Below are 72,089 nucleotides of genomic sequence, written 5' to 3'. Positions count from 1 at the left end.
CAGATGGCTGGCTTTTCCTTCATTAGTGCCGCAAAAGCAAAAGCCAGCACAGGAGGGCCTCCATTTCACAAAATGGCTGCGCCCCTGTGCTTGCTTTTTCGAATTTTGGGCTTGAATAGCTCAAAATTTTACATAGGAAGTTTTAAAACGGAGGATGCTAGTATATTTTTTTTATGTGGCCTATCTATTTTTTAAATACAATTTTTTACTAGACCATCCCTTTAACTTTACATTACTCATTATTTGATTGTATGTGTATGAGAGAGAGGGGGCACGGAGCGTAATCTATGATTCTGACTCCCCCTTCCTCTCCACTATACAAATGATCTTGCTTTCATGCAGGCATACCATTTTTATGCTGGTGTAAATGCTTTGGATTCCTTTAATATCTGACGGCTTTTTACAATAGCGAAAAGAATGTGGATTCCATAGGAATCCATTGCAAATGCTGACTGCCGCGCGTAAATGGCAGGCAGCATGTATTCAGCTTGTACTGCTGAGTGAAAGAGGGCGGTATAAAGGGTAATTTGCCTCCACTTTAACGGTTCATTTAGGACTCTGTAGTGCAAATAAAGTCAATTGTGCTGAGGGGTCCTGTTTGCATGTGAGTGCAAATGTATGTTTTCCCAGAGACATGTTTACAACAAGGACGATATTTAGAATAGTAAAGCAGCATAATTTTTAATTAACACAAGCATGCAGTAAAATGTGTCTCCTGCAGAGAAAACAAGCCTGCCTTTCCTGACTCACAACGATTTCAAAAGTCACTCCACTCAGGAGGGGGGTTCATTGCTGGCAAACCAAATATCCCCCAGAAGCCTGTGAAGTGTTTTAATAACTGTGACAAAGAATAACAGTTTTAAATATCATGGTAAAAAATGGGAACACACAAATCTTGTACATTTTTTTAATAATGTTTTATTGGTTTAAAGTGCAGACCTACCTCGAGAGCAGCAGAGCTATGCTGAGTGAGGGTAGCCAGCATTTGGACGGCATCTTTTAGCAGTGGCGCAGTACTGTGCGTTGATGTCTGCGAGTCGACAAGTATGTCCATTATATTAGTACTTGGTCAGGTGCTGTTGCCCAAGCCATGTTTTTGAGAAATTTGCGAAATTGGTGAATTGTGGAGGTATTCGAAGCCAACACTGAGATCGCGTTCCAGAGGGTGAGTGCATGAAAAGAGAAGGATTTCTTTTGGGTCCTCTATTTGCGCATGAGTTGTAATTCCAGCTGCGTGGTGGATTCGCTGCGTGAGGAGCGTGTGCCACCAGATGTGTGGATGTTCACCACCAGGTACGCTATTGAGTTACTAGTGACTGATTTGTGGGGTTAAGATTAGTCTTAGTTATGAGGCTAAATAGATTTGAGCAGAATCAGCACTCCAGCACTTTATTAAAGCTAATTAATAGACTGGTGCCTTACAAGAACTATCATAATGTGCAATGTTGTCTTTGTGTTAATTAATTATATGTTTTAGATTAACTTCTGTATTGTGTAATGTTTTTGTGTTTAGGAGGCTATTGACCTTAGGAAGCACTGTTTGCCGTACCTGTGCTTTTAACTGATAAAACAAGTTATTTTTAAATGGACATTAATAAACTGCTTACTATGAGAAGAAAGAGATAGAGAGCACATTGAATTATTTTCTCTTTTAATCCTTATACTGTGGTCTCCTGTATGCATAATTCATAGCACTGGTCCTCTCATGACATAGTGTATATTGCTTAACCAGAATCGGCCATTTTGCATTTAATCCTGGTCTCCCCAATATTATTAGAAATGCTTTGTAGATGATACATGCTGTCTTGAGTAGTATCCTGGCTTGAAGAGGAAGTTAACGTAGTTTGCATAGGATGGGGGTGATTCCACCAAATTTCCATACACCCATAATAAGACGGGCTGCAGCGTGGTGGATGGCTTTTAGGTGACCCAAGTGAGCAGGTGGGAGCCCTGCCAGGAGAACATTTCCCCCATCAATATATGAGACGTCCTACAGCAGAATGAAAGGTTTGAATTTTTGAAGTGCAGAGATTTTGTGCCAGGCTGTTTGGGGCTTTATGGCTATGTGTTTCTTGAAGCACAGGCTGCTGTCAACGGTCAAGCCTAAGGATGTTGCTAAGTCTGAGAGCTGTGGATCTAATCCTTCTAGACACATATCATTGAACCATGGACAAGTTGTTTTTTAGCGGGCTGACTGATGAGGGCAAATTCAGTCTTTGCTGGGTTTAGTTTGAGGTACGCAGTCGACACCCAGGACTGTATGATCACCAGGTATTCATGGAGGCGAATGATGTCCAGCATACTATTGCTCTCATGTACAAGTGAGTATCGCCCGCGTATTGTGAACTGTTATATTAAGATCACTTGGGAGATAGCCCAGAGGCTCATGTAAAGGTTGAAAAGGATTGGCGAGAGGTTGGAGCATCTGGGAATCTGTCCAGGAGACCTGGAGTTGGTCAGAACACAAGTTCATCTGTAAAAACTGGACAGTGCCATAGAATCCACCCTGTCAGCAAAAAGAGGGCAAAGGATGTGGTGGCCGACAGAGTCAAATGCAGCCGAAAGGTCAAGTAGGATGAGTAGGCATGAGTCGCCCTTATCCATGATTTGGAGTGCAACTGCCACTGCCTGGATAGTGGTTGTCTCGATACTACGCTTGGGGTGGAACCCTGACTTATAGTCATTTAGGAGGTGGAGTTGTTTGTTATTTGATTCTGTTGAGTACTTGTGTAGCAACTACTTTTTCCAAGATTTTGCCAATAAACAGGATGTTCATAATGGGCTGGATGGCCCGGTTGTTTGGATATAGGGTTGGTTTTTTCAAAAGTAGTAGTTTGAGACCAGTCTTCAGGGTGTGGGTGACCCTTCTGTGAGGTACACATTAATGATGGTGAGGAGCGCTGGGCTTGTCAATTGTTTAATGATGTTGGCTGGGATTATTTCATCAGGGTAAGAAGTAGGTTTGATGGAGGCAATCATTGTTGGGAGTTCCGGGTGAGAGAAAGGAGAAAATTTGGTTCAGAGGGGCAGTGTGATTGCTGGGGTGCAGGGGGCACTAATGGGGTGAGAGGTTGGTTTGATGGTCTCTTAGACTTTGTCTATTTCTTTGATAAAAAGGGTGTGATTCCGTCACATTATTCCTAAATGGCTGGTACCTCGGTGTTGGGTGAGGGTTTGATGCAATGTTTTACTACTTCAAAGAGGGCTGTTATAGGCTGCAGCAATTGTGGTGGAGTAGTAGGCAACACTGGCCTCTGTAACAGGAATCGAATCCTATGGTTTGTGTGGAGAGATTGGAGGTTGGTGAGGTCTCTCGAGTTACTTTTTTTGTGCCACCATTTCTCCCGGGCTCAAATGAAGCATCTTTGGAGGCTAGCTCGGGGATGTACCAAGCAGCGGATGGTTTGGTCGTACCCCAGCTGTTTTTTAGGATGGCATGTATGTTCACCAGTTTCATAGCAGAGTTATTGAATAATTCTAGGATTCCTGAAGCATTCCCTGGGTGGGGAAGTGTGCAAAGCTTTCTTCAAGCTCTTTGACTGGGAAGTTTTGAATGAGCAGTGTTGAGTGAGGGGATGTTTAGCCTGACCTTTGTGGGCTGTAGTCAAGTGGTTGACCGATAATGTGGTGGCAGCATCATCAGACCAATCAAGGGGAATAGGGTATGAACAGTGGAGAGTGTTTCATTTGTTGTACCTGGGGGAGAGCACAATTTGCTTAAGGTCCATGGAAGCGGTCACTGTGAAAAGCATGCTTGAGTGTGGTTGTCAGCCTGTGACTCAGGGACATTAAGATCTCAGAGAAAGACATAAATAAAATGTGCCAATTCGGAAGAGGAGAGTATGTTGGAGATGTCTGCAATGAAATAGTCATCCCTGTGAGATGGTCTGTGGATAAGGTGGAAGGTGATGGATTCCTTGTGTGATAAAGGGAACCGGCAGGTGAATGAGTCAAACAAGCTTGTCTTGGGAGAGGAGATGATGTAGCACAGCCTGTCGCTTCTGAGGATGATTGCGCCTCCGCCTCCTTCCCTTACTGGCCCATCAGCATGTTAGATTTAGTAGCCCTGGGGTTGGAAGTTGTTGAAAACATGGGGGGAGAATGGAGTAAACCATGTTTCCGTGATGAACGGGGCATCAAGGTTGCTGTACAAGATGAGGTCAGTGATTTCTGCAGCAAGAGGGACTGCTGTTCGAACATTGATGAACATGAGAGGTCTTGTGTGTGTGGTCTGTAGGTGATGGATGGGCAAGTGTGATATTGATGAGGTTCTCTAGGATACATTCCTGGGGCTGCCCAGGGTGTTGGCCATTTGAACTCTAGTGAGAGTGGGGATCAACTCTGGAGGGAGGAGGCACATGGTGATGTCTTCTTACGAGTAGCAGTAGTAGTGGCACATTTTTAGCTGAAATGCAGGATAGCGGGTTTGGCCCTTAGCCCCATCAGGCCTGTACAGGCCCAAAGAGGTGAGATCCTTGTCTTTGTCCCTCCTTAGCTGAGAACACCAGCAATGAGGACACCTAAGGAGGACTGATTAAATAGGTTGAGGGTGTTGAAACTGAGTGGCAGGGCATGGTGAATGGACCAGCAGCCTACTCAGCGCTGTCTGCCTCAAGCTGGCCTAGAGCTCTTAAGTAGAGTTTTAGAAGGTGTGAAAACTGGTGTTGGGCAGAACTCCTGAGTGGCAGCGTATGGTCATGTGACAAGCAGCCTACTCAATGCTTACCGCCTGGAGCTGGCCTAGAGTCCTTAATTAGAGGCTTGGAATGCGAAAAAACTTGTGGTGGGTAGAGATAGACGAAATTGTTAAATTCTGTTATGCCCGCCACACAAGCAAAATCTGTCCGATTTCATTCCTCTTAAACCTAATTTGCTGTTCCGCCAACCCCGCACATCGAAAAGGGTGGCAAAATGTTTTTCGTGCCACCGCATGAACTCCACATTAATTGAAAAAAGCTGCATGAAGTTTTGCATGTCACTGCACAAAACCTAGCATGAATCGAAAAGAATGGCACAAAGTTTCTCATGCTGCTGAGCAAACCTAGCATGAGTCGAAAACAGCGGGGCAAAGTTCAAACTGATGATGTGTGGAGCAACTGAGTAGCAGGGCCTGGTCACATGACCAGCAGCCTCCTCAATGATGTCTGCCTGGAGCTGGCCTAGAGTCCTTAAGTAGAGGCTTGGAAAGCGTGAAAACGGATGATGGGCAGGGCAACTGAGGGGCAGGACCTGGTCACATGACATGCAGCCTACTGAATGATTTCATGTATAATGAAATTAAATATGTAAACTTCAGTGGTAATGCTTCATACACCTATTCTGTGCTTTAAAATCTTTTAATTAATTGACTGAAAGTTGAATAAAACATTAGTGCACTGTACATTCTACCAGACCAAAGCGTCTAAGAATAGAATCTTTCGCTAAAAAGCCCTTTGTATATTAATACTACTTTATGCTTTCCCAGCATACGCCACACTGCACCTGTAGATAAGACCTCTGCCATGCAGTTTCCTTAATCTCATCAGTGCATCTCGTTGTACACCTGTATGAGATTTTCATGCAGGTGTACAATGAAGGCATTCCTATGGAATCCACCTCCCTTGTGCACCTGGTGAAGACTAATCGTCTCATAAACGAATACATTGGTAAACTCAGTCTATAAAGCATAATTACAGGCAGCATTTACTTTCCCACGAGACAAAGTGAAAAATGGAAAAAGTAAATGTAAGTTTTCCGAATTTTTACACTTTCCGTTTCCACTTCGCTGTTCTATTCTCTCCCGCCGTTGCGCGGGCCTAGGCCTAGCTTCGCAGCGCAAGGAATCAGGAACACACTCATTGCTCATGTTCTGCCTGGGACTGCATCCTCATGGCGGGGGCGGGGCTTTTATTTAAAGTGCCTTATGTTACCGCGTCGCGGGACGTCAGGCGTACACAACATTCCTCCTTTTTTTCCAACAAATTATAACACAACACACAAGATAGTATAATGTCAAACTGATTCAACTTAACTCAACTGTGCATTCTAGACCAGCACAACTTATAGTCCTACAACTCATAGTCTTTCAACCTTTCTGTGGCTCTCAGGGCAGTCCTTAAGGCATAGCGCCCACATCTAGGGGCTGTCCCCGGACTTGTGTCCTGTTGCGACTCACCTTCCTTATTTGGAGGCGCCTCCCCCGGTTCATCCGCAGTCCATCTGTTCTGTGCCTCATGATCGACTCCTCCTCGGGTTGTTGGTGCTCGTCCTCCAGCAGCGACCCTGCTTCCTCCAACGGCTGCTGGTCCCAGACAGTGGTGATCTGTCGCTGCCCTCGCATGGCTGTTACCATGGTTCCTTGTCGTCGAGATATGGTCCAGGGAACCAAGTCGTACTGGGTGTCTAGCTTCGTTTTCGAGCGGTTCCGCATCACCAGCACTTGATCACCAACTTGGTGTCTGGATTCCTTTGCATGTCTCTTGATGCTCATGCGCTCATTCGCTGTGATCCACCTTTGATTTGTACGTTCGCTGTCATAGGTGTCTGTGCCCCTGCTTGGGTGATGTGGAATGGATGAGTTTATCACTGTCCCATACATGATTTCTGTCGGTGGTAGTCCCGTGGTGCTGTGGGGTGTCACTCGATAGTTCCTTAGGAATTGCTACAGGTCCACCCTCCAGGGGCTGGATTGCACCCGGGATAGGCGTAGCACCTTGATGAGGGTTCGCATGAACCTCTCCGTGTCTCCATTGGCTTGTGGCTATCTCAGCGTGATGTGTTGGTATTGGATGTTGAGATCATCCAGGTACTTTTTGATTTCTGCCCCTTGAAAGGGTGGGCAGTTGTCGCTCCAGATGCAGTGAGGTAGGCCATGGGTGGCGAGGATCTTCTCTAGCCCCGGCATCACCATGTCTGTGGATGTAGATGACACGATTTCCACCTCAGATTATCTTGAGAAGTCATAAATGGCTACTAACAGGTATGTGCCTCCCTGGACCATGCAGAAGTTAATGCTGATCGCGTCCCATTTTGAGGACCCTCGCTCTGCTGCTTGTATGGGTTCGGGGTTCAGTGGTGCGCTTGTGATCTGACACGGGAGGCATGCTGTTATGAGTTGTTCTACCTTGGTGTCGATGTGCGGGAACCATACTCGGTGTCTGATCCTGGCTTTGGTGCTGACCATGCCTTAGTGGCATACGTGAGCCAACGCAATGCTTCTGCCTTGTAGACTTGCAGGTATGACTATCCAAGCTCCTCTTAGTATGAGTCCTTCCCTGGTGACATACAGGTCTTGTCATACTGGGAATATACCCGTGAGGAAGTCTCTGGCTTCGAGTGTGCGATTGTGTACGTTTCACAGAAAAGATTTCTATTTGCCGGAGATGATGGAGTCCTTGACGAGGTCACAGCAGGGGTCAGCTTGTATGGCTTGTACAATGTCCTCAATGCCGATTGCTTTGGGTTTCATCGTGTGAACGACCTGGCAGATGTGTTTTTCGGTTTCTTCTGCCACATTCACTTCCCTTGGCATGGCCGCTCTCGGGTGTCTGGATAGGAAGTCTGTGGGGTTGCTGGTACCAGGTTGGTATGTTAATTCGCTTGGGGTCCGTGTATGCCTTGAATTTTCATCCATATAGGTATATGTGAAATTGGCAGCAGCCCCACAGTACTGCAATGGCCTCTTTCTCAATGTGAGAGTACTGTTGTTCAGTTGGAGTTAAGGCGCAGGACTTGTAGGCTTTGTTTCTCCTGTCTGGGCAACTTGGACCAGGATCGCCCCGAGGCCGACGGGGCTGGCGTCAATGTATAGTTCCGTCAACAATGTGGGGTCGTAGTATGCCATTGTGGTATCAGCTGGTAGGGACGTCTTGATCAGCTTGAAAGCCTCCTGGCAGTTGAGGCTCCAGACCCATTTTATGTTGGATTTAGTGAGTTCCCTGAGTGGCTCGGACATCGTTGCCAGGTTGGGGATGAATCTCCCACAGTAAGTCGCCATCCCCAGGAAGTTGCGTACCTCTGTGGGTGTGGTTGGGGGAGAGGCAGCTTTGATGTCTGCAACTTTTTGTTGTTCGGCTGAGACTCCTGCACCGTTGAACAGATATCCAAAAAAAGTGATTTCTTCCTTTATGAACTCGCACTTCTCCCGGTGAATGGTTAGACCTGCAGTCTCTAGCCTGCTAAGTACAATCTCAAGGTGATGCCTGTGTTCTTGCCTGTCGCTGGCATGGATGAGAATGTCATCAGTGACATTGAGTACTCCCCGGATGCCCTGTATCACCCCCTGGATGACCTGTTGGAAGACTTCGGCCACTGAGGTTATGCCGAAGCTCAGCCTTTTGTATCGGTGTAAGCCCAGGTGTGTGGAGAAGGTCATGATATATCTTGAGTCCCGATGGAGTTTTAGCTGATGGTATCCAGCATTGAGGTCAACCTTGGAGAAGACTTTCGATCCAGTGAGGTATGTGATGATTTCGTCGAGCATGGGGGTGATGTGTCGTTCCTGCTTAATAGCTGCATTGGGGAGGCGCATGTCGATGCAGGTCCTCACCTTTCCCGGTTGCTTTGGCTTCTTTTCGACTTGGTCTATCATGTGGAAGGGTGTCCTTTTGCGACACACCGCTCGGGGCTGTACTGATTCGTCGATATGGCATTTAATGAGTTTGCCTTTCAGGCATCCGATGCCTTTGAGGAGGCCTGGGTACTTGTCAAGGAGGTTGGCATATTATTCCTAGTTCTTTTGCTGCATCCCCACTCAGTAGGCATTCGATGCCTGTGTCAACGACATATACCTTGGATTTTAGTGTTCAATCGCCTCTGCTGAGAGTTGTCCGAAAATTCCCTACCACGGGTAGTGGAGTTTCGCACCCGTAGGTGAATAGAAGCGTGTCTGTCTTCTTTAGGACTGGGGGGGTGTAGTTTCTGGAACATGGTCGTCGGCATAACGTTCACTGATGCCCCTGTATCAATTGTCATTTGTGTCTCTTGGCCTTGTATGGTCACTAGGCATTTCCGTCTTCTTTGTCTTTTTGTCGACCATGTGCCTCTATGATCAAGTGCTGAGACTTGGTACACTTTCCTCCCTCTTCTCAGTTGTCTGCTTTCTGCCTCTTTTTTTGTGTCGCCGTTGCCATAATATTCTTTGTCGGTGGATGAGTTAGCTGTCTTGACACAGCGGGTATTGGCCTATTTCTTTTTCCTCTGGACACCTTTGTCTTGTTGCGGCTGGGGGCGTTGTGCAAGCCCTGATGATCTACAGACTCTCGCATAGTGATCCTTCCTGGCTACATGCTCCGCACATGGTTCCTTGTGACTGGCAATTTGGCCTCCCATGACATGCACCTCCGCACCACCCACATTCAGCAGGTCCTGGAATCCTTGATTGCCACCAAGGTGAAGTGTTTGCGTCATTGGAGTCTTCTCTTGGCTGTTGGCGGCTGGCAATTTGTGCTATCATCACTGTCGTCGGTGTTAGCAGGAGCTTCAGCAGGGTGGTGCTCATGTAGTGTTAGGGAGAATTCTCAATTTATGGCTAATTTCCCTCACCTAGCGAGTCTCCCAGCAGCTTTGCTGGACTTTTGGAGTTAATTTTTTCACTTGGTAAGAGTGTGAGCTTTTCCCCCACTCTTACCCATGTTTTGCCATGTGTATTTCATCTGTTTTTGTTATTTTAGACTCTGGATTACACCACTTAAGTAGCCCCCTTCTTTTGTGTGTTACACAGCACCTTCAGTGCAGTAACACAGGTTTGTCTTTTAGACTTCCCACTGACTCCATTTCTGAGTCTGACACTGTCCCCCAGAAAAGGGTAAAGCTGCCATTAACTTTACTTAGTCATTTTACCACAGATCCAGTACACCCCATCTTACATGGAGCACTGGAAAGGGTTACTCTGTATCCCTTCTTTTATCTGTACCTTCTAGAGCATTGTTTCGCTCTTTTAACATTTAGACTTGGCTGGTGGCAGTGCTATCTACCCTAACTTTTCTACCGCGATTATACTATATAAACGTGATATTGTTTTAGGCTATTATATTAGCCTCAAACTTAAACCCGCTTGACCAAATACTTTTCCTTTTTATTCTGGTGGGGTTTAGTCACCATTTCTTTTTGTTAAAGTCCTTCTTGTGTTTTACTTTGCGCGGCAAACCAGGTTTGCCTCCTTTGTTCACTGTCTTTTGGCGGGCTTCTGCCAAGGAGCCCCCCTCTAGGCGCCTGGGTGTCTAGGTGGGCTGAATGTGAGGGAGGGGTGTAGTCACCCCCTGCACAGGGTATCCTAGGAAACCCAAGTCGCACTTTGCCATGATTGGCTGAGGTGGTTGTCTGGGCTGGACAACCCTCCTGCTGCGTGATTGACAAATTACTCATGTTCTTTTGGAAGAATTATTCTTTATTATTTTTTAATAAGCCAGGCTGTGTGAATGGGGGACTTTCGCATAAAAGGCAGGTCTCTTGGGCTAGAAGTCAGAGTCGCCACTGGAACTACAAGGAACCGAAAAGAGAAGTGGAGAAGAAGACGGCTGCTGCAACTACCCCGTCCTGGCGCAGCCCTGCTGCAGTCCTGAGCTATCTACCCTTCGACGACCAGCGAAGATCCAGTCCAGAGTCTTCTTCCCTTGAGCTTGGTGGGGATATCCACCTCATCTTCCACATCCAGAGGATCCTCTTCTTGGTCGAAATCGCTGCACACTGCTGTAGTGGTCCGGATAGCCATCTGAAGAGCCTCTCCTGTTTTGAAGGAGTGCGCCTTTTATTCACCATCGCTGCTGCCGGCCTCATCCCTGTGTAGTGCAGACCCCTCCAGACGTTCTCCTTCACATCGAAGCTCCAAGAACGGAGGGTCTGCAGGAAACTACCAGGAACAACTGCCATGGCACCAGCTTCTTCAATGAATAAGGTACTGTGTTCTGCTGAAGAAGTAGGGTGAACACCTTTTCTTTGCCTCCAAGGCTTGCCTTTGTTTTCACTCCTTCTTATAACTTTTGCTTCGTCTGTTGACAATATCTAAGTACTCCTGGCAACGTTGAATCTTGAACTATCCGACTGTGTGATCCTCAACAACAGGAACCCGGTCACACTTGACACTGGCTCCGGCCTATTGACTCTTGAATTTCTGTCTATGAGTGTTCTCTGATTCTGTCTGCCTTGACAAAAGAATTGCCTATGATTTCTACCCCCAACTCTCTCTGGTTAACTCAGGTGCTAAGTGTGTTTTTGCCCCGGTAACATGTCTTGCCGTGGATACGCACTTCTTTAGTAAGACCGAATTGTCATTACTGTCAAAAAGTGATCACAAGTGTATTCCCGGTAACTTCTTTTGTTTCACAACACTGGTCCATTAAAACATAGGGTACTTACCTTGAGTTAGAGTGTACCAAAGTGATTGGTTGGTTGTAGTGTATTTTACGTGTGGTTTAGAATTAATAGAAGTGTTGTGTTTATAACGAACGGTTTAAAAATAAATGTACTTATATTTTTTTACCTGAAACCTTGAGTCAGCGTTTGCTTGAGTCACAGTAATCGTGGTCCCTTTGTGTAATCTCTGCTACTGCTCATATACTCTTGAGATAGGCCTGGCTGCTCTGCTACTGCTACCACTTTAACATAGTAGTACAGGCTTGTACCAAAGGTAAAACTTGCATTGCCACCTGTAGTCTTAATTGTGTGTAGTGGTCCCTAAGGGCATTGCACAGGATTCTGCCTAACATGTGTGCCGCCCTCGCATGTGATAGTTCTCTCTGACGCCGTATTCAAGCATTCTGGCTAGGGAGATGCCCTTTTCACTCAACACCATTCTGCATAATCTTTCCTAGTGCATGCCGTTGATGATTTGGCATCTGATCTCTTTTTTGACGTTGTTGAACTCACATGAAAGCGCACATTTTCTGAGTCTCGTGTGATATGCATCGAGCGTTTCTTCTTCAAGCTGAATGGTGGTGCAGAAAATGAAAGTCTCGTTGTCCGGGTTTAGTTGTGGCATAAAATGGGCTGTGAGAGTGTCTTTTGCTAGCTGGTAGACGTCTAAGCCATCTCCGATTATGAGAGAGTTAAAGATGCGTAGGACTTTGTCACCCACGTTAAGTAGGAGGTGTGATCTCATTTTCTTGGGCGTTGTGACGTCCTTGCAGTCCATGGTTATATCAAATTTCTGGACCCATAACAGACATCGGGGGCCCACTGATGAAGGGTCAGTATATGGGTCGAAAGGTCCGAATGCCATTGTAGTTCCCCCTTGTGGTTGCGGGGGCAGTGTCACGGGTGATAGAGTGGCTGCAATCCTCAATGGCGTGCCAGACCTGGGTGTGGATAGGCCTGTTGCATGATGTGCTGATGTATGGACTGTTGCAGAAATGTGTGCCGAAATTTCTTCATCTCAGGGAGATTGTTGCTGGCAGTGCTGTGTTGTCTAGTCTACCTCGAGGTCTGTTGGCTGGCTCCAAACATTAATTGGCATAGAGCATGCACCAATTGTGTAGTTTGTGTGAAAAACCTGTTGGTGTGTTGCAGCAAGAAATGGAGGCAGTAGTCCAAATGAGAGCAATGGAAAATAAAATTTTCCGGTGGGGGATAGTCCCTCAGCATGTTTCCAAAAATTCGCCCGTGTCGAGGGCTTATTTATTTTGTTGTTGTTCACGCACATGGTGCATTAGGATCCTGTTCCTACGTTGCCAGTGTTCTATTCTCTCCCGCTGGTGCGCCAGCAAGGGAGAGAACGTGTGGTGCCCCGCGGGCCGAGGTCAATCTGTGCAGCACAAGGAATCAAGGAAGCACAAGGAATCAGGCACACACTCATTGCGGAACTGCCTCCTCGTGGCGGGGGCAGGGCTTTTATTTAACGCACCTTACGTCACCGCGTTGTGGTACGTAAGGCGTACACAACATTTGCGTTGTGGATCTTTAAAATTGCATAAGTGCTAACATTAGCTGTCTCCTACAAACAATTTAGAATGTTTAATAAAATGGCCCCCACAGTCTACTCAGCACTTCACAAATAGATTCTACAATGTTTTCCTGATACCATTTTTATTATTATTATTATTATTATTATTATTATTATTATTATTATTATTATTATTATTATTATTATTATTATTATTATTATTTATTTTGTTTACACCAGCTATGTGTGTTGTGCTTTGTTCATTGCCACTGGCAGGCCAGGCCAAAGTGACTGGCCTGCTCCTCCTCCTCTTTGTTTGCGCACCCCAAAGTCCCTTCTGTGGCCTGGCTCTTTCTCCAGCCGCTAGCCCCTCTCCCTTTCTTATTGCTTGCTTTCATTCTGAAAAGAGGGGCCCCGTTTTCCCTGCCCCTGCCTACATCCTCCCCCTCCTACCTATCCCATGACCTCGCGTTTTGTTTTTCTCATTGGCGTTGCATGCATTCATCCAGCTTGCCCCCTCACACGGCCCCCGTTGCAAAATTCACTGTACAACAGGCTGGTGCAATGTCAGGAGGAAAACGTAGGTTAACAGCTATATCACGAACACCCTCTGGTCTCACAAATGGGTGTTGACGGAGTCCCATTGTACAACCCATGTCCAGATGGCCATGGATAGAAAAAAAAAGTAATATTTTATGTAGGACTCATAATTACATGTTGTTTCGATTTTCTGCTATACTTAAGCAATAATATTGGGTGGTAACGGCCTGGGGCACAAGGTAGAAGCCTGAGCACAGCGAGGGCTTTAACGATGGCCCTTGGTGCTGTTACCATCAATCCTGTGGGCCGGATTGGGTGTTATTTCTATTACTACCTCGGGGTGGCAATCCAGAAAGCCAGGGTGTTGACAGCAATGTATTTTGTATAAATGGCTGCGGTGGAGCTGGAAGACGGGGCTCCGAGCAGATCCCCTTTTCTTTTTCTGTGGCTGCTCAGGAGGATTGAGCGGTAGCAGCATTTGAACCACCTCCAAAAGAATAAGATGAGTGGGGTAGGAGGGTGAGGAGAGGAGGGAATGGGGACAGAGGGAAGGGAAGGGAGAGGGAAAGAAGGAAGGTTGGGGAGCAGCCATCTGATTTCAAGGAACCTGGGCTTGGATCATGGGTTTGAACCTACGATCCGACGACCTTTTTGGTTTGTTGCCACGCCCTGGGTGCTAAAAAGTAATAACACAACGAAATCGTGGTGTTAAGTCAGTGATTTGAATTCACCCTCTGGGGATTTTGTATTTCTGCATGTCTTTTTGCTTCTTTCGTGATCCCTGATAACGTGATAACTGATGGAATTCTCAATGATTAATAAAGATTGACCTGCATTATATGGAACATTGTGAAAGGTAAAATATGCATTTTGAAAATTGGCAGTCTTTGCATTGTTAAACACCCAATGAGTAAAAACATAATACTCAGTGCCTTACAATGTGTCATGGCGATGAAAAAAAAAGGACATAACAAATAATAAGAGTGGCTGCATTCAATGGAGCAGTGATGGCACACGTTTGGCGCCCGCATACCCTTTATGGGGTGCGAGGCCTGACTCTATTTCAAGCCAAAAGCATTTTAATTGTTACAAACTTCTTCCCAATCCCAGTCTCATCTGTCTTCTTCCCATTCCCAGCCTCATCTGGCTTCTTCCCATTCCCAGCATTGTCTTTTGATGCTTTTTGCCTGTGGAAGTCACTTCGGGCCAAAGTGCTGAATGCAGCCATACCATTTTCAGATCATAATTGCATTACACCTGGCTACTTGTGACAATAAAAATAGCCTGTTTTAATTAATGACTGTTCATTTCTGCAGTCACAGTGCCACAGTGTGTACGCAGTGTTACAGGCATTATTGCCTTGAAAGCAGCAGCGGGCAAAGCTAACGTGTACAATTCCGCAGAGATTCCTCCTTGCAAATTCATTTTGTGTGAACCTTTTTCTGCCAGTTGGCGCTTATTAGCTGCTAAAGGAACCTGTTAGTCTTGGTGCACGAAGTGAATTGGGGGCCATGAGGACAGTTAAGAGAAATAACTCTCTAAATGTTAACGCATAGTTAAAAAGCGGCAACCAAATCAGAAAGGAACCTGTCTCTAGCTGCTTCTCTGCACACATGACAAACCTGTCAAAGTCCACATTTGTCATGGGAAGAAAATGATCTCGAAGAGCCTGTTTCACGGCATCATATGTGACCACCGGGATGTTGAGAGAGTCATAAATCCTGTGGACTTCCATCCCTGCGGAGTACACCATGATGGCAATTTTCGCTTCGTCATCCGCCTCCCCAGAGGCCCAGAAAAACATTTCTAGTTTCTTGACCCGCAGGAGCCATTTCGCCCCCAATTTGGAAGGTGGGCCAGTGGTGTCGAATTCAGACATGGGGGCTAAAGTACTGTGCATCCTGCGTGGGGCAGGTGCAGGGGCACCCTCTTCTTCTCCTTCCTCACCCATGATGGTGGCAGGGTAGAGTACTCACAGACTGTTGCACCACGATGGTGGAGAAATGGCCCAGTCACCAGATGAGACTGTGGAAGTCCAACCCCAATGGTAGAATATGGCACCAAACTCTGTGGGTCTATGTGTGGAAAGTTCTAGGCACCCTCCAAAGTTCTCCAGCACTTCCTTTCTTTTTTTTTTTGATGCCACAGCCCTGCTGCAAGCTAGGGCTGTGGAAAGTTCCAAAAATTGCTGTACAGACACTGGGGATCACAGCCGGCGCATGAGCACCCTCCTGGGCCGCAACTGCTGGGATCCACGTGTGAAAACAAAATGACCGCCGGCCGTGCGCACGAGTCCATGCGACACGGAGCGAAAACCTCTGACTCCGATGCCTTCGGAGCAGAGTTGTAATGCTCCGGAGTCGTCCTCTTTGCCAGTGTTGTATGGTGTGGGCTGACCAGGGCCCACACCAGCACTCACACACAGCTACGCATCAAAACCAGGGACCACACGGGACACGTGTGTACTGGTCGGGTCCCCGGCTCGAACTGCCGGGTTGACCATCTTTATTTAAACAGCGCATGCGTGAGCCTCGTTACCGCTAGCTCATGTGTAATAAATGCGTATACACTACGCAACAGAACCTATGTTAATCTGTGTAAAACACATGTTTGTGAAAAAAACGCAGCCTATATATTTGGTTGTTTTAATTTCGTAGTTCTTCCACTCTCCTTGCACCACAAATCCCTTGCTCTCTACTCGCCTTTTGAACTCGCCTCGCCCCTCACACCCTCACACCCTCACTCTCTCTCTTCGCTCCCTCAATCTGTCTGTCCTCTCACACCCTGACTCTCTCTCTCTCTCTCTCTCTCTCTTTCTCTCTATCTCTCTCTCTGTACTACTCTCTCCTCCCACTCTCAATTCCTCTCTACTCATACCCTAACTATGCTTGTCTCCTCTCATTCATTTTCTCCTCATGTCTTCACATACTCTCTCTGTCTAATCATACATCTCTCTCTCTCTTTCTCTCTCTCTCTCTCTCTCTCTCTTTTGGGTTTCTCTCTCTCTCTCTCTCTCTCTCGCTCTCTCTCTCTTTCTCTCCTTACAGCCTCACTCTCTCTCGCCCGCCCCTATCTCTTTTTCTCCTCATGCCCTTACTCTCAGATTCTCTTTTCTCACATCCTTTCTCTCGCTCTCTCCCTCTCTCTCTCCATCTCTCTTCGCATTCTTTTTCTCTTGCTCTCCTTACATGGTCATTCCATAGCTCCCAACCTTTTTTGTCTCCAAAGAGGGTGAAAACACCCGATTTTCTTTTTGGCGGGTGAGAGGCCCATAGAAGTGAATGGGCGCCTCAGGGACTTGGCGGTTGATTCATCTGCTTTCAAGGCGGGTGATACCCGCCAAAACGGGTGAGTTGAGAGCTATGGGTCATTCCCGCTCCTTGTGTCCTCACCCCCACTCGTTCTCTCTCCTCATGCATTCACTCTCTCTCACCTCATGCCCTCATTCGTTCCTCATATGCTAATTCCCTCACTCTCACTCTCCTTGTTCTCCCATTCTCTCCTTGTGCTCTCACTCTCTCTCTCCATACATCTTCCACATCTCTCTCCTCATGCCTTACTCTCTCTTTAAAACCTCACCTTCCTTGTCATTGTGCTTTCATATTCTATCCTCATGCCTTTACACACCCTCTCTCTCTCTCACTCCCTACTCTGGTCCTCATTCTACTTCTCTCTCTCTCTCTTTCTCTCTCTCTCACCCCCTCGCTTCCTTTCTCTCCCCTTTCATCCTCACTCTTTCCATTTCCTTGCAACCCCCTCTCCCTCTCTTTCTTTCTCGCTCCTCATACCCTCTTTCTCCTCATGCCCACATTTGTTCTCTCCTTGTGCCACCTCTCTCTTTCCCTATCTTTCCTTCTAGACTCACTCTGTCCTCGTATCCTCATTTTTTTCTGTCATCTCAGGTCCCCCGACCACCGTCGCTCCATATGGCCACTCACTCTCTTTCTCCTCGCACCTTCACTCTATCGCTGCCTCTCTTCATGCCCCCTCTCTCTCTCCTTCTGCCCCCTCTCTAATTCATTCGCTCCATGCAGACTTACTCTCTTGACCTTTCCCTTGTGCACTTTCGCTAGCCTCACACCATCATTATCTCTCCCCTCATGATATTTCTCTGTCCTTCTACCTTCATGCTCTCTCTTTCTCTTCTCGTGCCCTCTTTCTTTCTCCTTATCCCCTTGCTCTCTCTCTCTCTTTGTGCCTATTCTCTCACTCGCTCTCCGTGCACCCTCTCCATCTTTCTCTCATTCCCTCGGTCTCTCACGCTTCCTTGATCACTTCATGCTCTCTCTCTCTTGATGCCTTCACTCTCTCTCAACCATCAGACCATTTTAAATCACTCTCCATGCACTGACACATTCTCCCTCTACTGTCACACTCTCTTTCTCTTCCTGCATTGTCCCTCTCTCCCACCCCCTCTCGCCTAGCACTCTCGCTCGCCCTCTGACCCTGAAACCACTGAATGCAGTCGATCTTGTTCCACCTTTCCATCTTTTCAGGCGCGCAATTGTGTTTGGACTCTAACTTGAGAAACACTCCTCGAGGACCTCACAGCCAAAGACTTGGTACACAAAAGACGCACTGCTGGAGAATACTACAATCAACATTATGCTATAAGCGTATTAATACCTACATTATTTTGTTTCTTTGTAGAATGGCTTAATCCACGCCCCCTTTGAGGCATGCATAACTTAACAGACACGCGCGCACAATCGCGCAAGCGCAATTGTGTGAGTGGTCTTGTGGAGTGCTGTTAAGCGGTTCAGCGATCCAGCGCTACACCAAGCTCTCCCTGCCCTTTAGCTTTTTTCACCTATTGTGAGTTGTAATGTACACACTGAAATCTAAAATGCCTGTTCAAGCTGCTCAGCTCTGTTACTTTGGCTACAATAGCTAAAGCAACCAGAGCGAAACCATGTGCTGGAGATATCAGACATATCAGACAAGTAATGGTCCAAGCAAATGGGGTCTCTGAAGCTACTTGGGTCAAGCATTTTCGCCACCTATGCTCTCTGGTAAAAAGTAATTCCAGCCTAGAATCAGTGGCGATAACCAACCCTTTTCATTTGAATTTTAGGTAAGTTTGACATTATTTTTCATAACCAAGATAAGCGGCTCGAGAGCCCCTGGCCCGGAAGGGTTATCTAATCATATGTTCAAGCAACATCCATATTTGTGGGCTGCCTTTTTATATGGCATCTTTACTGCAATTAATGGCACTCAAAGAATACCCAAATCTTGGAAACACTCCTTAGTTGTGCCCATTTATAAAAAAGGTGATAGGAATAAACCAGAGAGTTATAGGCCAATTGCCTTATTAGATGCTCCTGGCAAAATTTACAGCAGAATTATTCTTAAAGAACTGAATGTTTGGACCCAAAAGTACAAGTTACGTGATCCTTTTCAGGCAGGATTTGTGGGCACAATAGGAACAGCTCCGAATGTTACTATTCTTAACATGTTGAGAGCCAAATATGCCCAGCTAAAGCGACCCTTATATCTAGCATTTATAGATTTCAGGGTCGCCTTCGATTCGATAGATCGGCTCCTCTTGTATCAGAAATTGCAACGATATATAACTGTCCCCCCACTTTGCTTGCACTAATCATGCATTTACACACTGAAACTACCATGCAAATTAGATTGTCAAATCAGGGACGTTTGTCGGAAATCTTTTCCTCTATGAGAGGCCTTAAACAGGGATGCATTTTAGCATCCACCCTGTTCAATATTTTCATCTTTGACATGGGGGAAACCCTAATAGAGACAATAGGAGATGCGGCTAAGCTGGGTGTCCAAAAAATTACATTGTTACTTTCTGCAGATGATTTAGTTCTTTTGTCTCAGTCTCCGAGCAGCCTCCAAAATCTTTTGTTACAACTAGAAAGTTACATCCTGGGAAATCATCTGTTTATTAATATTGAAAAGACACAGGTTGTTATCTGTAATTCTCATGGTAACACTAAAGCCGCACAATTTAAATGGACCCTACAGGATGTAAAATTAGCAGTTGTCCCGAAGTATAAATACTTGGGTACATGGTTTACAGCAAAGGTGTCACAAGACAGCTATAGTACATACCTAGATAATAAACTGCGCATACTTACATCGCAGGTGCAAATTTTAGCCCTTAAGTATGGAAAATGTTCCTTTAAACACGTTATTACGTTTTATCACCAGGAAATAACACCGATTTTACTTTATGCCACTGAGACACGGGTCCCAACAGATCATGCTAATTGGGACAGGTTGGAGGACTGCTTCTCGAAAAAGGTTTTGAGTTTGCCAAGGTCAGTGCCTTTACCGATGATTCAGTTTCAATTAGGCCTGGTATCCCTGCGTTCACAGGTCATTTGGTATATGTGTTCATTGTGGAGGAAATATCTGGTTGGAGGCTCAGCAGAAAATATAGTGAGCATACTGGTGCACTATTTGTTGGTATCAAATGATCTATTTCCCTCAAAATGGTGTCTTTCTGTCTTAAAAGCTCTCTCTGAGGCGTCATTTACCTTTGACATGGTCTTGTATAATCCTGGTCGAGCAAAGATCAAAATCTTTCAATATGATTTTGTACAAATCAGACTAAATGTTGCCGTACAAGGACTAGGATCCAGTATTGTTTGGCTCTAAGTGCTATCGAGAACCTGCAGATTATTTAGTGGCCTGTCCTTCACCGTATATTAGATCACAATATATGAGGTTAAGATTTAATCTGTGGATGACCAGGGACATATTGGCGGGAAGCAAACAGATTCCATCTACACAGAATTTTGTCGGTTTTGTGGAAATATTGATAAAAGAGAAACATTGGAGCATCTGATTGTTGTCTGTGCGGCCCTGGTGGAGAGACGTAATCTATTTTTAAGGTTTTTTTTGTCTCTTACTGTCCAGTTGAAAGATCACAAATATATCAAAAAATATTTGCCAATACGAAACTAGCAGTAAGAGTAGCCATAGACCACTTTCTAGATGCAATGTTGACACAGGAGTGAAAATGACTATTCTGTGAGGAGTTGGCAATTTTTCTTCCGTTTGTGATATCACAGGAAATTAAATGATGCACCAAAATTAGAAATAATTTACCTGTTTAATGCTAAGATTGTTTTTGAGGATAGAGAAGTGTGTTGTATGTAATACAATCAACTGTCTGCCTTGTGTTTTATGCGTGAAATTACTTTGCAAAAGTTTATTTTATCTTTTCTGCTATGAAAATGAAATTTTCCTTTTTATTTAATTGATAAATTTGAAAAGTTGATATTTTCAACTAAACCAAATAAAAAAATAAAATAAAAAAAAGATATCAGACATTTCTATCATGTGAAGAAAGGCCAGGTGATGAGGCCCTCACGTGAATACCAGCTACCTCCCTGTCTCCCCAAATCCATTCTTCCTGTCATCTCCAGAGCGACCGCAACCCGACATGAGCCTTCACCAGAGCAACTTTACAAGAGGCTAGTGATCACGGACGATACATTACTAGAATGCTCAATGCAATCTGCAGGTAACTTAGTTCCCAATCCATTTGATCATATGCTCACGCAATCCCTGTCCTCTCCTTTACTCCCTCCAACTGTGATGGTGCACGCCGAAGAAGAAACTGCGCGTCTGCTCCTTTACTCGCAAGCTGTCTCGCTTCCCGCCTCTTGTTTAATAACAGCAGTGCCTAACTTCAACTCAATCCATGTAGGCACGAAGGGACGTGACAAACGGAATTCCAAATCTACTTGCAATTCAAACGCAGTCAATACTTTGATTGAAAAACGTGAGCGTTGTGTTGATCAGTTTTCTCAGACGCAAGTAACATGTCAATGCCCAGACCAGCCTATTGTAATAATGGAGACACAAAGCCCTAATCCTTCAAATAATGTGGCTATAAATAATATCTCCTACTCACCCATATCATTCCGGATTCTCCGGACTCCACCGACTCATCGAAATCCACTCTACCATCCTTTGCCAGACCAACTCCCTGCCTTTCCTTTGGTATGAGTCATCCATCCAACTTCCTTTGGGAGTCAAGTATTATCACCATAAACACTGGAATGCATTGTCTGTTAAAATTGTATGAATCTTTAGAAGCAAAACAAGCATCACAAAACGCTAACCTCGAATTATTAATAAATATAATTGATTGGTTATCCCATAATTCATCTCAATTCATGAGGGGCCCAGGCAACAGCGAAATGCAAAAGGTGGACCTCTCTGGTGAAGCAATAGCCGGAGGAGTGATCCTGGCTTCATTGTCACCCTCTAACCATTTACCTCTTCTTGAGCTGTGTGGAAATCAAGACATACATAATTCTGTTGGTGACCAAACTCAATGCCAACCTGTTACAATTGTTTTACCTGATCAGCTACTTGGGACCTTGTTCAAAGTGTTTCAGACGAACGTGGGTTCCAATTCTTTGGACAATCCGAGCAAAGACAAAAGGAAAAAAAAAGAAAAACACAAGCTAAGGAAAAACCAGCAATTATTATCTCAACCAAAGACAAAAAATATTTTAAAAATATAAATCAAACGAAAAAAATGTAAGCCAGCAAGACCAAACAACTTATTGACAAGTTATCCCCCTCATGTCTGAGTAAATGTATAGTTCAAACTAAAGATGGGTATGAATCTGAGACTCATGAAGGGGTAGACTTAAGAACAGCCCTTGTTGATGAGGTTGAAGTGCTTGATGAATCCCACCTTCCTCAGATAAATGATGAGGAACTAGACCAAGAACTTATGAATGTATCCATGTACTCTATCACCTCTTTAAATCAGAATGCTAATATACCTTCAGCTTTGCCAGTTAGATCCTGCGAACCACTTTTACTGTCTAGACCCACTCATGAGAAGGTGGACCCTAGAACAGAGAAGATCAGCATTAAATAATAACAAAGTCTCTAGTGAGGTGGAAAGGGAAGCAAAACAGGTTACCTGCCCAGAAACCAGTCGACTGCCTGCAAAATTTAAAGAAGTCTCTAACTCAACTAGAGATAGTGAGAAGACCGAATGTCAGGCTGAAACCTAAAAATATTCTGGCACAATTCGGGTAGCCTTGATTCGTAGACTTTCCATCTTTTCTCACTTTCAACATTACTTGCAGCTATTACTTTTTCGCGCATCCTTACCTGAGCATCCACACTTTCTGTTCCCCTCCCACTCTCATACTCTCACACATATTCCTTCTTGCTCACCATTGATGGATCCCACTCTGAATGACATCCTGGCTGTCCCTGTTCTCACTCTCTTGCACATCTCCATCCCTTATCACATACTCCTTTGAAACATTGTGCTCACCCCCTTGCCCTCTGGTGCCTAAAATGCAAACTGCAAGTGCCAGCAGCAAACATCAAAACGTTGGCTTTGCCAATGCTTGTTTCATGTATGAACTGGTGTTGGACACCATTGAAAGCCACGTGTAAAATGTACAGAACTTTGAATTTAAGTGCAGGAGTGGCCGGAAACTCCCCTATCTGGCCCTGCAGCATGGGCCTCACCAGTTGATTGGTCTCTGTGTGCCTCTGCAGCATTGATTCTGTACAGGCACACTGCTGTGCCCAATGGTGTGGCCTATGCTGCCACCATCTATCCCTCCACTCGTTGTGCTCTTTTAAGTACTCCTAGAACATGATCTTCTTCCAGAATGTAGTCCTCATGCTGTCAAAGGTTTCAAGTGCATGCTACTCTGGGGACTGCCACTGCCCCGTAAGTCATAGTGCAACCACCAGCAACCCAAAACCAATCAATGGGGTCAAGATGTTGTGGGGAAGTATGAAAATGTTTCATGCTTTGATGCATGCCATCTACAAAGAGACGTGGACTAGACGGAGCCACATGTGCCCATTCTGATCTCAGGCATCCCTCACACGCACACACCCTGTGCAGGTAGCAGCTCTATGCCACTAATCAGAGAACATTCCTGTTGAACAGATGGATGAAGTGTGGACAATTGCATGAAACACACCGTTGTCTGTGTTTAGAAGGTACTGGGCCTCATTCCGACTCAGGCGTTAAGGGGTTTACGCCGCTGTAAACGGCGCCGACCCTTAACGCCTGATTACAAGGTTCCCTTTGCGGGATGGCTGTTTAACGCCTGCTTTTTGCAGGCGTTAAAAGCCATGCCGCAAAGGGACCTTGGCGATAATTACGGCACCGTAATTTACGGTGCCGTAATTATCGCCTTTCCCCATTCCCATTATGCCCTATGGGGCAAAAATGGGAATGGGTAAGGGGCCATTGGTGAATGGGGAATTACCGCCCCACTCACCTTGGAATGGGGCGGTAATTCCGCCATCCACCATGGCGGAATTGCAACCTTAGCGGCATGGACCATGGTGCTAATGGCACCATGGTCCTCCGCCAAGGTTGTAATGAGGGCCACTGTGTTGAAAGTCATAATTAGCGTCCTAACCACCAATCTCTGCTTGGAGTGTAATGGTGTTGGGCTCTAATGTACAATTTAATTACAAATAGTACTGTGAAAATAACTTGTATTTTCTTAGCCCACTAACCAGAAACTACTTTGTGACAGGGACGGCTTTGACATCAAGACTGTAGTGCAATGGTTGATTTAGAGGAAGTGAAGGCAGGGGGTATGTAGGCAGCAAAGGAGCAGAGCCAGCTAGGGCCGAAAGGTAGGAGTAACTGTCAATTAGGGAGGAGCTTCCAGGAGTGAGAGGCAGGCAAATAAATTGTGAATTCCTTATTGAGGCACTCGACTACTTTGCAGATGGCAAGGGGCATCAGGATCTGAGCCTAAGGGCGCCACAGTCCCAGCAGTCCCTCACCTTTCTCCCCGACTTGACAGGTGGTACACATTTTAGAAATACCTTATTAATATGGTGTACGCTACAGCACATTTTCTGTAAAAGAAAAATGGGTAAACGCCACACATTGTGCAATTGGTTTTGTAGAGTAACACATACAAAATCCATTATCACCCTTGGCGGGGGAGTCAGCCAATCAGGTGGTTAGGAATGCAGGCTGACACTACCAGCGAAAGCCTGCATTCTTTGACACCTGACAGCCAGCTCCCCCACCCACCATCTTCACCCACCTGACCCCGCTTTTTTAAAAATCCCTCCCCCCAATTTCACTTACATATTAGCAGCAGCTGGCGAGTCCCGCCGCCACAGCTGCTGCTGCTCCTGTCCCCGCTCTGCCCACCATGTAAATGGAAGTGGGTCAACATATTCAATGGGGGCCATGTTGGTACAGTATTTTCATTCTGTGAACGAGGCACTGCAAGGCGTCACGTGCAGGGAAAGAAAATGCTTTCCATTAAAAAAAAAAACACATTATCACCCGCATAGCATGCTATGCGGGTGCTGATGGTGATATGCCCTTCGGTTCGCTTTGCTTGGGCCCTTGGCCGTCAGGCCATTACCCACAGGGTGGGCCCGCCACCTCGGGGCATATTGCCGCAATAGCTGCCACGTCACCAACAGTGCACAAGATAAAGTTCCATTTCAGTATGCCCAGGCCCAAAATATATGCCAGTTTTAAAACACGGTTTCATGCTGGTTGTGAACGTACGGGTCTATGATGGCTTCACCAATATATGCCAGTACCTCTATATAAGAACGTTCTCATGTATGATTTGCCCCTGTTCACCAAAGGAGCCCTGTTTAGAGCTGTACAAACTGAGATGATACAGTAAGACAAAACCACCAGCTCTCAGGGCCTCTCTTTTGGACCTGCTTAGGTTCTGCTCCTTTTGAAAGCCTTTCACCCTGTCCCACCCTCTCCCTCCCCTCGTGTACCTCTGCTGAACTCAATTACATGTAGCCTCACTTCACTCTGTCTACTATTCTAGCCTTTGTACCCTGTCCTTCCCGATTCCTTCTTGATTTATACTCCGTCCCCTTTTTCTATGCTGACTACCCCAGACTCAGAACCTGCCTGCACCTCCTACTGTAACAATTATTCAACCCTAGATTCATGTAAGCAAAAGAAAAATATTTTTGCAAGTTGTATTTCGGACGAATCTAGTTGCATTTTCACTACTGCAAATGTTTTGAATCTAGGTATTTTTTCAATACTGCATTTATTTGGAATTCTAGGTGCCTTTAATTCTGCAATTCTTTTGAATCTAGGTGAACATTTAGTACTGCAATTGCTTTGAATCTGGGTGAAGTTTTAATACTGCAATTGTTTTGAATCTAAGTACCTCTCGGTACTGCAAATGCAAATGGTTCCACCTACTCTGCTATTATCTGAACACGGCAGATATCCCAAAACGAGCAGCACCACTTATTTAATCTCTTCACAGACCTACAACTCTTCCCACCATCCCACTCGAAGCATTTTCTCCTTGCCGAACCCCTGCAAACAAATGTATCGCCTAACACTGTGATGCATTTTTCCTCCCAACTCAGACCTCTCCCACCTTATGCCTAGCCACAGTTCCATGGTCAGAGGTGCTCTTTGGCACTCCAGGATCCCACCATCCTCCTCTCCTGCTCCTCTCTCCCTCCCTTTTCCATAACCAAACTCTGCTAGACCGCCGCCGCCCCGGCAATTCTTGCAAGCCCCTCCTGCATGCACCCCATCATCTCCACCACTCCCCTTCTTCCTAGCACCCGCGATTCACTATTCATAACCGTCCATCCCCTTCCCCCTCACAGCCTTACCATCCCTAAATGAGACTCGTGCAGCCCTAGCTAAGACTCACCAGTCAACAGCCCCACCAACCCTCACACAGACATGTAAGGCATATTCACTCCACTCAAAACTCAGTAGCCACACTCACAGTAACCTCACACGCCTTCAATCTTTGACTAATCTCCCCCCAGGAATTAACTCCACCCTGCTCTCCTATAGCCTGACGGCCTCCCCCTACTCCCAACCTAATCCATCCACTCTTCTTCTCCATGGCCAATGCACCAAGCTCTGCCCATGTGGCCCCTCCAAACTCTTAAGACCCTCTACCTTCACGTGCACTCTTCCCTCCCAGTCCACCTACAGCATTGACTGCCACCCACACCCCCAGAAACACTGTCCCCTTGTTATCCCCCTTGTTATCCCCATTTCCTACCTCTAATCCCGCTCCTCTTAGTACTTGCACACTCCTCCCCCATCCTCTCCCTTCAATTCCTGCATAGAAGCTTGCCCCATCACGCACTCCCCCTTACACCTAATCACCCTGCCCTGCCCCCACACCCTTCATGTTGCCTCTCACCCCAACCCCTATCATGCATACTTATCAACCCCAGACAGAAACACATTATATTCCATTTTATCTCCTCTGAAAACCCAGACATCCTATTCATTACTGAAGCATGGTTCTCTGATGACTTACTACCCACCGCACATGAGGCCTTATGCTCTTGTTACTCCCTGGTTGTAAACAATGTATCCAGAAGAGCTGGGGGAATAGCCATCCTCCACAAACTACACCTCAGACTGAGAAACAGCCCTGCATTGCTGACTGCACGTCTCTGCTAATTAAATTTAAACTCTCCACCTCCCTCACCCACATATTCCTACTCCTTTACAGACCCACTGGGTATAACAGAAACTTCGCAGACTCCCTCAATGACACCCTAGGGGCCATCCTGATTTCTCACCATTCACTTACCCTACTAGGAGACCTCAACGTCTGGAATGACACCCCTCCAACATGGAAGCCCTCAACATCACCTAACTTGTTTCAGGACCCACCCATATAGCAGGTTCCTATCACAACCTAGACACTGTATTTAACTACACCAATCTGATCTTCCTTACCTCCACCCACCCCCTAGTACAGAGAGATCACACCACTATATTCTTCTCACTCATGAGAATCCCCCCACCCAGCCACAGCTCTTACATCCTCCCCCAATGTCCCCCTTTTAGAACAACATCATTGTTTCCCCAGACATTGTTAATTCCCTGCTTTTCTCCCTTCCCACTCTCCTTCCCCAAGGAGGAATACCATCCATCGACGTCTTCGACCATTGGCTTTCCATTGCCCTCACACCCTCACCCTTTTTAGATCTCCCTCCCACAGGCCAGGCCCTTCTTTAAAGTGATTAAATCCCTCCCTCAAATCCTTCAAAGCTCTTAGCTACCAACTGGAATGTAAATGACGGGCTGACCCTTACCCCTTAACAAAGCCAATTGTACCAGGCAGATCAGGGCCCACAGGGCTGAAGTAGGGAAAGCCAAAATATTTTTTTATGGTTCCTGGATCTCCAACACCCTATCACAGGGATCTCCACAAGATCATTGTGGAATGTAAGGCCTCTCTCTGCTCTTCCCCCTCCACCCCTCTCTCCCAATCTCTCTGCAATGCCCTGTCAGACTTATATAACATTGGTATCAAAAGGAGCCTCACCATCAGCACCAGATCAGCAAAATTCCCCCCTCTCTCGCCCACTCCCTCTTCCTCCACTCCTGGCGATCGCCTCCTTCACCCCCTCCTCTGCTCCTTCTTTGCCATCTCCCATTGAGAATTCCTGAAGCTACTCTCAAGCAGCCACCACTCAAGATCCCCAGGAGACCCCTGACTCCCTCACTCCTATAAACAGCCTCTGCTCCACCAGCACAGGCAGCATCGCTAGATGTATAATTAACCATTCACTAACATCAGGCACTCTCCCAGCAGCTTTCTAAACCTCTCATGTCAAACCATTACTTTAAAAGCCCACCCTCAACCCCCTTCTCCCTTCAAACTACCGCCCATCTCAAACAACCACTTAATTGCCAAACTCTTTGATCGCATGGCATGCTCCCAACTCTGCCTCTTCACGGAATCTTACAGCCTCCTCAACCCTTTCCAATCTGGCTTCCATCCTCTTCATGGAACAGAATCCTCTGTTGTCTCTATCTGAGATGACTTAAAAAGAACAGATGACTTAGAAGGATGTGCTGCCCTCAACCTCCTTGACCTATTCGCAGCATTTGATACAATTGACCACATCACTCTCAAAGACAGACTCCACTCTCTAGGCATCAGGGACTCAGCTTTAAGATGAATCTCCTCTTTCCCCTCTAACCACTTGGAGACTACCACACTCACTCCCTTCTCCTCTCCCCCTGCCCTGTCTCTCACAGGGTCCCATCATGAGCATCCCTCTCCCCACTCTATCAACCTCTAGCTATGAACCCTCACCACATTCATCCACTGTCACAACCTTACCTGCTACAACTACACTGACAACACTCAGCGGATTTTCAAGACTCCCAATTCCTCAGCCTCTCCCCTTCCAGAACTCACCTACTGCCTTACAGGCTTTGACCACCAGATGACTGCCAACCACTTCCTCCTGAATACTGGCAAAACCGAAATCCTGATGTGCAGCAAGACAGCTCTCCTCTCCAAACCCATCCACTGCCCACCCCAGAACCCCCTCAGCATCCACCTCAGTAAATAATGTGGGATGCATCCTCAGCTCAGACCTTACACTCTCTCACCACGTCAATGCTATCTCCAGATCATGCCACTTTCACCTCTGCATTCTCAGGTGGATCTTCCACTATCTCTCCTACCCTCACAGAATCTCTGCAATTCTGGCTATCATATTCTATCGCTTAGATTACACACACTCCCTCTATCTAGGCGCCCCTACCTCCCAGCTCAGGAAGATCTAGTGGATCCAATACCCAGCAGCATGGTGCCTCCTCAACCTCTCCCCAAGAGAACACATATCCCCTGCTCTCAGACTACTCCACTGGCTCCCGATTAGCCAACAGGCGACTTTCAATGCCATGTGCATCACCTACCGTGCCTTCCACAAGAAAGGCCCTGAATTCCTTCAAAACAAACTCTCTCCATACCAATTGGGAGGAAGGATAGCTCATGGGAAACACGTTTGTCTTGAAAGCAAGACAACACAGCACAACACAGGTTTGAATCCCAATCCTGCGCTTAGATACCACTTGTTAGTATTAAGCGTGTTATAAATGAGCAATTAAAAAATAAATGAAACTCAACAGAAACCTCTGATCTGGCTCTGCACACCTCTTCATGGTTTCCCCTTTCAATTTCTCCAGATTAGGAGGACCCTCCTTATCTGTCCAGGCACGCATTATCTGGAATTACCTCCCTTTCAACTTCTGCCTCCAAGAGGACCTCCTCACCTTCAGGAAGACACTGAAAACTTGGCTTTTGACTCCTGCAACCGGACCTTTGCCCTCCAGTTCATGCCTATACGAATATACCTAGGCCAGGACACCATGCCCGCCTGCCCTGGACAAATTGGACTGCCACCTGGATCAACCATGCTCAGGGCAGCTTGCCCGAGCAGAAGGTTAAGTTCTGAGTCTAAGTCAGTGGACAGCTCCCGGATCAGCGCCCATGCCCTGTCTGGTCCCTGAGTCGAATCACTTGACCGGAGGACATTCACCCTTAGTGGCACAACCATGGTGCCCCTGCCTGGATGTTCAGCTGGGGGCTGTGGTGGAGGCTCACATGGGCAGTTCCCATCCGCAGCTTGACTTCTCACACGTGCGAGCACACAAGCAGCCCTCAAAACAAATTGACAGCAACTGCCAGGCAAGAGATGACACCCGGAATCTCATAGCCAGTGGTTGCATGTAGCCAGGTGAAGGTTAAGGTGAAGACATTGCGTTCTTTCTATTTGATTGGTATAACGCAACAAGGTTATCGATACTGGGTGATTGCAGAATGCAGTCAAGATGGAATCTTGTTTAATGAAGAATCCAGCCACTGTACTGATTCCAGATACCTGTGTAATATAGCCTTCACTTTATTCTAGGTCTTTATGGAATGCAACCCCTGTACTAATTTCAGGTGAACTGAGAATGTAGCCTTTGTACTGATTTTAGGTGAATGCAGAACAGTCTTTTTAGGGAATCTAGGACAATTTGAGGACTTTAGACTGGATACTGAATCTAATCAAAATTAAGAAGTTTAGCCAGGTTTGAAACGAAAAAAATGTAGAATGCAGCCAGATATTGAATCTAGAAGAAGGGTGATGGTTATCTACATTGCACCTAGGAGCATGTAGAATGTAGCCCTGAATAAACGCTATAGGACTTAGAGCTTCGACATCCTAATAACTGTTGGTCACTGTTAGAATGTAGACAATGCATTGATCCTCTCTCCACCTTGAGTAGGGAAACTAGCTGAAGGCACGGTGGCAGACACACATACATCTGCCATCATACACCACCCGAGGACACCTCACACAACACTTCTGGCATAAGAATTCAACTATGTTCATAACAGAAATTTGATAAGTAGCTGCACACATAATATCTCTCCTGCTCTTTCATACCCACTTCAGACCACTTATCACCACCCACTCACATTCCATCTCGAAATGGGTGGCTAGCAGGGAACCTGGCCAACCTTCATATCATCATATTGGCCAGTATGCACACACACATACTAGCACCTCCTCATATTTCTTTCCATACCTGGTCTTCCCAAGGGCTCTCAATCTACAGTGTGTTGTGACCATACTAATGGTGAAAGGTGCTATACAAATAACTCATTCCATTACATTACATAACACTTGCAATTATACAATATGAAAACAGGACTTTGCTGGCTCTTCCATTGTATGGAAGAACATACCCTTGCTGGCTTTGCCTCTTACAAATCCATGTCACAGTAAGAAAACATGTCCACATGGGCGGCACAAATGTAGGCCAGTCCGGCAATGTAGGAACACCCATCATGGTAGCTTTATCCTTGATGCCTATAAAAATGCCATGCAACAGTAAGACAACATGTCCAGACTGGGGACACAATGTAAGTCGGTATGGTCATGTGATAACACTAATTCTGTTGGCTTTAACCTTCCTTGATGGTAGTAAGAAAACGCCATGCCATGATAAGAAAATATCTCCAGACTGGCTGCTCCAATATAGGCCATAATGGCTGCATTAGAAGACTCCTCATGTTGGCTTTTCTCTTGATGGCCCCATGCAGATAAGATGTGGCCAGGACAATCAGTTCAGGCTGGACTGCCCATCTTGAGGTGGGACGAAGGCCAAAGTGCATATGGTCTTTCCTCTTTCCATAATGTCTTGGCATGCTGAATAGCAATGGTCTAGAATGTTATCCAGAGCGATGCAAGAGGTTAGGATTAATTCCAAACCTTCCCTCCAACACATCATGTATTTGACTTTACCCTTGAGGCCAATAAGTAATGCCATGCCACAGTAAGCCATCTCAGCCATGAAGGAATACTCATCATGTTGATGTTACCAGTAAAATCATTTAGAACATGGCATGTCATTCCAGAAAACATTTCCAGACTGGATGTACCAACGTAGGCTAGCACTCATTTTAATGGCTTCACTCTTAATGTCAGTAAAAACTACAATGCAACAATAAGAAAGTGTTCGTATGTCACCAAACTGCACCAACTAGGGCCAGTATGGCCATCCATGAACACTCATCATGTTGGCTTTAACCTTGATGCCAGTATAGATGGATAGTAATGCCATGGTAAGAAAATATGGCCAGACTGGTTGCACCAATGTAGGGCAGAATGGCCAATTCCAAACACTCCTTTTGTTGGTTTTACCCATGATGCCAGTAAAAAATGCAAGCCACAGAAAGAAAACATGTCCAGATGGACTCCTGCTGCCTGCACCAATGATGCCCCCTACAGCCATCCACCCCTCCAAATCAGAGACCAACTTTTCACCCGGCATACACTCTCCCAAACACACACATCCATATAAAATACATTCTCTCATTCATACATGTACCCAACAAATACACTCTCTCATTAACGTGCACACTTACACGCCTTTGCATGCATGCATGCATACATGCATACATAGAAATACATGTTTTGTGATTGACAGTCAACAGAGTGATGGAGTGAGTAATAATTCAAAGGAGGGAAATAACTGCCAAGATAAGGGAACACGGTAGGGTACTCAGGAGTGAGCCTTATAATACAGAAGATACATAACATTAAAAATACAACAAACTTAAATACTGAAATCGCAAACAGAATGTGGGAATTGCATTGAGTGCACCACCAAAGATTGCACTTCTGTGCACTTGGGCTTGGTCCATGTAATGTCCACATTTAAATAATAATGCAAGAAGTAGTTCTAAGAAATTGTTTGAATAGGCAACATCACCTTTACACCTTTTTGAAATTCATTTTGCCCTTTTTTCCAATACATTTTGTAAATCGTGTAAATGCTGCCTGCCATTTGGGCATGGCAGGCAGCATTTACAATTGATGCCTATGAAATCTGCATGGCTTGCAGAGTAATCCACTGGTTTTGCACCAGCATGAAAACATCATGGTGGCGTAGAACCATGTGTTTTTTACATGCAGAGTGTTAAAGGCAGGCCGCCATGGTACGTTTCTTTTTGTGACCCCACTTCACCCGAAAAAAACGTAAAGCCTTGCAATTTACACTTGTTTTTGCTCTCTTTTAATTTGAAGAATGACCCGTAAAGCATTGTGAATATCCACCAAACCATAGGAATAAAACTTAGCTTGTCATGGTGCAGACCAGCACATCATGGCCATAGGGTCATCCTACTTCCCAAGGGGCTGTCTGACAACAGTACCACCCCAATGGGTGCTGAGATTCCACTCGAATAATGGAATGTCTTCATCTACTGAGTATAGCGTGCACTTTTATACTCAGGGATATGTGACATCCATAACATTTTTTTAAAATTATTTACCAGGTCCTAGAACTGACAAGGCGAAAAAGCTACTCCTTACACTTACAAGTATGCTTATGCATAACATTCCATATTATACACAAGCGGTCTATAGTTATAATAATATTACAGGGCCTGTGGTTACATAACCTGTAGTTATGGTTAAGTTGCTCAACCCGTAGGAAGAGCAGTTTTTGGGTGGCGTATAACTTTGCTCCCCCGAGACGAATCCTTACCAAACTTTGGGAAAAAAAGTATATGGCCCCGTCAGATTGATTGTGTGTAGTTTGGTGAAGTTCCGTCACGGGGACGCAAAGTTATAGATGTTCTTTACATAGACAGAATGGAAAAATCATTTTGCTCATGTCTACAGCCCAAACTACTGGATGGATTTTCACCAAATGTGCGGCAGGAGTGGCAGCTTGGTCCCAAAAGTGTGTTTTTGTAAATTTACTCTGTCCATTTTTTTTTTTTTAAACTGCTGAAAAGTGGGGTCAAAAAAATTAGTGATAATTGGGTTCGGTCTGCGGACTCAATTTCCTGTTTTGTCTGCAGACTCCCCCGTAATTGGCCCGAAGGGTGAAGTTCGGTCCGTGGACATCGGGAAAGCCTGCCGATTGGTCAATAAAAAAACATGAGATGTGTCATATTTTCCGTAACGCCGCCATGTTGGATCTGCAGACAGCAGCAAATGACCGCGGATGGAGAGCTGGGGAAAAAGTCTGGAAAACACATTTTGGGTCATTTGGTGTTGGGAAGAATGTCTGGGGGACTGGAGAAAGGATGATATGGGGCTCTTTATATTGGTGGAAAAAGAGCATATGGTGGTGCGGTAGTCCGCGGACAGAGTATGGGGCGGACAGTCTGAGAAACACATTTGGGGTATTTGGTGACTGAAAGAGGGCTTGGTCAGGGTAGGAGAGTGGAATATAAATGATATGGGGATGTTTTTATAGTTGAAGAATAGGGTTAGTGGTTGGGGGAGTTCATGGTGAGTTGTGTTATTGCAATATTTATTCTATGTCCTTCTTATGTATGGTTTAATTATGCTGTGGTGTTTCATCCAAGAATCTGGCCACTGGCACAACAATTATAATAATTTGTGTATAATGATGGAATGTAGGCACTGGTTACAACCATATAATAATATGTGTATAGCAATTCTAGGTAGTCGAGGGGCAGTCTACAATATTTGTAAAATGGTGACATAATACAATTGAAGTGCAAGTAGTACCTATTACTGTTATACAATTGAGAGTATAGGTTCAGCTTGTTGTACATGGTAATGAATGAGAAATATTTGCTTCTTTCTCTGTGAAAAAACACAGTATACTATGTTAGGGAGGATAGTTTAAAATGTTTCATTGTATACAATATCACACATTCATGTACTTTTTAGACCCTCATAATCAGTACATTCTGAGTACTCTGTTTAGAACAACATGTGTGTTCTGCACAGTTGCTGTTTCTGTTTACATAATCATTGGGTCATTGGGAAACAAAATCCATATAGGATAAGAAAATAAAAATGCTATGCTTATGTGAGTTTATGTTTGACAGTATGTTTGTTTGAAGTGTGCTGTACTTAAGATAATGTTTAAAGTGCACAGATAAGTGTATTTGTTGTTAGAAGCAGTGTTGGAGTAAGAAGAATCATGATGGTGTATTTGAATTGAAGTGTAATGAAGGGTATTTTTGAAGTAGTTAGATACTGTTGGCATATTTTAAGTATCTTGCTTTTGAAAAGTAGCATTGTATTAGTATGGATGTAGTTTGATACCAGTTGGCATATTCTAACTGTTGAGAGTTTACAGGTTAGTGCTAAATTTAGGTTTAAGGAATATTAAGTAAGGTTATTTTTGAAGTAGTTAGATACATGTTGGCGTATTGAAACTGCTGTGCATTTTAAAAGCAGCATTGTAGTACTGTAGATGTATTTAGCTATCAGTTGGTATAAGTAGCATTGTAGTATTATGGATGTAGTTTGATACCTGTTGCTGTATTTTAACTGTTGATGGTTTTATAGGTCAGTCACTACATTTAAGTTTAAGGAATATTAAGTAGGCATTTGTTAGATTTGCTTGTAATCTCTGTTTTGGGGTAACAGAAGTGTTGTTGCATTCAAACCAACCACTTGTTTTTAACATATGCAGTATGGTGACCTGCCATGGTTGTGGCAACAGTGTGGTAGATTATGCCTACTGTTGTGAAGGTTTTCAATCCAAGATATAATTGCATGTGTGTGAAGCTAGTAAGCTTGCAGTTGTGTTTGGAACCATCTGTGTTGTACCTTAAAAGCATTAGTATCAGATATTGGCTATGTGAGTTTATGTGAAAGGTGGAACAATTTTTTGAATTCCAAAAAGTGCATAATATGTCATGATTTGCATTTTACACCAGCTGATGAGATGGAATGCATTCACAATTTGGTATAGATACATACACACATCTTTCATTAAGGATGCGCTCTTGTGAAATATGGTTGCAGACACTGCATACATGATTCCACATGTATACAATCTGCAAGATTTCAATTATAGGTATGTTTTTTTGTTTCCCGTACTTGCAGTAAGTACAGTAGACATTTTTGTGGATCTTCCTATGTGTTTATGGTGAATTTTACTATTCCTGCACAGTAGTCCAATTCTTGCCTTATTCCTGAAACACTTTAAGTGTTGTCAGGATTATTTGTGGCATTTCTATGAAGGATAAGCATTTGCAAACACAGCTGGTTTGAGTCATTCAAGCAAATGTTTTGAACAATTGGTGGCAATAGGAAGATACGATTGATTGCTACATTTGCATAGCAATTCACACCAGCTGTGTTGGGAAATGTAAATGGACCATAGAGTTCTGTCTCTGTGGGCCTCATTACACGGTAGGTGGTAAGAGTTTACCGGTACCAGTATTTTACCGGTACCAGTAAATCCTTACCGCCTTACTATGAGGTCCCTTTGCGGGTTGGGGATTTTAACGCCTGCTTTTTGTAGGCGTTAAAAACCAACCCGCAAAGGGACCCAGGGAGCTAATTACGGTATCGCAATTTGCGGTGCCGTAATTAGCACCTTCCCCATTCCCATTATGCCCTATGGGGCAAAAATAGGAATGGGGAAGGGCAATGGTGGAAGGGGGAATTACCGCCCCGCAAACCTTGGAATGGGGCGGTAATTCCCCTTTCCACCAAGGCGGTGCCGGTATTTTACCGGCATGAACCATGGCGCTAATTGCGCCATGGTTCTCCACCTACCGTGTAATGAGGCCCTATGTCATTTGCACGACCTCCACTTTTAGAATAAATATTTATCTTTTTATCTTCTGATGGATGTGCAGTTCTGTTTGCAGTAAACCGTTGTTTGTGGTTGAACTGTTTCATTCAGTAACAGTTGTTTTCTGATTCTTTGGTGGTATTGTTGGGAGATCTTTTACAAGTTCTGTTTGCATTAATTATCTTTTTAAAACTTTAGCTTTTTGAGGAACATGGTACATATCTAGATGAGGTGTGTGGAGTGTACGTAGTCTAGGATGCTACGAATGTCAGCCTTGACTTTGCTTGCATCAAAATTAACTAGGAATAGTCCTTCGAGTTTGCTTAGAGTTGAAAGTGCTACATAACTCATACCTTCTTTAAAGACTGTGCTGCCAATGTCAATCAATGCTTAATCTCGGGCTAGACCTTGCAATTTGTGAATAGTGACAGCATATGCAAGAGAAAGAAAGAATTGTTCTCTGTGTACATAAATGTCTTTGAAAAAAGGAATTGTGCTGTTGAGAGCCTTATCCTTTTAATTTCTGCAAGTTTGTCAAAGTGGATGTTGACAAACTGAATGTTGTCATCTGGAAATGTCTGGAAGCCAACAACTGTTCCAATTGACTAAAACTTGTTCTACGTCAAGGTTATGTTTAAGAATTACTCTGCAGTTTAGACACAAAGTCAATATTTTCTTCAAACCAGCTGTGTTGGAGATAGGTTTTATAGGCTTTTTAGCCATGCTGTGAAAATAGGTTCAACTTTTACTGGTGTTAATTGTAGAAGGTCTCTGAAAATAAAACGTGTTTTCTTCCAAACTGTTCTTCGTAGTCTGTTTTTAGGATTTCTTGCATTCTGAGGTAAATTAAAGCGAACATGAGGTTGGAAACCATGCTTACCTCATCTATTAGAAGCATTTTCATTTGTTTCAGAATTCTGCGCACTTCAGTAGCACCTTCTACTGATAATTTGTAGTATTGTAATTTGTGTTGGTGTTCTACAGGAAGGAGCAGTAGTCAGTGTAAAGTGTAAAGTTACACCTCCTATGTTGTAGGCAGCTAAACCTGTGGGGGCTGTTACAACATCTGAACGGTTGTTGTTTGTTAAGTTTTATACACATTTTCTGATTAATTTAATTAAGAATGTTTTTCAAGAACCAGCATCATCACTTACACAGAGGAGCAGAGGTTTATAATTTTTAGAGCGACAAGTTTGAGTTTCCTGATTAAAACCATGTTCAATTTCTTCAGTGACTTGTAGATAAATGGTGAGTTGCTCATCATTTAGTTGTGTTTTCAGCACGGACAAGTCTTCTTCTGATTGTTTATATTGATACATGGTATTTTCTACTTCAATCATGGCTATTTCTGCTTCATTTAGAATTAGTGGTTCTCCAAGTGGTTCTTGGCTTCCTGTTAGGGAAGGTTGACTGCCTTCAGGAGTGTCTTTATCTATTTCAGCTTCAATGTCTTCCTCTTGTTGGCGTTCTTTGTCCAACATTTATGTGTATTGTTTGAAATTTACATTTTTTGTTATACTGCTTTCATTTGCATTGAATGCAGTTTCAAATGAGTCATGGTTACCTAATAATTATTCTTCTTTTCTCCATGGTTTAAAAAACTGCAGTAGGGCCATGTAATAAAGTTCCCTATGTTGTAGAATTTTAAATGATAATTGTATGTGATTAATTAGGCTGAGTTTGGAAAGTTTGACTAGGCTTCCTTCATACGTTGATACTACATATGTGCCAGTTGTCTCATCTGTTTCGACATTATTTTTGTAGGAGTCGTTTTGGGCTATGTGGTACAGGCACATGTTTTCAAAAGCAGTACTTCTGTTTGGATAGTATGTGTTTGATAAATTGTTTTTTAAAATGTCCTGGCAGTTGGGATCATTTGTGGCTGTTGTTTCAATTGCTTGGTGGGATTTGAGTACTCTTTTGTTGGATGAAGCTGGACCAAGGTTTAGCCAGACAATGTGTTCAGATTTTCCATATAAGGCTGTACCTGTTTAAACGGTCTGCAGCTTCATTGCACATGCATTCACCATAGGAGCGCATTTTTATACCGAAGCTGTACAATATTTGTGACAGCATTTTATCAGATGATGTGTCATCCCAGAGGTCTTTTAGCTCTGTTTTCTCAGCTTTGGTGAAATAGGCTATTACATATCCTGCAACAGCAGTGGGATTGTCTGCAATGAATTGTATGCCTTCATTTGCATTCCACAAGAGGGCAATGATAGCATTGAAATCATTGATATACTCGGATTCTACATTTCTTTTAATGTTGAATGTGTTTTTAGGTGATTTGCCATTCACACTGTGTTTAACAGAGGACATGAAGCTATTTTCTTATCCTTTTGTGCAAACTGTCTAGGGAAGCAAAAGCGACATTTGGTATAGTAGTTCCTGTTGTTTTTATATCTCCGCTGGCAGTATTTGCCACACTTATGTTTTTGGAAGAATAAGATTTGCGTACGTAGGTCACTATGTATGGTTTTTGAAGGGATGTTGCAGGTTATGTATTTTTCTATAAACTGTAAAACAGTGGCATCACTGTCATGGCCACATTGTGGAGAATCGTTTATCCACAAAAGCATGTGGATGTGTGGTGCTCCTCTAGATTGATATTCTTTTCTCCAAATGTAGTGCTCTACCTCTCAGAGTAGAGGGGTACTTTTGTTGCAGATGAAGTGCAGCATAGCAATAAAGTGATAGTGAAAGTACCTGGACACATTGGCAGGGTGAAGAGAACAGAGTTATCCTTGTGTTTTTAAATCTATTCCTTCTTTATTTTGGTGAGATGTGCTTAAGAAGTCATGCAAGGTATCCCATGCAAATTCTGCACAACGTGATGTAACAAACTATGTGGGTGGGCCTAGGTTCCTTAGCATACAACGTACATCAGCCTGACGTTAGAACCATGATTCTTTTATACCACGCATGTTTGCCAAGAAATTTGTGATACTTGTCTGCAAAACTTCATCTTTATCTTTTAACTTTTGAAGCAGTTGGGTAGCAGACATGTTTAAAAAATTGGAGCCTGTTTTTAATGTGTGTTCAACCCGTAACATAGAGTTGCTAGTTCACTTTCAAAGAGGAGGTGGAAAATGTATTGTCCGTGTTGTCTGAATCGGGGTCATCAGAATACAATCGTAAAGAGCAATATTCTGATGCACTCATTTGTGTGGGTCTTTCATCATATCTTCCTCCTTATCCTGTAGGAAAAAGTAGGGGAAAAGAACGTGCTTTGACACTTTACTCCCATATGCCCACTGGAGATGCTTTGGCTTGACACATTTTATATGTTTCTAATGCATCGTCTGTGGTGCCTTTGGAATGCAGTGGGTGTATTGTATGCTGGTCCAAAATGGTGGCTGCAGTCATAGGATCTACACGTTCAAATTGGCCAGTTGCTAGTGAATCCTCAATTAATTGTTGGTTTCTGTTGAGTTCTCCTCTATGTTTATATCTTTGTAGTATTCATTGTTTTCTTTAAGATATTGTAGGGCTTGTCTAACCTTGTTTAAGTTGACTAGTTGTTGCCAATTTTTTTGTCTTATTTCGGTACACCATTAACTAGGATAATCAAAGATTGATCTATTGGCCGTTGTATTCCAGAGTTTGTACATTTTCTTTAGGATCTAATGGCAAATATACTACTTTGCCACAAATGCCTTTTAATAACTCAGAAGGAGGCAACTAGGCTGTTTTGGGTTGAAGACGTATTATAACTTGAAATGGGTGTACTGTTTGGATTAAAATGTTCTCATACAAGTTAAGGTTTTGGAGAGTCTTTGGAAGTGGGAATATTTCCAAGTTATTAGTGACAGCCCGTGATGGCATTTGGTTATTGTTAAGCTTTGTTTTGCAGTATGTGCAATTGAGCGGTCAGTTATTGTGTATTTATTTTCTGTTGTTAAATATAAAACTAATTGGAACCATTGGGATTCCTCATTTTCCTCTATTTTGTAGGCCATATATAGCATTTTTGTGTTTTTTTAATAAAAAGTTCTGTGACAACAGACACATAATTGGGGCCTCATTACACGGTAGGCGGTAAGGGTTTACCGGTACCGGTATTTTACCGGTACCGGTAAACCCTTACCGCCTTACTACGAGGTCCCTTTGCGGGTTGGAGAATTTAACACCTAATTTTTGCAGGCGTTAAAAACCAACCTGCAAAGGGACCAGGGAGCTAATTACGGTACCGCAATTTGCAGGCAAACATGGGAATGGGGAAGGGCAATGGGGGAAGGGGGAATTACCACCCCACCAACCTTGGAATAGGGCGGTAATTCCCCTTTCCACCAAGGCGGTGCCGGTATTTTACCGGCATGGACCAAGGTGCTAATAGCACCTTGATCCACCGCCGTCTGTGTAATGAGGCCCTTGGTATTTCAGAAAATGTGTTTTGAAACATTGCTATTTATTTTTTGTATGTGTGTGTTAGGAGGTTGGTGTCCGTAAGGTTTTCAATCATGGTTTCTAAAGATACCGAATTTTCCAAGTGATCTTCACTTCCGAAATATTTACTTTGGATGTGCTGTATTTGTAGAAGGAGCTTTTTGGCCCTTCCATGTAGGAGTATGTTATTTAAATGTTGTGTCAGTTGCACAGCAGTACTTATATAAGAGTATAGTCTCTGCACAAGATTCTGTATAGTGGTTTGGTGTGTTGCTAAGATTTTGATGTCATTGAAGGTGCTTTTTCACGCAGTTCCTTAAATGCAGGCTAATTAATATCCTCGTAGTCCAGTGTAGTTGTGCACTGAACAGAAGTCCATGGTTTGCAAAGTTTGTATTCTACTTTTTACTTTGTTCGTAAGGTTTTCACTCATGGTTTCTAAAGATACCAAATTTTCTACTTTTTACTTTTTTCTTTTAGTTTTACATACTGATTCAAGACTTGTTGTAAAGATTTGAATGATTGCTGGCGTACATTGCACATTGAGCTGAATGCCCTTTTGTATACAGGACGGATTGTTTGGGCAAAAGGAACAGTTGGTTGAAAGTTTGTTGGGGACATTTTTTCAATAAGGATTTCTTGTGCCATAATGGTGTCCCCTACCATTTCATACCCTCGGCCATTACTGTGTATGCCAATTGTTTTTTTTTTTTTGTTCTTGTTTATAAGCCTCTTCATTGAAATATGGTTCTGTGCTGCTAATGTCAATCCATTCACCCGCACATAAGTTTGAAAAGATATGCCTTTGCACATGTTTAGAAGTACTTTTTGTAACTTACTGATTTATTTAGTTAGTGGTTTCATGTTGTTTAAAATTAATATAGACAACTTTCTTTTTATCAGAAATGTGCTGTCAATTAGAGCTTTGAGCATTAGTCTTCTGCAGTAATTTGACTTTTCAGCTGTTTTCATAAGATTGTGAAGTACTCTAGGGTGGAAAATGTTTGTAAAATTATTTCTTTGAATGCCTTACTGGGGCTACTTTACCATTGTTAGATATAGGGTTAGGTTTATTCTTAGGTGTGCCTTTGTTTATACATTTTGTTTTGTTTTTGTTTTTGGAAGAATGGCTTTTACTTTGTTTAGTGGTTGCTGGATTAGTTTTGTTGAGTGATGTTATTAGCAATTTTGTTTGAATATTTTCTATACATTGTTTTAGAGGTGGATACTTATATGGCTTGTTTTTATTCTTATCTGCTCTGTTTTCTATGGGGTTGCTTTTTAGTAAGTATTCTGTTCTGTCTGTTGGAAAAAGAAAGTGTGGGTTTGAAAGTTGTTTAATATACATGTCTGTATTGTGAATGGGTGTATGAATGTTATTGTGGAGATGAATACAGGGCTGTGTGATTGTATAATGGGATGATAGTTATGGGTGGGAAGGTTGTAAGATTTACTGATTATGTAGAGATGTGAAGGGCTTGGGGTAATGGGCAAGAGAGTGGTGGCTTGAATACACACATAGGGACATTATGATGTTTTGAGGAGAATAGTGGGTATTATAATGATGTTGTTAAGATGAGAATGGAAAGAGTGTGTATACTGAAAAGTTATAGTCATATAAATGTTGATGATTTCAAAGGAATATTGTAGGCTAATATATAGCAAAAGTGCATTGGTACCATAATAAAGAGATTAATAGTATAGTAATGTACTTACTTTGTAGGATGTGAAGAGTAATCATCTTCTGTTGGTGTCTTCAGTAATTTTCCTTTTCCCTGTAATTATAAAAGAAAGTTAGTGGGTATACATGGTAATGGTGAAGTATTTTCAGTAAGAGACATCGTTATTTATGAATGTAGGAGGAGTTGTTGGGAAATAAAGTTAACACCTTTGGGTAACGGGCCGGCAGTGACGATAAGGGCCCGAGCAAAGAGAGGGTCCCTTAACAAAGGTGGCGCGCCATTACCCAAAATGTGGTCCCAGCCACCAAGGGACATATCGCCATTAGCACCGGTGCAGTGTGCTACATGGGTGATACATGTTTTTAAAAAAAAAAAGTTTTTTTCTCTCTGTGAATGGAACGCCTCTTGGCGTACCGTTCTCGAAGAGAAAATACTATACCAACAGGGCCGCCAAGGAATTGGAAGGCAGAGCTCCATACGAAGCCCCTCTTCCATTTCCATGGTGGCCCCACAGGGAAAGGAGCTGCGGTGGCTGATCCCTGCTGCCACAATCAGGTAACTGCAATGGGGGAGAAAGAAATGGGGTTGGCGGGGGAAGATGGAGGGCAGGGGAGCCAACCATCAGGCGGCTTGGAGCGCAGACTCTCACTGGTAGTGTTAGCCAGCGTTCCTAGCCACCTAATTGGCTGGCTCCCCCACCCAGGGTGCTAATGTTAATGGCTAAGTTACACACTATTGGATTTACTAGTCCGACGAAGCCTGCAAGTACAGGTGGAACGCGTGTCTTTCTCCACTGAGATGGACACAGCAAAGTGCTCTTGATTACGATGAATGAGCGAACGGCTGACATCGTGCCTGCCTTTTTGAAATCTTCGGCTGTATTAAGACTTCGAATTGTTGCCGCCATTGTACTTACAAGACTCCGAGCCAGAGAGGGTGGAAGCTCCCCATGCGAAGATTCTTCCTTTACCCCTGCTACTAATAACAAGTTGGCAGTGAGGCTGACACCATTCTGTGTTCAGAGCCTGTCATCAAAGAGCTGCCCCCCGCTTGCTTGCATCTGGTTTCACTAACAATACTTAGAATTGGTTTAAGTGTGTGTAATTCCGATTGTTGTCTACAGTACATCCCCCCTGAAGAATTTCCCGTAAACAATTCTCTTGAAGAAATATGGGAATGAAACATGTCGGGTCTCTCTGGCTGTGAGATAACGGTCACGGTTTTAATTAGGCATCAAAAGCTGCTGTCTACTTAGAAACAATAATAGGATCTTAATATTAATATAACAGATCCACAATTAGACATCAGATTGGTATTTGTACTCAAGATGCTAATGTTAGATATTGTGTATTGTTTATGTGTTGTTTAGTATACAATTGGATGTGTGTGTGTTATATTGTTAACAACCTGTAATGAGAAATATTTATTATTTCAACTGCTTTACTGTTTTTCTGTCTATTAAAGGTGCAGGTGTTTGTTCTTAAGTTTAACACAGAACCCCTTTAGTTCTATCTTTGGTGTTTTGTTTTCTTTTTGGATTTTTTTATATATACTTTCTTATATTTTTTCCACTTGAGGTTTGTTTTGTTGCTCCACATATATGGATTACTGTGGTTGAAATACTGGTTGTATATATATGAAAAAACTTTTTTATATGAAATGAATTTTGTAATAAAATATACTTATATTTTTTTAATGTCGCTTGTGAGTGCAGTCTGTTGCAACTGAGGAGGGCAGCTCGTTAGGTATCCAAACTATTGCTGTTGGATCTTTAAGGGCGAGGATTTGAGAGGAGCTAGGACCTTCTGTTTGTAACAATACAAGTTCAATTGGGCATTGTCCTAGGCCTCTTTTTACAAAAAAACCCAGTCCTTTGTAGTTCTTAAGTTACACATTATTCATATATAATGTATGTGCAGTAAGCATTTATATATGTTTCAGGTTATATAGCACCTTACTCCATACTTTCAAGAGCTATATAAATGAATATCAAAGCTAATTCAGAAAATACTTCATTTTTAAAGACATTCACATTCTAGATGGGATGTTGTTTGCTTTCCTGCATCTAGTGCCTTGCTCTAAAGCAGGCCAGAAGGCTTCTAAGCGTTGCTAAGCGCTGCAAGGTAAATATGACATCATCTAACTCAATCCTACTAGGCATCAGCCTCCAGTACTTACATTCTTTACTTATTGTTCTATTGGTTCTTGAAAGTGCAGCTTGTTCTACACCTTCCGCTAGTAGTCTGGGCTCGGATGGGGTAATCTGGGCAAGGATACATGACAAGCTTTACGAACAATGTTCTTTAGTTTTAGTCTTCACATCTCGTTATTCTCAGCAGCATTTTGCATCTCTACAGTGTGCTATCACCTTCAAGGTAGGATCTGGCTAATGCTAAGAACACTGTTCTAAGAAGCAGTGCTTAATGTCAATTTCCAGGTGAAGGATGACTTTCCCAAATGTTGTCTGTGCCAAATATATTTGTATGACTGAATAAATAAGACTGAGAACAAGACTCGGTTTGGAAAGTTGTCTTTGATTGCACTGACTAGTAAAGTTTTTACATCAGTAATGGGGTGCTATGGAAATTCATTGAACTCTAGAAATAAACTTGACTGTCATATTTAGAACACATTAAATTAGCAGTAAAGACCACTTTGATAAACCTAGACTTGATGAGGTCCTGTGATTTAAGTTTGAGTTGTATACTCAAATAGAAAATTAGATAAGATTGTTTCAAGACTATTGTAATTGTAATTGTAATTGTTTATTTGTAAAGCACTTATGAACAAGTGAAGTGCTTCAAAGTGCTTTGAGGCGGGAAGGGAACAGAGGAATACAGGGTCATTCTTAGGCCTTGAAGATTATGAATGATCTAACAAAGATATAACTAGCATACTAGGCCTGACAGTATTATTACTAGTGAAGTGCAAGACAGGATGGAGATGAATGGGGGAGGAGAGGGAGAAGACATACAATCCATAGATTACCATACTAGACCAGCGACAATTTAGAGAGTGTAAGTGCTTGACAAAATGTGGGGAGATAGGGAGGGTAGGAGTAGGAGAAGAACATACACAAACAGCAACTGTACTAGGGAAGGCGGACTGGGCCTATTGGATTCTAGGTAATGTAAGTGCACAGACAGGAAGTGAAAGGGAGGGGGAGTGGAACAAGTGCGCACAGTCAAGCAGTGCCCTGGGTTAAGTGCAGAGAGGTTACCCTTCTCATGTAGTGAATTCAAGAAGTGCAGAAGTGTTGAGCAGAAGTGCAGAAGCCTGGGGGCAAGTGCAAAGACTGGTGGGGGGGCTGGGACCTGTGAAGCTCTGTAGTTGCACTAGGTGAAAAGCCGGCATAAACGGAGAAAAGTTATGGAAGAGAAGGAGGAGGGAAATGAGAAGAGGTTAGCAAGGGATAGAGAAAGAGGAAGAGAAGAGGAAGGTCTTAAGGAGTTTCTGGAATTTAAGGGGAGCAGGCTTAAGACACAAAGGGGCAGGGAGGTTGTTCCAGATTGAAGCACCTGCTGAGGATAAAGATCTACCCCCAAATCTCTGGAAAAACAGCTCACCTGCAGGGAGTTGGAAGAGGATGAGCAGAGGGCTCTAGAAAGAGTGTTTTTAGGGAGAAGGGAGTTGTAGATTGGGTGGGCCGTGGGCCATGGGCCAGAAGGTCTTGTGGACTATGCAGAGGGTCTTGAACTTGATGCTTGCAGCTACAGGGAGCCAATAGAGGGATTTCAGCGCTATAGAGATGTGGCTTGAGGCCAAGGATAAGTCTTACGGTTCTGTTCTGGATGAGTTGTAGAGGTCAGAGGATAAAAGTAGGTCACTTGAGAAAGACTGTTGCAGTAGTTCAGTCTAGAGAGGACCAGGGCTCTGGAGACAGTAAGCCTATGGGGGAAAGTGAAAAAAGGAAGTATACCTCTGAGGAGGTGAAGCTGGTAGTGGGACTTTTTTGAGATGTCTGAAATGTTAGAGGAGAAGGAGAGAATGGAGTCGAAGATGACACCCAGATTTTTTGCCTCACTAGTGGGTGACGGCGAAGGGCCAACGGAGGTTGGCCAGAGTGAGAGTGGGAAGGTGTGAGCATGAGTCCCAATGAGGACAATCTCTGTCTTGGTGGCATTAAGACAGAGATGGTTTGCAGCACAACAATACTGAATTGTGGACAGACAGTCAGGAATGAGCGAGGATGAGGAGGAGGAAGCCTAAAAGAGGGCTGTGTGTCATCCGCATAACACTGAAAGTTGGAGGTGAAGGCAGAGATCCTGTGGGCCAGAGGTGCCATGTGAACATTGAAGAACCAGGGAGATAGGTACGAACATAGCAGAGAGAAAAGACCTGAGTTTCAACTGGGAAGGATGGCCAGAGAGAAAGGAGGCAAGCCACACCAGGGCCTGATCTTTGATTCCCAGAGTATCAAGAAGACAAGAGATCAGGATGTTCTGGTTTACCATATTGAAGTCAGAAGAGAGGTCAAGAAGAATGAGGACAAAGGGAAAGTTACAGTCAATATTTGAGAGGATGTCTTCACAGGTGTTCTGAAGAGCAGTTTCCATGCCTCTGGATGCTCTAAAGCCAGACGGATGGTCATGGAGACAACAAACAGATTCTATGTGGAGGGTAAGCTGAGAGATAGAAGCAAGGCAAGGTTATCTAGAGTCTCACCATAGCTGTAACCTACTAACCCCTCCACAAATACAGAAACAGAGCCTAACCTAGATACAGGTTTGGTGCTGCAATTGCCCCATTTTGCTGCCAAGGATTTGGGGAGTCATAGGGAAGGAAAAGTGAGTGGTGTAACAGAGGGAAATTCAAATAGTATCTTTGGACCTATTTTTTTTTCAAAATATTCTTGGCTGACGAATCCTCTACTCAAACACCATTAAAGGGTTTGGTCTTACTTGCAAGGCGTCCATGCTCTGTAAAATATATGCCACTAGGAAAAATCCAGAGACCCTTTGGTTCCCAGCTCAACCCTCCCACTGAGAACAATTTTGATGAAGGTGCAATTCAATCAATGGTTGTAAGGAGGCATTACACCCTTTTCACTGATGGTAGACAATTAGAAATGTTGTCAACAGAGAAAAGTAAAGTATAAACCGGCTAGTGGGCGCGCTTGGGTTAGTGATCAAAGTTAAGCAGCAATAATACATGGCAACAGCTGCAGATCCTGGCACTGATAAGGCTAACCCCTGCCTAATGCTAAATTAAACCAAGTTAACAAGAAAACATGGCAGTATCAAATGTGCTTTTCCTGAATTAGTAAATATAGTGCTATAGTCACATTGAACAAGCAAACAGAAAATGTTTGTTATGTCAACCTGATTTATCAAACAAATTTGAGGTATGCCCCTAGGTTTGCCAACACGTGTTTTTACCTTTTCAGTCTTTTTCAAAGCAGCATTTTTCTTTTTAATTTAAATAACCAATCACATCAAAATCAATCAAAGAAATATATACATGCCAAAGAGTTACCAATCATGATAATCAGATGATATCAGACATTTAATAATGTTCAATTTGCATTATTAGAAGCAGAGACAGCAAGTAGGGCAACATAATTAAGAGGGTGAGGGAGGAAGGAAAAAAGAAAGAGAAAGAGAAAAAGAAAAACATTAGCTGAATATCACTTGCATGACTGAACACTCATCCTAACATTGGGTGTCTTTGCGTTTCCAATCAATAACACCTTTACATGTTGGAATACCTCATTGCTTTTACAATGTCACAATGTTTTGGGACTCAAAAATCTAAACAATTGTCCATCTGTGTCAGATCACACGATACTTATGCAACAACCCCAATCTCATTGGAAAGACCCAGAATTCTAATAATGCATGGTTACTCTGAGGGTTCTAAGCTACCCATAAAACAATAGCTGACATATTCCCAAACCAGATAATAGACTTCTCCTGGCACCTTCAAAGATCCAGCATACCTGAAAGCAGGATACCGAGTTGGGGATAAGAGAAATACTCACAATTTCTTGTGGGCACCATTTTAAAAATTCTTTGTATAGCTCAAATGACATTGCGTTTGTGCGACGGGTACGTGGCATTCGCTAACACACCTGAGCTCCTCCATGATTGGCAAGTTCCTGTTTTACAGCTTGCCGTCATAGGTGATTTCTTTCTATAGTATTAACTCATGCGTAATTGCCACACATGCGAATTCGCTATACAAAGTTGAAAATCATGTGGACAGAATTTGTAATTAATTTATAGGTATGCACATTTATTCATAACTTTGTATGATATTCCCGCATGTTAGAGCTTGTCCATTTTAGAAAGTATCTTTTGAATTAAATACCCTAATTGCTAATTGTTTTGTGTGAAGCAGAGTGCATCACTTGTGCATGTTAAACAAACAGATACATTCTGAGTCATGACATTTGGCATATTGTGGACTGATTTAGACTTGTTCCAATGACACATATTCTATAGCACATATCACTGATTCTGTTTTTGGCATCCTGGCTAGTCAAGTTTCCTAAATGTATTGACAGTGATGTTGTGTTATATCATTAGTCATGCATTGAAATGGAGGGAAATCTGTGCTCCAACAAAGTGCTAAATTGCATTTTGATGAGTTGCAAAGGCCAAAACAATCTTCAGGCGTTTGCATAATTCTTATTACTTTCACAATTTTGGAATCAGTGCCAGCGATGGGCTAATAAAGATATTTTTTAAATAAAAATTAAAAATTAAAATGTACCATAGCGGTCTATCAGTCTATTGATAGTCCTGATATATGCCAAATGTGTTGTTCAGCAACAATACAGTGCATTAATTAGCACCAGGCTATTGTAGCAGTGCATTCACCTGAAATAAGATAATAGAAATGAACAACACGATTATAAAAAGACATTCATCTCATGGTCTTTATTGAGACCTTGCGTTGTGCATCGCAACTTGCATATCTTTGTTTCAAGTTGCCTCAGACGCCGCTCCACATCTCCACCTCTTTTTCCACAGGAAGCTTTGTGTAAGTCAATGATTGGATATCTGCTTTATTATCCATCTGATGCTTAACTTGTCTGTGGTTTGCCAATGGTAGTTTCGGATCTTGAATATTGAGGCTGGACAGATGCTCTCTGATCAGTACCTATAGTTCCCATATACTGCTGCCAATATACACCTTATTGCAGATACAGGTGATTGTATACACTATATACTTTGATCTGCAATTGATAAATTCACGTATCTGTGTTTGTATCCTTCCATGACATGTAAATGTTATGGTGTTGTGGCGTGCATATATCCAGACACTGCATGTCCCACATTTGTAAAAGCCCCTGAGTATAGATTTGGTATAGATTTGAGCCAATTGCTGCCACTTCCTTTGTGGTTAATTGATTTTAGAAAAGAGGGATAGTTTGTTTTAAATGTGGGTGAACAAGTGTACACAAATCTGGGTTTGTCCTCAATATAGTTTTTCAAATCTGTGTCTAGTAGCCATAAGTGCCAATTTTTTAGCACCATTCCATATGCCAAATAAACCTTCCCCCGTCTCATGCAATTCTGTCCTCTTTCCTTGTGATTTTATCATGTCCTCTCTCCAGACAGAGTGTGCCTTATCTCGGGCTTGACACACACAACTTTGTGAGTATCCTCGTTTATGGAATCTTTGCATTAGTAGAACACATTCCAAATCAAAAGTCATGTTTGTGCTACAGTTTCTTCTAACTCTGTGAAATTCACACACCAGACTATTGGTAATGGTTGATCTTTTATGACAACATTTAGCAAATATGTTTCCTTGTATATTGTGACTATAGCACTATATTTACTAATTCAGGACAAGTGCATTTGATACTGCCACGTTTTCTTGTTAACTCCAATAGAAATATTTACAAATTATTTGCACGTGTCACATTTGCAGTAGAAGTGTAGCTCTCTGCATGCACAGTGTTTGTCCCACGTTTCCTCATTATTTATTGTTTTTTTTTGCTTGGTGGCCAATCACACACCTACAAGTTGGCAATATACCCATTTAGAAGGTTAGTTGAGTATTCAGAAATGTTGGTTGAATTTGATGTTATGCCTAGTGTTCATTGATTCATGAAACCTTAACGTGCTATTCAGTGTGTTTATAGATTTTAGCTTTTTTTTTATATAGTAATCTTAAGTTGTAATTATTTCTAATTTATTGTTAGTAAAAAGTGTTACTATTGGTAGTAGCTATTGGTAGTAGCAGTACTGTCCTTGCTACTACTTGCAGAATAGTTGCTAATACTGTCTGGTCGTAGTGGCACTACTCCTAGAGGTAGTGCTATTACTACTACCAAGAGTATCACTTTCTTCTGTTACTCATTCTATTGGTGGGACAGTGTTAATAGGTAAGCAAATTGATGGTGCAAAGTAAAAGAAAATGTAACCTATTTTTCATTTTACTTTTCTGGAGACTGCCCTTCTTCGCTTACGCTGATGTCACTTCATTTTTAAAGGCTTGCAAAAACTCACAAATCGAGGATATCTACATCAGGGGAAAAAATGCAAAACTGTTGAAATAAAAGAGATGGAAACCTTTTTACAGGAGAAAAAAGCAGACGAAAACACTCACAATTAGGACCATCATGGTTTATTTTGTCAAAGTGAGTGTCCCCTTTAAATCCCACTTGATTTATTCCGTTATTGCTTTACATATTTGTTGGCCTTTCAATATGAGCTATTTTAATAATCTCCTTTACAAGCAAAGTTTGTGCTTTTAATAATCTTTGATATCCACTTCTAAGACTTTTTTCACTTTATGAATATGACCCTCCCAAAATGTATGTTCTCTGTACCATCTCAAAAAAGGTTAGATCTTACAACAAACATTCATAACTATGATTTGGTGTTCAGTTGGCCACCAAAATCCTTGATTGGACTGATCATGTTATCCTTTGATTTTCATTCTCCTTCGATCTTGTTCTTACAAGAGACAATCTGTAAGATCCAAACTCCCATTTATGGATGTTTCTTTTACCTACTAAACCGGCTGGTATTACTTTAAGCAATACATCCTCTGCTAATGTTGATGACTTGGTCCAAAGGCATTGTAGCCTGTTTGTATCTACTGTTGATACGCGTTTGCCGCTAAGAAAACAACATGGACATTCTAAATCTGTTGCTCCTTGATTTACTCAGAATTTGAATGAACTGTGCCAGTCTATGCACAAAAGTGAATGCATATAGCAGAAACGGAAACCTATGTTACCTTTCAGCCAAGGCTCATACTAGATATGGACAGGGCACTGTTTCTGCCAAGAAAACATTTTTATTTCCACTAGACTTAACTTGCAGCCAAAGAACAACAATTGTGTTTTCTTTATTCATAGATGTTACATTCCTAGTTTCATATCCTTCTCTCGTGGCAGCTGTGCAATGCTGCAATTAGTTTTCCATCACTTTTATGATAATCATGAACCTCCACAGTCACAGTGTCAAGTGATGCCAGTTTTTGAGTATTTTCTTCCGAACTAACAATACCCTTGATGATCTGAAACTTGCTGTACTCTGGGGGTCATTTTAAGACTGGCAAAGCCAGGAATACCTATTAAACAAAAGTCATGCACATCCTCAATGCACTGACACGGTGTGCAGTCATAATGTCGACATCAATAATGTCGACAGTCAAAATGTCGACAAAATAATGTCGAAAATGTATAATGTCGACATACAAAAATGTCGACACAATACATTTTCGACATTATTTTGTCGACATTTAATAAAAGCATAAATACATTCTCTATATATATACACACAAATACGTTGTTGATGGTAAGTTTGATATATCAGTATGTTTATTAAATTGAAAGTAGTATGTGTAAGTAAACGTAACTGTACAACATAATAAATAAATAAAATTAACAATACTATTACTTTAATAAATATATAATTAAATACAACACCTTTTTGTAATTCATTTCAACTTGTTATATAATAAAGAACCAGTAGATGGCGCTTGTGAGCTAAAAATGTATGTCTATAATTATTAACTTATAATTGTTTTGACTTTCTACGTAAGGTACGTAGCACAACGTAAACGTGAGCGCCATTTTTAAAGCTCACTTTCGACTTGTTTTTACCGCGGTCGCGTCCTCGTCCCTTCGCTCCATGGATTTGTTTTTTTTTTTGGGCATTTCATCATTTTTTTCATGGTTTTTCATCTGACGGACCGGGTCTTTGTGGATTTCAAGGATTTTGTCGTACGGATGGTGGATTTTTTTTTTCGGATATGGCTTTTTTGGAAGTTTTTATGTTCATGCAGTAGCGAGATTACCCGGAACTGATTATTGGACTTTCGAGTAATATGGATTTTGGACACTTTTCGGTGAGTTTGGATACCTTTTTTTACTGAAGCTGTGGATTTCAACAAGAAAACGGTACTTTTTCACGGTTAATGCAACGTCATTTTGCACCTGGATTCATGGATTTTATGGGGGATTCTTCACCTTTTTAACACGGAATCTTGGCCACCATGAACTGTAAGTACTCTTTTTAGCATTTTAAGTTAAAAGCTATGGAATCTAAGTAAATGTCCTTGTTCTCTACTGTGAATGCTTGTACTAATTGCACTAATTTACTATCATAGTCTCTGTATTTTTTGGTTTTCGGTGCCTGATTTGCCAAAGAAATTGTTTGCGAAATTCTCATTTCTTGGTGTTGTTCTTCTAACTTTAAGTCTCGCAAGAAATGCCACAAACTTGGATTTTGGGTATTGAAATTTTTACTTATGCGGCTATGCCAGCCTTCTAATGCGTTATTTGTTCGGGGTTTGTTCTCCATGGTGTTGCGGTAGCAGTTCCATAACTCAATTGTGTATTTTGGTCGCCGTCTGTTGCCACTCCGTGTTAACTGGCCTATCCATGTATTTTCGAAGTAGTCTAGTAAATTTGTTAATTCATTCTCATGATTTTTATAGTATTCACTGTCAATTAAATGTTCGTAATAATTAATAACATGATTCTCCGGTACAAAAGCCAATGCAAAAAGTTTTTTTACGTTAATCTGAAAGTAACTGTCCTCCGTATATTTTGCTGACAAACCTAATTTCTGTATTTTTCTCCAAACACTTTGAGTGAAATGAAAAAAACAACCCTTTATTGTAGTGTCTTTGTACACGCATGAAAAACCCTTGATTTGTGCTGTTTCAAAATCCATGATTATTGTCTCTGGTTGTGAATCGGGTGTAGTTTCCTTAATTTTATTGTATACGATTTTGTAAGCGTCCTCTGTTTTTTTTGGCATCAAAAAGTAAATCAGTGGTAATGTTTTGTCATTGATTGTTCCATGGACAGTATAAAATTGAAAAAACGGGTGGGGGCATACTTTAAACGTGGCGTCACTTTGCCAATATTTGCTTTGACTTAGATGGCGAAAGTTTTCAGAGGTAGCGAACACCAAGATTTTTTCATTGTTTATTCCCATTTCGCCACAATAAAAATGTTCTCCTCTCGCTGTAATCTTAAAAATATCCGGAATACGTATATGTTCAAAGGATGTAGGTGGAGGGGGTAGGTTTTCATTGGTATGTTTTGCTCGGTTCATAGTGCGTTGCATCAACTTTTCAGCTGGTAATTGCGCTGTTACATGCGTCGGTAATTGGCCACAAACTTCCCTGAGTACCGATCCACTAGTTTCCCCCTCATGTTCTACTGCTTTTCTTTTAAGTTCCGTTAATGTTTTCCTGATGATTATAGTTGTTTGATCAGGCATATGATTGTGTTCAGCGTTTCCCTTTACATCTGTTCCCACTGTTACTGCGCGGGCTGAACATTTATTTTTTGTATATTCTGTGCAGCGCCAGTATATTCTCTCTTTTCGCTGAAGTTCTTTACAGAATATGTATCCATTCCATACCAGCTGCTTACTTCTTTTTTGGCTTTCTATAAATTCTATTTTGTTTTCCATTTTATCACCTGAAACGACACGTAAAAATAATTTTTTTGAGGTACTGTATACTATTTCCTTTATTGTAGACGTAATTTTTCATAATGGTAGTGCGTCTTACCTTTTCGCTAGAAAAAAGTACGAAAAAAATGCTGTCAATTGCCCGAAGTAACCTCTCAAGAGATGTTCTGTCAGGTAATGACGGTTTTTTCACAGCCGTTAACCGTTTCCTGCTATCAAAAACAAGGTGCTTTACTCAGGAATGTCATCTAGCGTGTTAACCAGTTCGTAACCTATCTTTATCCAGTGTCACAGACAAGTGGGTGATTACGGACGAAGGGAAGGGGAGGGGGTGCTGGGATGGTTCGTGATGGAGGGTGAGGTTGGGGGGTTGGGGGGGGGGCCCCCCCCAATGATTATTTCTGGTTATTGTCTATGATAATCGACCATTTTTTTTGTCGACATTTTTTTTTCGATAAATTGACTTCTTCCATTCTATGTATAGGATGTCGACATTATTGTTTTCGACATTTTTTTTTCGACATTTTTGCATGTCGACATTTTTTTGTCGACATTTTGACTATAAACCCACTGACACAGTGCTTGAATGGACAGTGCAGTTTCATGAGTCACTATCCCAACTGACAGACACCTTTTTTTTATTACCCATAGAGATGTAGGGATCACAAAATTCAGACATGCCACTTTCCATCAATTTTTCCAAAGCTGTTCACCGGAATCCAACTGACACTGCACCAGCCCTACCAACCTCTCTAAGGCAATGTTTTTTTTTCCAGACTTTTTCCAGGCCAGCCCCCTAAGTCCTCAAAATGTCCTAGCCCACACCTTTCCACATGATTGTGATGTAACACAATCCCAATTTGGTATACATGGATGGACAGGCCAATAGGAAACTCTGGATATTTCCTGATAGGCCTCTGCACCATGGGCCTTTTTTGTGTGGTAACCAATTTTATTTCGACATTTTCTTGAAGGAAAGGGGTTGGGCTCGCTGAAAATGTGTAATATAGGGCCACTTTAAACATTAATTCCAGTGCCTCTTTTAGTCTCCAGTCCACCCCTGATGGTATGTGATGCAAACCTACCTTATAAATTGGGTTCCATGAGTCAAAAGCCTAACACATGAATGGTTGTGCTGCTTCCCTTTTGGCCTTCTAGATGTGCAAGCATGACATGTGGATGATTATTCCAGTGTTCAGTCATAAAGTCAAATTAATAAAGTTGACTTACAATAAAATCGAAAACAAAATGTCAAAAAAAAAATAAATCGAAAATATATTATTTTTTTATTTATGTTTTTTTGGGGTTCCACGATTACAAAAAAAGTGGTAAAACAAAAAAAAAAGGGTTTTGGGGGGAACCCCCCCATTTCGAATAAAAAACGTAGTAAAAAAGAAATTCAAATTTTTTTTTTGACATTTTCTTTTCTCAATTTAATGACTTTTGACTTTATAACATTCGACGTATTGACTATAAACCGATTATTCCACTACTTGTCTTCCAAAGGGACAGACCTGGCATACAGAGGTTCATTTGCACTGTACCTACCATGACTGACACAATTCCCCTTTCCTCTCCTGCCCCACCTGAGATCAATCCAAAAGGGTGGGAACTATGTTTTCTGGGATTCTGTTGAATTCATAGCGGGGCCAACTCACTGTGGCCATGTCCCTGTATGCTTTGTGGCTTTTTTGAGGAGGCAAACCCCCCTGCTGCCTTTCTATACACACAGCTAAACATTAAAACAAAATGTTCCCTAATCTCACCCCCCGACCCCATAATAATGCAGCAAAAGAATTAGGCAAACGGCTATGAAAAGAATATGTAGAAACAGACGGGCGAGGTTAGCTGCTACTGTTATTTTTTACATTTGTTTTCTTTGTTTCCCATTTCTTCAGAATCCTGGCTGACCCCTTCCCTACTTAACAAAGTGTACCATTAAAACCTGAAGAAAATAATGTGTGTGGGGGGTGGTCAACATCGAATGTATGGCTTGCTGAGCAAACTACAGAGCAGGTACACAAACAGGAAGAATTAAAGAAAAAGGAATTCCAGCAGGGGCAATTGTTTGAAAGACTTCATTTCATCCCTGCCTAAGGAAGTGGTGAAGATATAGATACATGTTTTTGTTCATGCTACAGTTTAGGGATTTTAAGGACCACTTCCCCTCACTTACGAGTGAAAGAAGAAGTCACACGGGTGGAAACCCTGATAAGATAAAATATTAAGGGAGGCTGAATATGGTCAATGGACAAGTGTGGACCAAACCTACAACAACCAAAATGAGGTTCTTGTAACCCTACAAAACCATGGCTCTTACTCACATCTGCATGAGAAAACTCTCACAGGAATATCCAAGTATAGAGTTTCACTTCTGTTAGTAAGATATCACTCTGTTAGGACACAAATCTTAGCTGCAGCTTATTGCAGCCTTTTCACCTGTGTTGGAACCAACATACAACTTAACACTTGACAGATATGTTTCCAAAGAGTTTATTACTACCCAAATATGTAATGGAATAAATAATCATAGGTCTTTGGACTTTCTCTACAATGGAAATGGATGTGCTTCTCTCAGAACTGAAGCTGTAGGGAAAGGATCCATTATGGTGTCTTAGTTTTCTATCTAACATACATTTTGGTTGCTCTCTGCTTCCCTGTCAATGTCCTGTTCCACATTAGGAGTATCGATCTTACCTCTTGCACACAAACAAAGTATCCGGTATTTAGCACACGCAAGGCTACTTGGCAGTTCCACTCTAAGCATAGTCTCAGGGATTTAATGCCCATTACACTTATTGTAAACTCACAGGGATATAGTGTCCGGTATATGCCCAGGGATTAAATGCGCAGTTGAGTGAGAAATTGCTCAGTTTTCACTTGGAGAATCTCACCCATGTGTTGGGTTTTCCCTATGGGCAACATTCCTCACTGCAGCTTGTCTTTCCTAAACATTCAATGGTTTCTCGAGCTCCTTAAATATTTCTAAAATGTATTTCCTCTCAGGTCTCCCATTGCTCTCAGTCTACTCAGCTGTTTTAGACCCCATAGCTCTCTTGGGGCACTCAGTTCATGCCATGTTTCACATCTTACAGAAGACTTTCAACTTCCTTGTGCACTTCAGCCCTCACTTCCTCCACAATTGTAACAGGAAGTTCAACTCTCTTAGGCCCTACAGCACCTTGATGCCTGGCCCTTCAGCTTTCACAGGCTTCTCAGCCCCTTTCAAGCATCTAAGCACAATCTGGATAGGTGCCTCCTCCTTTTCCTATTTGCTGTGCACTCTCTCCACTGGCACCTGATATCAACCAACATTTGCAACAACTCCTCTGACTTGGTGGCTTCTGCTCTTATAGAGGGATGTGGGTGATCATGTCCATCTGATAAGCCCTTGCATTGGTTGAGTTTTGTGGACCCTCTTATCTGTCCTTTGCATTGGGTCATTGTCTTAATGGGGTAAGTTTTCTCATCTGGCACTTCCCCCTGGGTTGCTGAGACTGTAAATAGCCCAGTGGTCTTGGTAAGGTCAGGTGGAAGCCCCTTCCACTGTGTATTGGTCCACATGTGTCCTAAATGGAGTTGTACTGGATCCTCCTGCACCAATTGCTCCATGGAAGTGTCTTCCCAGGCATCTGTGGATCCAAATGGTGAGGAGGCTTCATGTGAAAAGCTGTCATCTCTGTTTTACCTGCTTGTGCTGCTGAATTATTTTAATGTACATCCCAGTGTCCGAACCCTGACTTCATAACATTGTGATAATCTTGATAGTTTTCTTTTAGCAAGGTACAGACAGTGTTGAAAATATAGAAGGTTTACAAAATTGCAGCCATCCTACAGTAGAACAACTGGATTTAACAAGGGCAAACAAAAGGGCCAGTTCAGCCTCATCACTGACTAGCAGAAAATGCCCATGCTCTGCACGGGTTCAGCAGACAGACATCATTTTTGAAAATGAATGGTCCTGTAGGTTGCTGTACCGAGTTGATTTTCGCATGATGTGCTTTTCACTCTGAAGTAAACTGAAAATGGGCGTGCATGGCTGACTTATATACCCTGGAGCAGACACGGAGGGGAGGCGAGAGTTGGCATGCTGCAGCATACTGAGACCTTCTGTGTGCTCTCCCCACCTGTTGCCTCACTCTGGTGCAGTGCTGTGTGTTGCAGTGTATTTTGTTGCAAACATCTTGTAAATGGTGAGTCCTAGGGCCTTGAAACGTGGTGTTTTGAGCCTTTGAGTTTTGTTTCTCATGTCAAGATATTTCACCACCTGTCACCTCACCATGGCATGGTGCTGTGTTTTGAGATGTGTTGCACTGCAAATATTTCAGAAGCAGTGCATCATTCGGCCTTGAAATGTGGTTTTCCGAGGCCCGATAAGGACTTTTAGTTTTTTTCTCATATCAAGATGCTTTCAATGAGCTTTGTCCAGTCCTTCTATGACCACTTTGATGTTTCGCCAACTTCAGGCAGCGGTGTCATGTGTTGAGTTGATGAAATCCAGGGAAAGGGGTGGGATGTGCAAATGTCATGTAGCCAGTAGACTTACATGATAACACTGTAATTAAGTGTTGAAAATAAATGATCTTCTAGGCCCCTGTTCCGAAATGCGTATCGTTTGATGTGCTTTACACTATGAAGTAAACTGCACTGAGAACGGGCATGGGTAGCTGACTTACATACCATGAAGCAGTCGTAGAGGTGTGGTGAGAGTTGGCATGCTGCATAGTTGGACCTTCTGTTTGCCCTCCCCAACTGTTGCCTCCTGGCACAGAGCAGTGTGTTGTGGTGCAAATATCTCTGAAATGATGCACCCTAGTAACTTGAAACGTTTTTTGTGGATCTCAGAGTTTTGTTCCTGGTGTCGAGATGCTTACAATTAACTTTGTCTGGTCCTTCTATGACCACATTAATGTTTTGCAGATTTCTTGCGTTGCGGTGCAAATATCTCAGAAACAGTGCATTCTAGGGCCTTGAAACGTGACCTCATGTTTTGTTCCTCACAACGAGATGCTTAAAATGATGCCCATACTGATGTTTCACTGCTTCCAAGCAACAGTCTCATGTGTGCAGGGGATGACATCTGGGGAATGGGGTTGGATGTCCACATGCAATGTAGCCAGTGATGTCTGGAGGTTCCTCACAGGTAAATATGCAAAATGTGGTGCAGAATGATGGAACGGTGTGGAGTTGCATAAGGAACAAACAAACTAACTAACTAATTAACTAACTGAGTTTCTGTTTTATAGATAGATAGATAGATAGATAGATAGATAGATAGATAGATAGATAGATAGATAGATAGATAGATAGATAGATAGATAGATAGATCACTATGTCTGTTTTAGGACATATCCTTACAGCATCACAGCATGATGAAAAATAACATACTAGTTATATTTAAGAAACCAACATCACGACACCATGTGATTAGTGACAGTCACAAAGCATTCTTTTGTAAAACAACATAATTTAAAAAAACATAATGATTCCTACATATATTCCTTCAAGAGGAATCCAAATAACCCAATTCGTTTCAGCTCAACTCGTTTTTAGCTTCCTTTGGGGGGTACGTTGTTCACAAAAGTGAAGTGCCTTATTCAAAAGGTTGCCAGCAGGAATATGTAAGATCACACAACTGTTGTAGTCTGCATGGTTGCCAAATACAACACTATTTAGAGAATATGAACCCAGTTGCACCGGCAGACAATCAAAATACACTGAGATAAACTCAGTATTAACTCAAAACCTAGTTCAATGCATTGGTTTTAATCAAAAACCAGGATGTTACCTTCCATCCACTCATATATGTTGCTTAATCATCTGAAGAGAGCTACCATAAATCTACAAGAGAAAGTATTAAAAGATCTACGTGTGCCTACAAACCTATGTCTTTTTTTAAAAAAAAATATTTTTTATTATGATAAATGATTGCACTTTACAACAACGTTTGCATTATGAGGCAATTATATGACCAAGTATTTTCAGTTTTAACATTGGAACTTTCAACACAACCGCCCCCCCTCTCCTCCTCCTCCTCCTTTCTTACATTTGGTTTGTTAAGGTGAGAAGAGAGTCAGTGGTTGATTTCAAGCAAATCTCGCATTGCTGCTGTTCCAGCTCTGTACATTGGACCTGTGAGGCTACCTTTTGGGGTGGAGAAGTCTGGGGTTGTGTCAGGGCCACCCCCCCCCCAGGCACATGGGGTTTCTCTGTTTGCCTGCAGTGTTCCATTGGGTTAAGGTTTCAGAGGGGAGTTTTATTTGATTCTCAGTACTCAAGGAAAGGGAGCATCCGTGTGTCAATGTGTGATTCCAATAGTGCAGCAATGAGGCTTTCCATCTCATATATTTCCTTTGCTTTGCACAGCCAGTCTATCTTTGTGGGCAGGTCGTTTCCTTTTCACCTATTGTTACACACACACGCACCGCTAGGATCAGGATTCTGGGTAAGTGGGGGATTACCAAATATTGCCCCTCCACTAGTTCCACACCAAACAGCACCAAAAGGGGGTTGAGTTCTCTACTAATTGCCTCTATCTCATGGATCCAACACATGATCTCCTTCCAGTAGGTTTGTAACCTGGGACAGTCCCACCACTGATGCCAGTATGCGCAGACCTGAGTACACACATGTCAACTATAGGGGCTGATTCATGCATACATTTTCGCCATGTGCTGGGGGGGGTTATGTGCCACTGTGTAAACAATGTACAATTATGCATTTTGTACTGAATGGCTATTGATGACCTCCATACTGCTTTGTATATATTGCTGTCCAACCCTCCTGGTTATCCTCCCACCCCAACTCTCTTTCCCAGTTCAACTGAGTGTGCAGGATTGGCAAGTGACCTCTTTCTATCAGCACCCGATACATTTTGGCGATTAGCCCTTTGGTCCCTGCATGCAAGTTTAGAATGTTCTCTAAGTGGGTAAAGGGCCTTCGCAGCTGCTGGTTCCATTGTGGGTCCCTGAGGACACCCTTCAGCTGTAAGTATGTAAGAGGGCTAATTTTCAGGCACTGTTCTACATCTTCTAGTTCCTTTCTAGATAGGAAAACTTCCTCTCTCCACATCTGGCCTGACTAACCCCTGTTCGTAATGTGGCTGGAAGCAATTCGGGTCTATGATGATGTCTCTGATCGGGGGGGGGGGCAAATACAGCTCAGAGGGGCGGGCCTGGTCATGACTCCACTCATGTTCATGTTTTGTTTCCATATCGTCCATAATACCCCTCGAACCGGGTGCTCTCGCACCTCACTTGGGATGGCGTTCAGGTGACTGGGGTGAAATGCCCATTTTCCATATCAACCCGCTGCTTGTTTTTGGATTCTCAAATGTGGACCACAAGCACACACAGCTGCGCTGCTCTGTAGCAGTCTTGGAAATGGGGCTATGCCCGCCTCCCCTTTCCTTGGGGAGGATAAGAGTGCTGTATGCGATCCGGGTCCTCTTTCAATCCCATATGAATGCTAACAGAGCGCTCTTGATCTCTGTCAGAAAGGAGTCTGGTAGAGCGATGGGGAGCGACTGAAATAGGAAGAGTAGCCTTGGCAGGACATTCATCTTGATGGCTGTAAACCTGCCCGCCCATGAAAGCTGTAATTTTGCCCAGCTCCCTATGTCCTTTTTATGTTGGCCCAGAGCATCTTGTAGTTTGCCTGGTACAACTCATTCAGTTGCTTTGTTGTCGTGATCCCCAGTTAGCAAATGCTGCCTCTGGCTACCTTTAGTCCCCACATCTCTGGGATTGCGTTCCGATGTGTGCTTTCATCTTTCAGTGGGAGGGCTATTGTCTTATGACGGTTTATGCTGAACCCTGAGTGCGTTCCATATTCTTCAATTCTGGCCAGGAGTTGTGAAAACATAAAAATAATATGAGGCCGGGAAGCCCAAAAAGAAACACACCAACACAGGTTACAAAGAACATACAAGTGCTTTATTTAAAGCTACAACAGTTACCAAAGTCAATTGACAAACGGATAGCTATTCGGCTCTCAGAGTAACGTAACGAACTTCAACGAAGGTTCGATGCATTAGTAAGAGAGACCGTACATTGGAATGCTTGGGCTTTTTATACTCTTTATCCAGCCCTTGGCCAACCCCCTCACGGGTTAACCATTCTAGGGATCGGGCCTATGGGTTCCTAGCCAGGTCAATCCTATAATATATGCATTTTGATTAGTTTCGCTGATATAGTTGTACATTTACACATAGGTCAACAATAGGACAAGGTCTCAGTTCGCGACCCCGACAAGTGGCCTGCAGGCATATTAATTATTTGTGTGTACGGAGGTCACAACGGCCAGAATCTTACTCAAAATGTCATTCGGCCTCCATTTTGATGTTCCGGGTGACTTCCACATTACAAGAGAACCTAAAATGGCGGCTTAATCCAAGATGGCGACTTACATTACTTTCTCTAAGGTCAAAATCTTGCCGCGGAGTTTGTTCGCATATGATGTTTAGACAACTTGGCGTAGGCCAATACACATACAATTGCTACGATAGGAGGCATAATATTGTTTCAATTCTGACAAACCCTCCTTTTGGCCTATGCCAAGTGCTAATATCATTTCTAATACTTTTGTAAATAACTCCATGCATTGTCGTCTATACATCCTGAATCATTATCTGTAATGTCTATAGCCATTAGGTCGTTCATCCGAACCTCTTGGAACACAAACTCTTTAGATGCTGTATCTGGGGCGTACATTTTGTGCCCTATTATGCTCACTGCCTGAGCACAACATCCCCCTAGCATTGCACATATACTAGGTAGACATTGGAAACAGCAACAAAGGAATAGCAGGATTCCCAAAATACACCGGAACATGCACCTCAGAACTAAGGATGTGCAAGTTCTGTATTGCTTTGAAAATTGTCGGTGAGGAATCTGGTACGAAAACACAGCAAGCGGACCCCACTAATTTGCATACTCCACCACGTTCTGCCAGAATGACATCTAATGCCATCCGATTTTGGAGTGCTACCAATCTTATTGCCTTTTGTTCTAGTGTCATATTGTAGAGTATATCCGTGGTCCGGTTGATGGTTCTCTCCAGTACTCTTGCTAGTCCCCTAATATTTTCAGAGTTTGCTATCTGTCCCCAAAATGGCACAAGTGATTTTGCTATATCTCCCAATACTTGCTCAGGGGTATCTCCATCCTCGTCCCGCCGTGGGCGAGCCTTAGAAACTTCCAATGTACTAGCTATAGATACCCCAGGTAACAGGATTCCTAAATAACAGATTCCCTGCCAATCCTTGGGCAACCAGGGAAATGCTGAACTACCACAAACGAAATAAACAGGCCCCCCTTCATAGAGAGGCCTGTTCTCCCCAGTCAAATTTACAATGTTTACACAACCTTCAAAATCTCCCATTGGCCGAGTGCCATTTATTTGTACACAAAAGGGGACTGAATCGGGGCTATGATTAATAGAGTAGGAAGGGGGCACAGCGTCCTTATTGTCTATCGGAGCCATTTTAAAGGATATTAGAGTTTGGAAAGGAAGAGATAGTTTATCAGATGGCCTAATAGAAGCGACATTTGGTCTACTTCTTTTTGCAAAAAGCGAGCATCCCAGGGGAGTCAATTCACGTTTCTCAAAATCATTTCAATTAGTTCCATCAAAGTTCCCTGAGACGCTATCATTCCAACAGTCAAAGAATAGTGCTCTAAGAGAAGCATAGCAAGCAGTCGTTAAAGGTAAAGGGTGAATATACCATCCTAGCCCCTTGTTCCCATGTTGGGGTAAATGGGTGCAAATCCAGCAATTACTCTTATTAAAAATGGCATGCGTTGCATTCATTACTATCATTAAAGTGTTATTATGATACTTTCGTCTATGCTGGGAGTCTCTAGGTGACAAGGTGTGAAGGTGTACAGAGGGAGTCAAGGCAGTAGGTACAATCTCAATTGGCAGTAGAGGTTTTAGAGGGTAAATTTCTTCGAAATACCAAAGTCCCACAGCGGTAATTACACAAATTCCAATTATTATTAACACAACACAGCAATATACGTTTTCGGGGCCCAGGCACATTGTTCGTAGTCCGAGTTGGTCACCCTCTTATTTACAAGTCCAGTGCAGGGGGCAGCGGTGGAGATGGCAGGCATCGTAGTTTCTCAATCGACTACCCCAATGTTCATTGCTGGCGACACTACGGTTGCGCGACTTCTTAGTCCTTCCCAACCCTAGCCAGCAGAATCCATTTTTTTCCTTTTGTTCGAACGGAACTTTCTTTTACAAGAGAAAACTTTCAATCACTTCTTCTTTCCAAATGCACGGAAAGACCCGTGCCGTAGTTCTATTTTCTTCGTCGAAGGTCGTACCTGGTGGTACCCAAAACTGTTTGATCCGGAAATAAGGTAACGTCACTTCCTGAGGGAAGCGACGTATCGGAGGTGACGGAAGTCGCAGAACTTGAAACAATGTTTTCCGGAAATGACTTTTTCAAAGAGTGCAGAGACGAAATGGACTGTTCCCCAAGCTCCACGGGCTCAGGGAAATTCTCCGACGCACTCACAGTGCTGTTTGCTACTCCAGGATCAGAGATTGTAGCATCAGCGAGGGGTTCTGCTTCTTCTGTAACGTGTGGCATCGGGTGAGGAAGTTTCTTGACATGTGTCGCGTGGATCCAATGCTTTTTTCCAGCCACCCGCACTGCTGTCTGGGTGACCAACAGCACCTGGTAGGGTCTCCTCCAGCGAGGAGCGAGACAGGAAGACCTTTCGTAGGCCTTCACTAGGACCCAACTTCCAGGCTGAATATCGTGTCCTGGGCCCGTAAACCGTACAGGTAAAGCTGATTGGACCTGATGATAAATGAGATACAGATTTTTAGTCAACTGGTTGCAGTAGTCTACAAGCAATACATTTTCTACCTCCCTTAAAGGGATGGTCTAGTAAAAATTTTTATTTAAAAAATAGATAGGCCACATACAAAAAAAATATACTAGCATCCTCCGTTTTAAAACTTCCTATGTAAAATTTTGAGCTATTCAAGCTCAAAATTCGAAAAAGCAAGCACAGGGGCACAGCCATTTTGTGAAATGGAGGCCCTCCTGTGCTGGCTTTTGCATTTGCGGCACTAATGAAGGAAAAGCCAGCCAGCTGTAGAAAACAAAGTCTACCGCTGGGTGGCTTTCCCTTCATTAGTGCCGGGACTCGGAGGACGCGGACCGGAGACCAGAGCAGGAAAGCTGCAGCTGAATCTCGGTAAGTGCTATTTATTTTTTTTACAAAAAATAAGCACTAGCTGCGGTTTTATTTCTAAGTTTTCCGGGTTTTAAAACCGCAGCGTTTTCCAACACAACCGCGTTGTGTCTGCCTGAATCTGCTTTACCATTCGGGGCTCTCGGGCTCCCCACGGGGAGCACGAGAGCCCCAAATGGAAAAGCAGATTCAGGCAGACACAACGCGGCATTGCGGAAAACAACCGCGTTGGGTCTGCCTGAATCTGCTGGGAGCACCGGAGACCCAAAGTGATAGCCACAGCAGGCAGAAACACATGCGGTTGTGTTGGAAAACGCTGCGGTTTTAGACTTTGTTTACTACAGCTGGCTGGCTTTTCCTTCATTAGTGCCGCAAAAGCAAAAGCCAGCACAGGAGGGCCTCCATTTCACAAAATGGCTGCGCCCCTGTGCTTGCTTTTTTGAATTTTGAGCTTGAATAGCTCAAAATTTTACATACGAAGTTTTAAAAACGGAGGATGCTAGTATTTTTTTTTTTTATGTGGCCTATCTATTTTTTAAATAAACATTTTTACTAGACCATCCGTTTAAGGTTCTGGGCTTCGGAAGGCCCCAAATGTTAGCAGGTCTCCCCATCACTACCTCAAATGGGGAGAGCCCAGTCTTAGTTTGAGGTGTGGTACGCATGGCTAACAATACAATAGGTAAGGCATCTGGCCACTTTAGTTTGGTGTCGGCACATCTTTTTGCAAGCTTATTCTTTAGAATGCGTTATGTCTCTCTACCAACCCAGCACTTTGAGGATGTCTAGCCGAGTGAAATCGTTTTTCAATGTGTAACACTGTGCATATCTGCAAAATTACTGCTGCAACAAAATGGGGACCATTGTCCGACCAAATTACCCTTGGAAGCCCAAATCGTGGAAAGAATTATTTTACCATAGTCTTTGCAGTGGTCATGGCAGTAGTATCTTTAACGGGGAAAGCCTTGACCCATTTACTAAAAGCACAAATAATCACAAGAACATATTTTAGATTGTTACACCGTTCCATCTCAATAAAATCAAAGTGGATGACCTCGAAGGGAACACAAGGGGGCCCAAAGCTTCCCCTTGGAGTTACTGTCCCCTTCCCCACATTGTGCTGTAAGCAAATCATACAATTCTGAACATGGCGCTGTGCAATCTTCGAAATTTTATCATTCACCCATACTTGTTCTAACATTTTCGTGATCTGCTGAGCACACACATGCGTAGGACCGTGTGCCATCGTAACCATTGCCAGCACATATGAATCAGGGAGCAACCATTTTCCTTCAGATGTATCCACCCAACACCCATCATCATCCAGTTTCCCAATTCCTTCGGCCTACCTTTTAGACTCTTCTATTGTGGCATCAGTTCGAATATCTCGCACAGACCCGATACCCTCACCATTACATAGGTATCTTTTGTTTCCCTTAGAGCATACATGTCTGCGCTAAGGTCTGTAGCTGTTTGCCATGCTGGATCTTGGTCCCATGTGAGGTTAGGAACCCTCTTTCCGACCAGAGCCTCCCAAAGTTGTGAGCCACCCCAAAGGCGTACTGGCTATCAGTATATATGTTTACTGTATGCCCTTCGGAGAGTTCACAAGCTCGGGTCAACGCTATAATCTCTGCGGCCTGCGCGGAGTTATGCAGAATTCTCTTAGTTTCAACAACCGTACTCAAGGTAGTAACTGCATAGGCAGCTGTAGATGTACCATCTGGGAGTTTGAAGCAGGAGCCATCACAAAACAGCTCCCCTTCTGCATTACCTAAAGGAGTATCTATAAGATCTATCCTGCCCTTCGTTTCCTGTTCAGTGGTATACAGGCAGTCATGTAATTCTTCATCACCGCAAACAGTATTTTGCGGGAAAGGTAGAAGTTCAGCCGGATTAAGAACACAACACCTCTTAATTTGAATGTGAGGGGCAAACAGAATTAATTCATACCTTGTCAGCCGTGCAGAAGTGAGGTGTTGCGTTTGGGTTTTATTCAACAGGACATCTACAGAGTGAGGTACCATCAAAATTAAATCATGGCCTAGGACCATTCCCTCACTCTGTTTTACAGACGCGGAAGCAGCAGCGACAGCTCGCAAACATCTTGGCAAAGCGCATGCGACAGGATCAAGGGCGGAGGAGTAGTAGCCGCAACGGCCTATTGTTCCCTCTGTGTTGCTGTGTTAACACAGCCAAAGCACATCCATCACATTCATGCACAAACAACACAACGGCCTTGTCATAAGTTGGAGTACCCAGAACCGGTGCAGAGCATAACGCGGTTTTGAGAAGCTCAAATGATCGTTGATGTTCCGATTTCCATGGCAGCGGCAGAGAAATGCCCTTCTTCGTCAAACCCTACAGTAAGAAGCCATACCTATTAAGGCCCTGACTTCCTTCTGTGTATTTGGAACAGACATGCCAGAAATTAGTTTTATTCTTTCAGGTGTCAATCTTCTCCCCTCCTTTAACAGGAGGTAGCCTAAATAGGCGACCTCCTGACAACAATATTGAAATTTCTTGAGCGAAGCTTTATGACCGTTTTCGGCCAGATGAATAAGTAACAATACAGTGCCTTCTTTACAAGCACTTTCAGAATCTGCAGCCAAAAGCAAATCATCGACATACTGAAGTAGTGTACAAGTAGGTGGCAATTCAAGGGTGTCGAGCTGCTCTTTCAAAGCTCTACTATAAATGCTTGGACTTTCAGTATACCCTTGAGGTGCCAGAGTAAATGTAAATGAACGTCCTCCCAAGGTGAACGCGAACAAATATCTACTCTCCTTGTGTATAGGAATGCTAAAGAAAGCATTCTTTAAATCCACAACACTAAAGTGCGTAGCTGTAGCAGGGATCATTGTTAGTATCGTTGTTACATCAGGCACAATTGTAAATTGTGTGGCGACAACTTTGTTAATAGCACGAAGATCAATTATAAGACGGTATGGGATTGCATTGTCACCTTTCTTGTATACAGGCAAAATTGGGCTGTTACATAAACTACCTGCAATCTCTTCAATCACCCCTCGATGCACAAAATCGGAGACAATGCACTTCAAAGTACGCTCGCCCTCAACTGATATTTTATATTGCAGAATGCATGGAAGTTTAACTCCATGCTTCAAAACTATTTTAACGGGCTCAATCTGTAGCACCCCAACATCATTGTCGTCAACCGGCCATAAACATTCTGGAACAACACTAAACTCAGGAGGCAATGGTCGAGTCAAAAACTGATAATTGGGAAGTTGCTGTGGTGAAACCGTCAGTCGTACTCCATCAGAGGAACAATGAATTACTGCATTCAATTTCTTCAACAGATTTAACCCCAGCAAATTCTCTCCACAGTTCGAAGTCAGAAGGAAGGGACAATGGTCCGTAAAGGGACCCAAAGAAACAGACACCGGCGAAGAAACCGGACAAACAATTGGTATACCAGAAAACCCTACAGAAACATTTGTTTGCCCTGACAGTGGAATGTTTGGAACCCGGGAATGATCAATGGAGCACTTCTGTGCTCCAGTGTCTATCAAAACTGATGTTTCCTATTCCCCACTAACAATTCAACGTAGGGACCTTTCTGATTAACGGGAATAGGTGAAGGTTCCAAACCTTGCTTCGGGCAGTCCTAACGAAAGAAAATGTTATCGGAAGGAAGCTCTTCAGAAAGGTAGGCAGCAGAAGGGTGATCAAATATGTTTCTTGCGTCCACACTCGAAGTCTGATTTTCCCGTGAAAAAGGTTGCTGAGGATTTTGTAAAAACTGACCCCTATCAGGGCCCCCTGCTCCAGGGCGACCTCTAGGTCGTCTACCCATACTCCCAAACGCATTGTTTGACCTTTGTCAAAGGACGGGGCACTGTGCTTGCCAATGACCTTCCTGGCGGCAATAGGCACATTAATTAACATTCACAGGACCCAAAGGAGCGTTTCCTTTTGGAACATACTGACCTCTGATCTGTGACGTAGCTCCTCTGGGATTTCTAACAATTTGTTGTAACAATACTTTTGTCTTCAAATCTCCTTTCCTCTTCTCTATTTTCTCTTTTTCATTATTCACACGGTACTCATAATACTGAGCCATGTGCAAAACTTCAGATTGGGATTTCGCCTGCCAAGCGCTCTCAGAGGACATAATCTGTGACTGGATGTCGGGCAACAACCCACGTACAAATTTGTCCACAAACAACCTTTTCCCAGACTCTGTGCCCAAGTCCTGTCCACTGAAATCAGAGAATACCTGTTCGAATCTATTAAAGAACTCGGTGGCACCTTCAGTTTTTCCTTGAACACAGGCCGTAAGCTTGTCCCAAATAATTCTTTTCTCAGGAATTATGGTTTTCAATTTTGAGACAATTCTATCAGGCAAAGTAAGTATTACCTGAGGTGGTTTCTCACCAGCTGGTCTTTCCCCATCAATCCTAGTCATGTTAGCCCATGTATCTCCTAATCCTGGCACATCGTCTATTGTTCGAACCTGCTTCCATAAATCTACGGGCAGGAGTACAGGGAATAGCAAGTCAATGTCACTGAAGGTGAACACAGAGGACTGCAAAACGGACACTATCTCTTTGTAGAATCCTGTCGGGTTTTTCCTGGTATCAGGAATTGATTGTCTAATAGTGTTCACTTCCTGTCGTGAAAACGGGACGTGAACAAATTGTGATACATAATGTGCAGGGATATCCACAGCGGGTGCACCAGTCCCAGCGTTAACGGGAATCTCAACCTTTGGGACAAATGTCGGAGGAACCTCTCTCATAGGCAACTGAGATATAGATAACTCCGACCGCTTACTAAGCAACAGAGCCAGGTCGAGCGCTAAGGCAGTCGAAGAAGTGTTGGGCGAAAAGCCCTTTTACAAATTCCCAATAACTCTACAGGACAACTAACCTTCTTCCTTACACATTCTTCCTGCAGGTACTGTACCATTACCTGAATCACCTTCCTCTGCATTTCTACTGTATACTGACTATACGTGTCATATACTTCATCTGGCGGTATCGATGAATCCGAGATCCATCGAATCGCATCTTTGGTACAAATTCGTACCTCCTCAGGTGCCGATCTACGACATGGAACGAACTGTTTCTGCACATACATACTGTCGTCTTCATCATCCTCATCTCGTGATTTCTCAAAGTCCCTCCTATACTCAAACAATCTCTCAACATGACCATGTACTTTCTCCTCTGTGTCCCTTGGAAGTGCTAAAGCATTTAGATCCCTCACCCCTTGTGGGAGATCCGAATTTTGTAATCTACCCCACATCACACATAAATGAGTCCCCAAACCTTCGATAAAAACATTTTTCTCGGGTAAATTGTTCATATTTGATAATGTGGAAAAAACGTTAACTTGATCACCTTTCTCCATACAGTGCTTAGCTCATGCAAATAATTCCTGTTTCTTGTCTGCGGAAACAGTATTACGAGAGACAATCTTTGACCCCGCACCTTGATCAACTTCAGTCAATACAGAACCACTCGGGAGCGGAGGTGTGGGCAAATTCAATGAGGGTGCAACTATCGACGCAAGAGGAAGGGGTGGCGGGATAGGTGGAGGAACAACAAATAGAGGAACAATAGGTTTTACAGGGGGAACAGGAATAACAGCAGGAACAACAGCAGGAATGGGCAGAGCACCCGGGAGAGGATCATACGGAGGTGGCGCAGAGGCACCAGGCCTGCGTTCGTTTAACAATTTTTCAATAAATTCTTCAGAAACATGGAATTCTTTAGAGGGATACATTTTCTGGATACCTAGTGAGAAAGCCCTATCCATATTTTTGACTGACTCCGAATGTTTTTCCTTATCATATAACAACGCCTTTTTGGCATTTGTTTTATGACGGCGTGCATGTTTATCCCTACTTTTAAGCTGTTGCAACGCTTCTTTTTTCCAATTCTGCAAAACATCAAATGCTGCAGGTCTGGCCTTCTTTTTTAGCAAGACCGATTCTAGGTATTCAATACGGGGGATCTCGAAACTACCATTGATTGGCCACTGAAATTCGGGGGCATGTCTGGTTTGTCTGTGCCAAATATCATTAAATACTATACTTCCAATGCCATACTTAGAGTACATAGTACATGCCGGGGACCCTTCCGGTGGTGCCGGGCGTCTAAATTCCAAAGATTGTCGATCGCTGCGGAACAGTGCCCTAAAGCAGCTAGACAATTTCCCAGGCATTTCACAAAAAATTGGTGTTACCTGGTCAGTAAGTGTGTCTGCAGATACAATACGCCAAATTCAAATTGTCAGGGTTAAATTAAGAGCCGGGTCACGACTGCACCTGACCAAACCTAAGGAGGACCATACGGTTTACCAATGAACTTACCTAACGAATTTTACCTTGTGTTTGGTGGTTTCGGCAAATCTGCCCGCCTCAAAAATGGACCCTCGTCAAGATGCCGTGTCAGACCACATGACTATCGTCCAAGGATCGGATCGTGCAGCGCTGCCGAGGTATCGCGTCTCGTTCGGTCGGGCCCGCAGTATCACACCGTCCGATCCCGGTTCGATAGTCTGCGTCAACCTTCAATGATCCGGCATCAATCTTGAGGGTCCCTATTCGGGCGCCAACTGTGAAAACATAAAAATAATATGAGGCCGGGAAGCCCAAAAAGAAACACACCAATACAGGTTACAAAGAACATACAA

The sequence above is a fragment of the Ambystoma mexicanum genome, chromosome 4p (assembly GCF_040938575.1).
Source record: "Ambystoma mexicanum isolate Mex_15411 chromosome 4p, UKY_AmexF1_1, whole genome shotgun sequence".
NCBI classification, from domain to species: domain Eukaryota; kingdom Metazoa; phylum Chordata; class Amphibia; order Caudata; family Ambystomatidae; genus Ambystoma; species Ambystoma mexicanum.
This window is presented reverse-complemented; position numbering follows the sequence as displayed.